Source organism: Camellia sinensis, chromosome 5 (genome assembly GCF_055761805.1).
Source record: "Camellia sinensis isolate YWXY chromosome 5, ASM5576180v1, whole genome shotgun sequence".
Taxonomy (NCBI): domain Eukaryota; kingdom Viridiplantae; phylum Streptophyta; class Magnoliopsida; order Ericales; family Theaceae; genus Camellia; species Camellia sinensis.
Window position 1 is genome coordinate 106,438,226 of NC_138965.1, and position 72,089 is coordinate 106,510,314.

A 72,089-nucleotide genomic window follows, 5' to 3' on the forward strand; every position below is an offset into this window, starting at 1 on the left:
TGTCGTCTAACATTGTCCATAGAGAATAGGCATCTGTCTCCTCGGCGACACGATGGTACACACCGTGGTCTATCCATTGTTTGATACAATCGATAGTCTTGCGGTTCATTTTTATCCAGTCATCATCTTTCACTCCTTCAGGTTTAACCCCTTTTACAAAAATAGGGTCAAATAGGTCTTTTTAAAATAGGATGTCTTCCATCCGTGACTTCCAAATTGCATAATTGGAAGGAGACAACTTGAACATAGATCCTGAAGTTGAAGTAGATTCTTCCATTGTATACTGTGTTTTTACAGAAACTTCAAATCAAAAATCTAATCGTACGGATGTGTGCAGCGGATAACTCCCAACGTCTAGGTTGACTGGTCAATAGGGTGATGACGTGGTCAGCCACGTGGCACTAGGATTACTGACATGGCAGACACGTGGCACTAGCTTGCTAACGTGGAAGCCACGTGTCGGTGACGTGTTGATGACGTGGCAACCACGTGTTAGAGATGTGGCGATGACGTGGCAGCCACGTGGATGGTGATATGCCGTGTGACGTCACAACACACGCAACATACTCATCTTCCTCCTTGAGCAGTGCGTGGGGTGCGTGGTCGAGAGTGAGATCACGCGCCGTCTCTTCTTCACGACCGTGGGGCGCGTTCAGAGCATGGGATTCACGCGCCGACTTTAGAGAGCGTGTGAGAGCGCGTGCATGCTCTTCTGGGGCTCTTTTTTTTATAGTTCTGAACTCCTCTGTTGGAGACCTTGCTCGTGGTGTGCTCAAAACCTAATTTTGAGCAACTTGATTTCTGGGTAGTTTTGAAAAACACTATGTTTTTGTTTCGAAACGCGACCGAAGATGCTCTAATACCACTTGTTAGGACTATGGGACACCAAAAATCAATCACACACAATAACACAAGGGATTTACGGGGTTCGGTAATTGCCTACGTCCACGGGAGTAATATCCACTATAGAATTATTCTGGAGGAAGATTACAACTCACACCTCACAACCCTTTATAGAATGCACTCTCACTCACAGATTATACACTCTGCGTTTGCTTTCTTCAGCTTTGTGTGTCACTCCCATCATGTAACCCCTCCTCACTCATCTTAATTTATAACAAGAGATGAGGAGCGGGTTTGGTGACAACAATGAGTGGGCTTGGTTATGCCACCCTCAACATCTACCTTTGGTGAGTTGGTATTGCCCCACCAGTTTCCTTTACCACGTGGTGCCACCCACATCATGTGGATAGTGGGCTCCTTACCATGTAAGTAGTGACTGGAGCTAACATGTTGTACCTAAGTAGAACTCTAGATCATATATTGTAATTGCCCAATTCTTAGAGTTTTGTGTGTAAGAGCATGATTAGGATATTACATTCTTATAGATATACTAGTTACGAAGGCCCATGCAAGGCACAACTATCATTACGTATATTTAAGTTTTGTATTTTAATAATTTTTAAAAATAAAAATATTAGAAAAAATAATAACAATTAGAAATAAAGATAAATCATTAAGACTAAGAATTATATAAATTAGAAATAAATCATTAGATAAAAAAATAATAACAATAGAATAAATCATTAGATTTATGATAGAATTATATAAATTGTATTATAAATAATAACAATTAGAAAAAAATGTAATAAGTCCCTTCGTTTAAACATAATTATATGCTTTTTTTTTTCTTCAATAAGATTAAGTGTGAAGATATAAAGATAAAAAAAAAATAAAGTATATATTTTAGTATAAAAGAGATAAGAAAATTCCCCATCTAAAAAAAAACTAAACTAATAAAAAGGCAGAAGAGAATATATATATATATACACAAATAACCCATTTTATTAATAAATAAATCATATTCGTATAACAAATGATCAGTTTTATTAATAAATAAATCCTTAAGTCAATTAATAATTTTTAATGATATGAAAATATCTTTTAGTTAACCATTTTGTTAATAAATAAAGCATTAAGTCAATTAACAATTTTTAAATGATATGAGAAATATTTTTTAATGAACAATTTTGATAATTTATTATTGCGTAGGAGAGTAGTTATTAATTTTTTTCTTCTGATTATTGGGTTAAATTAAAATTTATAACAAACGATAGTTGTAATTTGTATTATTATAGGACTAATTCATATTTTAAACAAACATTATGGGCGTATTTGTAATTTGTTAAAAAATAAAAGATTTATGTGTTATAATTAACCAAAATGTTTGCATATTTATGAGAAACCTTCGTTCAAATTGTTATACCATTAGTAAATTATACAAAATAACAGGGCAAAATAGGAAATTCCCAAACAAACTAAGGGTAAAATAGACAACCCAAAACAAACTTTTCCAACCAAAGCAACCAAAATGTCTTATATAATTTCCAAAATACCACCACTCAAATTGGTTCACCAACCACCTAAAGGACAAAATAGTAATTTCAAAATAAACTAAGGGCAAAATAAGAAAAAAAATGACAAGCCATAGAAAAAAAGAGCTTCTTATATATATATATATGCATGCTATTGCTTTCCATCTGAATATTGCATATGATATGTTCTGGCTTATTAATTTTGTATGCTACCGTGTTATGCATAAAGAAAAATTAGTTTATTGTTGTAATTTAATTTATTTAATAGTTAATTGATTGGTTCTAGACTACATGTACCATATAGAAAGCCACTGTTATATGTTTGAATTCCTAATTAGAAAGTCATGGTTGGCTTACTAAATTCATAATTGTAATGGAATGATTTAATTTAATCAGAATGCTTTTCTCTCTTACTTAATTTGTATGCTTAATTGATTCATGTATAATTTTATTTTATGAGTATAATTTTATAATTTCCTACCATGTTTTGCGTGTCCTTTTATTTTATAATTTTATATGATAATTTGCATGCTTATAAGTGTTGAAATTTTTAATTGACATGCTAATGAGTTTCTAGTATAATCAACATGCTCCATATGTTTACATATTAGATTAATTCACATGGTTTTTATTTTCTAGATTTTAGTCAATTTACATACTTTTTATTCTAGAATTGTTTGCATGAGTCTATTTCAAAAAGTTTAGTTAAATAGAATTATTTACATGTTAATTACTATAGAGTTATTTGCATGTTAATTGTTAGAATAATTTACAAGTTTTGTAACTTGTCTATTAATGTACATGTTTATTGTGTAAATTTTGGATTTTTAGTTTAATTTGTGTAACTTATATAGTATTTTAATTTTTACTTCATGTTGCTATTCATTATATAATGTTAGACATGTTAAATACTAGTTTCTTTCAATTAGTTGTTTTGTATTATGTTGTGATTATCTACGAACTTTCATTGTAGGAGTACCTATGCGAAAGGTAATGAATATATATATATATATATATATATATATAAATCCAAATGGAAAATTTAGAATTGCAATAAAAAATTTAGATTACTAACCTTTTTGCTTGAACACGAAATATCTAAGCGTGGAAAGGAATTTTTGGACCACTTACAATCCTCAATTGGATTGGTTTACTCGTCTTATTTTGAAGCAATTTTTGCTTAAGATTTTGTTATGATTTTTTACCATTATGTAAAAGCAAGTTTTATTTGCTTGTAATTATTGCAGTAATTTTTTACATTACTTGTAATTTGGTTAGCAATTTTTAAATTGCTTGTAAATGTTGGACCTTGGTTTGTTTTAATCTAGTTCATCATTTGGAAAAATTTAATTCTAAAAATTGTTTCCCATGGAACTTTTGAAAGTTTTGTCAAAAGGTTAACTGGGTTTTAAGTGGGATCGGTGTGACCCCTCCAGTCTTCCTGGGAACACTCTTGACTATGTTCGATTCTAGGTTAAGTGGTGAGACTAATTTTGAATTAAATTTCCAACTGTGGGATTTTCTAGTGTTGAGTTTAATTTTCAGAAACATAGAAAGTGAAAGTCTGTTGTAATTTTTAGAAATGACAACTGTCACCGATGCTGCTCCTACTGCTAATGTTGATGGAGATTTGAACCCCCGGACAACTGGCTTACAAGCCCCTACTGCTGTGACCTCTGTGGTCAACCCTGTTGTTGCTCATGGTTTTCCAAGATGCCCGCTCAACCATTACGACCGCCCGGAGAAGTTCATGTGAGTGAATTTCAAGAGGTGGTAGCAGAAGATGCTATTCTACCTAACTACTCTTAACCTTGCGATGGTTTTGAATGAGGATCTACCAACTGTGGAGGAAAATGAGCCAGACAAACAGAAGCTCATGGCTCTAGATGCTTGAAAGCAATCAGACTTCTTTTGCCGGAACTACGTTTTGAACGGCTTGGCAGATTCACTTTTCAATGTGTTTTATGCCAAGAAGTCGGCAAAGGAGCTGTGGGGTGCTTTGGACACGAAGTACAAGACAGAGGATGCTGGGGCAAAGAAATTTGTCGTTGATTGGTTTCTTGACTTTAAGATGGTGGATTCAAAAACCATCATCAGTCAACTCCAAGAGTTCCAAGTAATTTTGTACGAAATTCATGTAGAGGGAATGTTCCTGAGTGAATCATTACAAGCCGCTGCACTGATTAAGAAGCTACCTAATAGGTGGAAAGAATTCAAGAACTACTTGAAGTACAAGCAAAAGGAGATGACAGTCCGGATTGAGGAAAACAACAGAAGGAAATGGGGGAATACCTCCACTGTAAAAGCAAATGTGGTCACTGTAACAAAAAATGTCTTTGGAGACGAAAACTAATGACGAAAATAAATTTTGTCACAAAAGACATACCTTTTAGTGAAGAAAATAATATTGTCTCCAAATGTACCATTTTTAAAGAGAAAAATAAAATTTCGTCACCAATCTACATACATAATAAAAAAAATTCAGTAATAAAATTATTTTTCGTCATTATTTTTATTTTTTTGTCACCAAAGATTTTCTCGCTAATTTTTTTGGGTGGCACCAAAATTTTGAGACTTTTGGTGAGGAAAAAATTAGTCACCAATTATAAAATTATTACTGACGAATATATTTTCGCTATCAATAATTTTTAATATTTTGATATCATTTGGTGAGAAAACACTACTACAAAAATACTCAAAGATCACACTTAAGAAAATTAAAACATGACACTTTTAATGAAAGTATGATTGAAAAAATCAAATTAATATTTTAATCACACCTTCTAATTAAAGTAGTAATGCTCTAGACCCCCACAACCCCCATACCCCCACAGCATTTGTGAGAGAGAGGGGGAAAAAAAAGAGAAAAAGAGTAGTTACAAATCAATTGAGAGTTACGGAGGTCACCAAAAATAGGAGTCTCAAGCATTTTTCTATGATTATATATATTTTTTAAATTTTATTTTTGTACCTAATATTCCCAGATCCTTATTCTGAATAAACAGGGAGCATCATTCCAAAAAAAAATTGGCCCTAATTTCATTGCCGCTTGCCCCAACCCTAGTTCTCTCCTCACTCATTCTCTCTCTCGCTGTGGTGCCACAGATGACAACACCTGCGTGGGCGGAACTCCCTCCGGCGTCCAGGTAACCATTTTCCCCTCTTCTCTCTCTTTCTCTCTTGTTCTCTCAGTCTCTCCCTCAATCTCTAGCTTCATACGACTCTACCCTGTTATTACGGCAGCCCTCCCTCTCCATCTTGATGCGACTTATCTCCCATTACTGCTGGTGAGAGCTCTCCTTCTCATTTTCCTGACTCATCTCACTCCCAGAGATGTGCCAGAGACAATGATATCCTTAGATCAGATGGGCCCAATACGAAGATGTGTCCATTTTAGACCCTAGATAAGGGCGGGAGGTGGAGTGGTCGCCGGATGTCCATGCGCCGCTGCTTTGCCGACCCTACTTTTCGGCCGCCGCTACTTTTCGGCCGCCGCCATAGAGCTACATTTCGATGCTACTCCTCTTCATATCCTGGTACAACTTTTCACTTGTATATAGCATAGATTTATAGATTTGCAGTTTCTTGTAGGATAAAGATGCGAAAAAAAGGCATTCATATGTGTATTATTTGTTCGGATTTATGCCGAATAAACAGATTTGAGTTTCAATTAATGAGAATTTATCGTTGATGATTTCAATTGCAACACAAGCCTACATACTTATTTAAATGCCATAGGAGTTTTTGTTTTTGATTGCCAGGCTTAATTGCTTTAGGAGTTGGAATTGTATTATTTAAAGTTTGTTTTTGTATATGTATGTATGTATGTATGTATGTATGTATGTATGTAGGTGAGGCTGGAACATGAAGAGTGCTACTGTAATTATTATAAAAATGTTTGATGGCTTTTATTTTGAATAAGTGGCATGTTGATGGTCAGTGAGATTTTGCTGGTTTGGTTTATTTGACACTATTTAGTATCAAATGCAAATGAGGATAAGGAAGTCTGTGTAACCAAAAGACCAAAAGTTAGTTGGGAATGATAATTGTTACACTTTTACCACATTGTTAATTAGAATGTGGTTAGTAGTTGTTAGGTTAGGTTAGTTTAGTTAGGATACAACTGATGTATGTATACTCTGTTACATTCAAAAAATGAAGTCATAAACTTCTATAACTACTGCTAAAATTTCATTTGTGAATACCCTGGTACTAATTATTAATGAAAACCTTGCTTTGTGCTTTTGAAAATGCAGACCATGTGTATCATGATCCAAACCCGCCCCTATAGATTAAGGTCATAATTAGCTAGTAATCATGAGATCACCTGCGACCTCAAACAGAAATCAAGTAAAAATTAATAATATGGGGCCAGATGCGGAAGCAGACTTAAAAATTTTGTCCAATGAGCTGTGCTTACATAGAATATCAAAACATTTCCCTTATACTTAATAATAAGTCACACCACATATTAGTAATTAACATTTTGTACACCCAGGATCATTCAAACACATAGTCAGCTATATCAAAAGCTTATACACATAAATGGTCTATCATGACCAATGAAAATAGCAAAAAAAATAAAATAAAATACAAAAGATCATAAACAAAGCCTCTTGTGTGAGGCGCCTGGGCTGACTTCACTAAACTTGGGTTCCTTTCTCAAACTCCTCTAAGGCTGGGGTTGAACATCCCTTTGCTCACCTACATACATATAAATACGGAGTGAGCTAATGCCCAGTGAATAGTACCAGAGTAAAGAGGTTAATGAATGAGATTCATACATAAATAAATCATACTTATAATTTAAACATTTAAACTACTATTCTCATTCATATTAGATTTATAGATCATAACAAAGCAAAATGACCCCGGGTCCAACACATCATATCCATACAAAACGACCTCAGGTCCATTGTATGCAAAACGACCTTGGGTCCATCTATACAAAACGACCTCGCATCCAATACTCATTCATAGACCAACCTTAGGTCTAATGAATCCATATACGAATGACCACTGGTCCTTCATATCATAATACCAAACGACCTTGGGTCCAGCATTCTTATAATTCATAACTATACGCATAGTCACATTCATGATCATGATCACATCCGTATTCATATTCAAAACGACCTTTGGTCCAATCAATTCCTTATTCAAAACAACCTTTGGCTCATTTAACAATCATACAAAACGACCTTCGGTCCAATTCATAGACAAGATGATCTTTAGTCTATCTTGTTAAACATTCCAAATGGCCTTGGGCCCAATTTGAGTCCTCATCAAATATACCAAACGGCCTTAGGCCCAATTTGTGTCCTTATCAAACATACCAAACGGCCTTAGGCCCATCTCATATGTTTGCACTAATCGCTTTACAGATTCTACTACAAATAGAACGGATAGAATACTCATTCATAGTACAAATTCATAAGGTCAGAAATTTATCATGTAGGTAACATTTAGAAAATAACGTATACACAAAATATCGTTACTAAGATATTACTCACAATGTTTGGAGTGTTGATTCGTCCTTGTGGATGCTCCTACACAATTCATAAACATACACAAATCGAATCACAATGTTATTTAATCCGCTCCTTAACTTATTTAATTCTTTTAGGCTCCTCTCTTATTCTTTTATTCATTTAGAATGCATAATGCATGCGTAAGAGTGCTTAGAAGATGAAAAGAATGGAAAACATAACGTGAAATAGCTTTTCAAAACTTTTTGAAATAGGGTACCTCGCTCGAGCGTAGCTTTGCTCGCTCGAGTAGACCCTTTTGTTCTGCAAAACTTCTGGTTGCCCTCATTCTTCGCTCGAGCGGCAACTCTTTCGCTCGAGCGAAGAGGCTGATTTCTGGGTTTTTAAAACATAAAGTATGAGCTCCAAACACGAATTCAAAGCCTTGGGTCATGTTTAGATCATTCAAAAACACAAAATTACTATAGAAAACATATATAAATGACCCCAAAAAAAAACATTTTCTTTAAAATCTCATCAATTTGGAAAAATTGAGCTTAAAACTCTCATGTGTGCATGATTTTCATACTCTTTTCTCAAAACTCAATTCCAAAGTGTGTAAGCTTGCATGTTTGAACCAAACTCTTCAAATTACATGGAAATACATATGGATGAGCTCAACTTGAAACCATGAGCTCAAAAGTGTTATGGTTTGCCAAAATTAAGATCAAAACTTCTATACATGCATCAATTCCCTTCAAAGACTTTCAAAACATGGAATTAAGCTACATAACTTTATGATTCATGAATGCATGTAAGTGACAACTCCCAATTCAACATGGATTACAAAGTTTATACAAGAAACATGAGAGATCATAACAAATTCATGCATGCATGTATGATTTAGTACCAATTTCCTCATTCCAAGCTCAATTCTTGCATTTTGGTTCAATATCTTCTAGAATACACATAATTATTGACTTAAGCTCATAAATTAAGGTTCAAAAACCTGCCTAGAGGCCTCAAGAGCAATAATTCTTGCAAAATTATGGGTTGTCTTCTTCAATTCTTCAATCCTTGAGCAATTCTCCAAAGTTTTTGTTCTTCTCTCTTTCTACAAGGATGATTCTCTCCCTATATAATTTAATCTTAGCAAAATGGTGAAGATGAGCTCAAAATTATGAGCCTAGGCACTAACTCAACATATTTATAGTGGGTGATTAGCTTAGGCTAATTAAGCATGATTAAGACTAATCAACCTTAATTTAATTCAATTTAATCTAATTAATTTGATCCGAATCAATTTTTAATTAAATTTCACCATAAGCTCTAAAAATTATGCTGAACACAACAAATTAATCAATTTTCGTTTCTGGCTCCTCTACAACCCTCAATTTCAGATTATAGTAGAAATTGTAACAGATATATCTACAATCAACAGATAGGCATCCAAAAATTACATAGGATACATAATTAGCATTCAGATTCATATTAGGCATATAAACACATATATAATTAATGAATTAAAAGCTTAATACAAAATAGGGTTGTCACAATGTGTCATTTATCAAAGATGTAGTTGCAACTCAACCACCAGAGCATTGGCCTTATCTTTTGAAAATTCTTCAAGTGAGAGGTAAGGTGTTGAATGAACTCTCAACTACTTAAATTATGAGGTGGAGTCATTGCATTGGATATCTTTCGAAATGAAGATATTTTTATTTTAAATAGTTAAAAACGGATCGCAAAACAACCGAGAAAGCAATTGATATACTTTGATTCCTCAACTCAATTAGTTGTCATGACCGGAACCCGCCCCCGTGGGTTAAGGACATAACCGGCCAGTAATCATGAGATTACTTACGACCTCGAACCAAGACAAATGTATTTTAACAGAGTTAATGGGGGCCAAACGGAAGCAGTTCAAAAACTTCATCCATAGAGTTGTGCTTACATGGCACATCAATACAACCAAACACATATACATTAATAACTCACAACAGAAATGCAATAGCATAAGTTCTATACAAACAGGATCATCCAAAAACTAAGTCAACCCATGAAAACTATATACAACATAAACAAAGACTTCGCCAATATAACAACATAAACAAAATGACAAAAGGCGAATGCGAGTCTCATACGTGAGACACACGGGCTGACTTTCCAAAACTCGATTGTTCCACACAGACTTCACTGGGGCTGGGTCTGGACCTCTCTTGGCTCACCTACAAACACATGAATGAGCGTGAGCGATAGCCCAGTGAATAATATCAAATAAGAAGACACAAACAATATATAGAACAGCATACTCCGAACGGCCTTGGGCCCAATTCACATTTTTATTTAACATTTATTCTTCATTCCTATCAAAATGGCTTATGGCCCACTCATTTATGTCAAAACGGCCTCTGGCCCATCCATCCATGTCAAAACGGCATTTGGTCCATTCATTTATGTCAAAACGGCCTTTGGCCCATTTATTCATGTCAAAACGGCCTTTGGCCCATTTATTCATGTCAAAACGGCTTTTTACCCATTCATTCTTGTCAACGGCCTTCGGCCCATTTATTAATGTCAAAACGGCCTTTGGCCCATTCATTCTTGTCAAAACGGCCTTCGGCCCATTTGTTCATGTCAAAACGGCCTTCGGCCCATTCGTTCATTCGTATCAAACATTTGTCCATAATTCAAACTGGCAAACTCACAAGGCTTATAAGGAAATAAGCAATTGGACAACTGATAAGTTTCAAACATTGATATTACTCACAGTGATCGGTTGGTTGGTTTGCCCTGGAGCTCGACCCTACACAGTCCATGAACACAAAAGGGTCAACAACCATTCAATCTGTTCCCAAATTCACGTTTTCCTCTTTAGGCTTTATTCTTATCTCTTTAACTCAATTACAATGCTCAATGCATGCCTATGAGTACTTAGAAGTGAAAGAGAACAAAAACAAAACACAGAATGCATTTTCAAAATTTCAGAAGATAGGGTCCCCGCTCGAGTGCGGACTTCCCCGCTCGAGCGGAACCCTAGAGGCCTGCAAAAGTACTGGATAGGTGAAAATTATGCTCGAGCGTTCATTCTGGCGCTCGAGCGGAAGGCCTCTCTACATGGATTCCTGCTCGAGCGTGAACTTCCCCGCTCGAGCGGACACCATGCCTACAAAAAGTACTGGATGCATCATTTTTACGCTCGAGCGTGAACTTGGACGCTCGAGCGGAAGTTCATTCCACATAGCTCCCCGCTCGAGCGTGAACTTCCCCGCTCGAGCGGACATCATGGTCTGCAAAAAATACTAGGAGCACGAAATTCACGGTCGAGCGGCGGTTTCCCCGCTCGAGCGGACATCAAATTTCTGGGTTTTTCCAGATTTTGTTCTTGAGCTCAAATTCGACATTTCAACCACATTTCTTGCATATTATGGCTCCAATTTCACATATACTTGTACTAACATGATATAAACACCAAAACACATCATCGTGGAGCTCAATTTCTTGCATTACCTACATGCATGTCTCAAATTAATCCAAATTCATCACCAATACATCAAATTCAAACATGCAATGCTTACACTTTCATGATCTATTCTTGCATGTGAGAAATACACATTATTCACAACTTATTTGGTGAATAAATGGTCATACACATGGATTTCAATCAAACTTCAAGATAGATTACTCAAATTAAGCTCAAACATGGAAATCAATGACAACTCTCTACATGCATGTGTTCTATGACTTCAAATTCAATAAAATCAACTCAATTTTCTTATAATCGAACTAATTCATGTTTTTGGCCATTAATCAAACTTGAATTTATAAATTCCAAACAAAACCCATGAGATACTCACGTAGGAGCCCTAATCTTCACAATCTATGGCAAATTCTTGAGTTATCTTCAAGACTTTCAAAGTTCAAGAGCAAAATTTGCACAATTCTTCTCTCTCTCTCTCTCTCTCTCTCTCTCTCTCTCTCTATAGCCGGCCTTCACACCCTCTCCATGCCATTCTCAGATTTTTGAGTTCAACAAGGAGTAAAGAGAGTGTATATGGCCATATAAAAAGTCCCACTAATGCTTATTTAATAATATTAAATAGTTGGGCACTAATTCACTAATTTAATCAACTTAATTTGATCCAAATCAATTTTTCAATTAAACTTCACCGTAGGCTCTAAAAATTATGCCAATCACAATGGCACAATCAATTTTGGTTTCGGTGGCCGTTAAGGCCTTCAATTTAATTTCCAAAGCAAAAAAATCAAACAGATATTCCTACGGTGAACAGATAGAAATTCAAAACCGCATATATTCACATAATGGCACACAAAACCATATTAAACACATAATAATACTCAAATTAAGGACCAATTAGCATACTACGGAACAGGGGTATCACAGTCTTCCCCCTTTAGGAAGTTTGGTCCTCCAAACTTAATTTACCTTCGTCGAGAAACAAATGTGGATAGCGTAGTAGCATTTCCTCCTCTTTTTCCCACGTGGCATCCGTCCCATAGTGTTCTTTCCATGCAACTTTCACCATTGGGATGGACTTGTTTCTCAGTTGCTTCACTTGTCGGTCAACAACTCGTTCCGACCATTTAGCGTACTCCATATTTTCATCCAAAGCTACCCGGTGATAATCAATCAGATGAAGCGGGTCTCGGAGGTAACCCCTCAACATCGACACGTGAAACACATTATGGATTTGTTCAAATCCTGGTGGCAAAGGCACTCTATAAGAAACTGGACCGAGCCTTTCCAAAATCTGAAACGGCCCAATGTAACGCGGCGACAACTTGCCATTCTTTCCAAACCTGACTTGGCCTTTCATTGGTGACACACGAATAAACACATGGTCACTGACCTCACACTCAAGAGGTCTCCTTCTAACATCTGCGTAGTTCTTTTGTCGGTCCTGAGCTGTTTTGAGCCTTTGCCAAATGATCTTGATTTTCTCAGAAGTGTCTTGCACAATTTCAGGCCCAAGTAAAGCTCTATCCCTGACTTTTGTCCAACAAATAGGTGATCTACACCTTCTACCATACAAAGCCTCGTATGGTGCCATACCGATGCTGGAGTGGAAGCTGTTATTATAAGCAAATTCTGCAAGTGGCAAATAGTCTTCCCAACTCCCCTGAAAGTCTAAAGCACACATCCGAAGCACATCTTCCAAAGTCTGTAATGTTCGTTCTGATTGCGCATCTGTCTGTGGGTGGAATGCAGTACTAAATCTCAATTCTGTTCCCATAGCTTCCATTAAACTTTTCCACAATCTAGATACAAATTTCGGATCTCTATCCGACACAATAGATACCAGAACTCCATGTAAATGAACAATCTCATCAACATAAATGGTAGCCAATCTGTAAGTAGTAAATGTAGTTTTGACAGGCAGAAAATGTGCAGATTTAGCTAGTCTATCAACCACAACCCAAATAGAATCCATACCTCGAGAAGTCCGAGGTAGGCCAACAACAAAATCCATAGTCACATGCTCCCACTTCCATTCGGGAATAGGGAGAGGTTGAAGTAGGCCGCCTGGTTTTTGATGTTCAGCTTTAACTTGCTGACACTGAAGACATTTGGACACATATTCTGCAATCTCTTTCTTCATCTTAGGCCACCAATAGGTCTGTTTCAAATCCCGATACATTTTATTGTTACCCGGATGCATAACAAATACGAATCTATGGGCTTCATCTAAAACCTTATTCTTTAGTTCCGGAATATCTGGGATACACATTCTGTTCCGAAATCTCATCACTTCATTCTCAATACTAAACTCCGCTTTCGGACTTGTCTCAAATTCATCAATCACTTTCTTGAGGAATTCATCCTCTTTCTGTTTCTGCTTGATTCCTTCAATGATTGCCGGTTCGACTGTAATAGCGGCTATCAATCCACCCTGTTCACACATTACCACTTCAATTTCAGACTTCTCAAAGTCTTGCAAGATCTCTTTCTGTTTAGTAAGCAATCAAGCCATACTCCCCGTTGATTTTCTGCTCAAGGCATCCGCAACTATGTTAGCTTTCCCGGGGTGATACTGAATCTCTAAATCATAATCCTTAATTAGTTCCAGCCATCTCGTCTGACGCATATTCAACTCCTTCTGCGTGAAGAAGTATTTCAGACTTTTGTGATCCGTGTAGACTTCACACTTTGCTCCATATAGGTAATGCCACCAAATTTTCAAAGCAAAAACAACTACGACCAATTCTAGGTCATGCGTTGGATAATTCGTCTCATGTGGCCTCAACTGTCGGGAGGCGTAAGTAATAACCTTTCCGTTCTGCATTAACACACAACCCAAACCTTTATAAGGCGCATCACTAAAAATTACAAAATTCTCCGTACCTGAAGGTAGTGTAAAAATTGGTGCGGTGGTCAATCTTGTTTTTAGTTCATGAAAGGCAGCTTCTCTTTCTTCGTTCCATTCAAACGGTTGCCCTTTTCGTGTCAATTGGGTAAGAGGCACAGCTAATTTTGAAAAGTTCTTCACAAACCTCCTGTAGTACCCAACTAAGCCCATGAGACTACGGACTTCCGTTAAATTTGTCGGTGTAGGCCAATTCACAATTGCCTCGATTTTCTATGGGTCCACTGAAATCCCTTCCTTGTTGATCACATGCCCTAAGAAAACAACTTCATCCAACCAAAACTCACATTTCTTTAGTTTAGCAAATAATTTTCTTTTCCGAAGTATTTGTAGGACAGTTCTCTGGTGATGTTCGTGTTCAAGTCTATCTTTGGAATATATCAAAATATTATCAATAAAAATCACAACAAATTCGTCAAGGTAGGTTTTAAAAATTTGGTTTATTAGGTCCATAAACGCTGCCGGAGCATTAGTCACTCCAAATGGCATAACAAGAAACTCAAAATGTCCATACCTCGTTCTGAATGCAGTTTTCTCAACATCCTCTGCCTTAACTTTCAGCTGATGATACCCGGATCTCAAATCGATCTTAGAAAACACTTGTGATCCTTGCAACTGGTCAAATAAGTCATCAATACGGGGTATGGGATATTTGTTCTTTATTGTTACCTTATTCAATTCCCGATAATCGATGCACAGGCGTAGGGTTCCATCATTCTTTTTCACAAACAACACTGGTGCACCCCATGTCGAAGTGCTAGGTCGGATAAACCCTTTGTTAAGCAGGTTTTGCAACTGTTCTTTCAATTTTTTCATTTCAGCTGTAGCCATTCTGTAGGGAGTTTTAGAAATAGGCTGGGTGCCTGGCACAGTCTCAATGGTGAACTCTATCTCCCTGTCTACCAATTCCCCTGGTAATTCATTTGGAAACACATCTAGAAATTCTCTAACTATAGGGATATCATTCAATTCAACATTCACAGATTGTTCAGACAACACATAGCACAAATAACCCTGGCACCCCTTCCTGATCAGTTTACATGCTTTCATTGCAGATATCAAATAAGGTGGAGGCACTACCCCATTACCCACAAACACAATCTCTTTATGTTTTGGTGGTTTAAATACAACTCGTTTTGTCACACAATCGATGGTGGCACAATACTTGCTCAACCAATCCATGCCCAAAATTACATCAAAATGCCTAAAGTTCAAGGGCAGGAAATCTACATATAGGATAGCATCCTCAACACGCATATCACAAAATCGGTATATAGATTCACACAATACAGATTCCCCAGATGGAGCCGATACACATAACAGATATGGCCGTAATTCTAAAGGTCTATTCAGTCTAGATGCAAATGCATATGTCACAAAAGAGTGTGTGGATCTGGAATCAATTAATACAAAAGCATCCTGATTACATATAGAAATAGTACCTGAGACAACTGCGTTGGCATTCCGTGTATCGCCAGGAACAAGCGCAAAAACTCTCCCCTGTCTCATGGTATCCCCGGTGGTAGTGGATCTCAAAGTATTTCCTGGCTTTGGGATCGATGCAGTGGAACTAGCAGTTACCTTTCCACTATTCTGATTACAATCTCGGGCTATATGCCCTTGTTTTCCACATTTGAAACAGGCTCCTGACACACGGTAACAAACTCCACAGTGCTTTCTGCTACAAATGTTGCACATGGGAGCTGTGACTCGGGAAGAATTTGAAGTATTTGAGGAGCCCGTATTTTGCTTCTTTGAAAACTTCTTCTTTGAAAAGAAGCCCGGTCTTTTGTTGCCTTTCCACTCTGTTGTTGGCTTAGCTTGTCTAGCTATGTTAGCCTCTGATATGATGGCCTTGTCTAGCACCCCAATGTAGGTCTCTAGCTTCAAGACATTCACTCTTTCTAGGATGTCACTTCGGAGCCCACCTTCAAAGTGTCTCACCTTCTTATAGTCAGTATCCATTACATGTGGTGCAAACCTGGCCAATTCGGTGAATTTGGCCTCATACTTAGCTACAGTCATACTGTCTTGCTTTAGTTCCATGAACTCAGCTACTTTCCTATCCCGAACACACTGCGGGAAGTACTTGTCATAGAAAATTTTCAGAAATTTCACCCAATCAACATCTCTATGATTTTCTCTCATTAACATCCATCATCTTCTTGCCTCGTCTTCTAGCATAAAAGTGGCTAGAAGCACTTTCTGTGTCTCCGAGCAAGGGAACACTTCAAACAATTTTTCAATGCCGAGAACCCATGCTTCGGCTTTCAACGGATCTAATCCACCATGAAACTGTGGTGGTTTCATTTTCTTGAATTCTTTGGTGAGAGCTATGATTCGGTCATCATTCTGATTATCTGGCACGGGTGGTGCTGGAGGTGGGGGTGGCGGATGTGGTTACTGCCACTGTTGTTGCCACTCCTGTTGCTGTCTCAAAGTTTCTGCCATTTCCTGTATCAGTCTTTCCATTCTGCCCATTCTAGTAGTAGAGGATTCCTCTATCTCATCACCTCTTGTTCTCACCATCTGATTAAACTTACATTATACTTCATACAATAGATTTACAATTATGCATATATTAAAGAGCATACATATTCGAATAATTTGCAAAGCAAGCAAATCACAAACTTATAACACATAATTGTTCACATTTAACAGTTAAGCGTATTCTTGATGTTTTCAGATTCATACTTATCACATGAATGCATCCTAGATATTTTCTAGACGCTTATTGCTCTTTTGGACAAGTGTGTGAGTTATTAACTCGTGCTCTGATACCACTCTGTCATGACCCGAACCCGCCCCCGTGGGTTAAGGACATAACCGGCCAGTAATCATGAGATTACCTACGGCCTCAAACCAAGACAAATGTATTTTAACAGAGTTAATGGGGGCCAAATGGAAGCAATTCAAAAACTTTGTCCATAGCGCTGTGTTTACATGGCACATCAATACAACCAAACACATATATATTAATAACTCACAACAGAAATGAAATAGCATAAGTTCTATACAAACAGGATCATCAAAAAACTAAGTCAACCCATGAAAACTATATACAACATAAACAAAGACTTCGCCAATATAACAACATAAACAAAATGACAAAAGGCGAAGGCGAGTCTCATGCGTGAGACACATGGGCTGACTTTCCAAACCTCGGTTGTTCCACACAGACTTCACTAGGGCTGGGTCTGGACCTCTCTTGGCTCACCTACAAACACATGAATGAGCGTGAACGATAGCCTAGTGAATAATATCAAATCAGAAGACATAAACAATATATAGAACAACATACTCCGAACGGCCTTGGGCCCAATTCACATTTTTATTTAACATTTATTCTTCATTCCTATCAAAACGGCCTCTGGCCCACTCATTTATGTCCAAACGGCCTCTGGCCCATCCACCCATGTCAAAACGGCCTTCGGTCCATTCATTTATGTCGAAACGGCCTTTGGCCCATTCATTCATGTCAAAACGGCCTTTGGCCCATTCATTCATGTCAAAACGGCTTTCGGCCCATTTGTTCATGTGAAAACGGCCTTTAGCCCATTCATTCTTGTCAAAACGGCCTTCGGCCCATTTGTTCATGTCAAAACGGCCTTTGGCCCATTCATTCTTGTCAAAACAGCCTTCGGCCCATTCGTTCATTCGTATCAAACATTTGTTCATAATTCAAACTGGCAAACTCACAAGGCTTATTAGGAAATAAGCAATTGGACAATTGATAAGTTTCAAATATCGATATTACTCACAGTGATCGGTTGGTTGGTTTGCCTTGGAGCTTGACCATACACAGTCCATGAACACAAAAGGGTCAACAACCATTCAATCCGTTCCTAAATTCACATTTTCCTCTTTAGGCTTTATTCTTATCTCTTTAACTCAATTACAATGTTCAATGCATGCCTAAGAGTACTTAGAAGTGAAAGAGAACAGAAAACAAAACACAGAATGCATTTTCAAAATTTCAAAAAACAGGGTCCCCGCTCGAGTGGACCCCTGGAGGCCTGCAAAAGTACTGGATAGGTGAAAATTACGCTCGAGCGTTCATTCTGGCCCTCGAGCGGAAGGCCTTTCTACATGGATTCCGGATCGAGCATGAACTTCCCCGCTCGAGCGGACACCATGTCTGCAAAAAGTACTGGACGCATCATTTTTACGCTCGAGCGTGAACTTGGATGCTCGAGCGGAAGTTCATTCCACATAGCTCCCCGCTCGAGCATGAACTTCCCCGCTCGAGTGGACATCATGGTCTGCAGAAAATACTGGGAGCACGAAATTCACGCTCGAGCGGCAATTTCCCCGCTCGAGCGGACATCAAATTTCTGGGTTTTCTCGGATTGTGTTCTTGAGCTCAAATTCGACATTTCAACCACATTTCTTGCATATTATGGCTCCAATTTCACATATACTTGTACTAACATGATATAAACACCAAAACACATCATCGTGGAGCTCAATTTCTTGCATTACCTACATGCATGTCTCAAATTAATCCAAATTCATCACCAATACATCAAATCAAACATGCAATGCTTACACTTTCATGATCTATTCTTGTATGTGAGAAATACACATTATTCACAACTTATTTGGTGAAGAAATGGTCATACACATGGATTTCAATCAAACAGCAACATAGATTACTCAAATTAAGCTCAAACATGGAAATCCATGACAACTCTCTACATGCATGTGTTCTATGACTTCAAATTCAATAAAATCAACTCAATTTCCTTATAATCAAACTAATTCATGTTCTTGGCCATTAATCAAACTTGAATTTACAAATTCCAAACAAAACCCATGAGATACTCACCTAGGAGCCTTAATCTTCACAATCTATTGCAAATTCTTGAGTTATATTCAAGACTTTCAAAGTTCAAGAGCAAAACTTGCACAATTCTTCTTCTCTCTCTCTCTCTCTCTCTCTCTCTCTCTATAGCCGACCTTCACACCCTCTCCATGCCTATCTCAGATTTTTGAGTTCAACAAGGAGCAAAGAGAGTGTATATGGCCATATAAAAAGTCCCACTAATGCTTATTTAATAATATTAAATAGTTAGGCACTAATTTACCAATTTAATCAACTTAATTTGATCCAAATCAATTTTTCAATTAAACTTCACCGTAGGCTCTAAAAATTATGCCAATCACAATGGCGCAATCAATTTTAGTTTCGGTGGCCGTTAAGGCCTTCAATTTAATTTCTAAAGCGAAAAAATCAAACAGATATTCCTACGGTGAACAGATAGAAATTCAAAACCGCATATACTCACATAATGACACACAAAACCATATTAAAAACATAATCATACTCAAATTAAGGACCAATTAGCGTACTACGGAACATGGGTATCACATTAGTTGTACCTCTTGAGTCCACGTATCCCCCATACTAAGAGCAAAAGAGAAAATGTAAATGTGGTGACCCTAATCCAAGAGCCAAGACCCCAGAGATGTGGTAGAGACGATGATATCCTCAAATCAGATCAAATCTATGTGTTTAGGGTTTTTATTTTTTGTCAATTTCTGCTTTTCTGGTTTTTTCTAGTTCTTCATGTTTTTGCTTGTTTGTTGTTATTTTGTATATTTTGGTTCTATATCTTTTGGTTTGATCTTGTTTTTTCTTCTTCTTTTTACTTCTTCACTGTTAATTTGTGTACTTTTTTCTTGTTCTTTGCATTCTATACATTTGTTTCAATTGCGTTGCTTAGTTATTTTGTATTTTTTTCTCTACAGAAAACACTCAAAAATCATGCTCTATATAGAGAAGCCAGTTGAAGTATACGATACTTTTTTCTTCCCCTTTGTTTTTGTTATATTATTTTTTTGGCTACATCAACATAACCTGTGTGTTTTTATAGCCTTTGTATATTTAGGTTTCAAAGTTGTTGGTAGCAGAGCTTTATGCGGAGTAGTTATTTATTTATTTTTATTTTTTTTAATAAATTTGCTGACCATTATTTTTTTATCAGTATACTGATCATTATTAAAATGCTTCAGAATATTATAAATTTTGGTTTTGTGATGATGAAATTATATGATATTTGGGGTATTTTATATCTATTTGATATATTATGTAACACTCTAAAATTTTTCCCTCCGCTCGAGCGCAAGAGTTGAATCTCGAACGGTCTTGTGAGGCTCCCAGTACTTTTGTAGTCTGACTGAGATTCTGAGAGTTGTGAATTTCCGCTCGAGCGTAGGAGTGGTTGCTCGAGCAGTCAGCTTTGTTGGTCTATTCGCTCGAGCGTACGATTGGATGCTCGAGTGGTCTGCCAGGTTGAGTCTGAATTTTTAAGACTAGTGGGATTTCTCTTGACATTTTTATTATTGTATTTGGTGCCTCCTTGTTTTAGTTTGGGTTATTGATCGAAGTGGTAACATGATGACAAAGTAAGATTGGATCAAAAACTTTGACTCAGGTAATGTTCATACGAACAACCATCACTCTTTTGCCCTTTTCTCTTTCCACACTTTCAATTTGGGTGTGAGGCTAGAACCATTGGAAATCTTGTTTCCAGGGCTTCGATTTGGACATAAGAACGACCTAAAACGGAGTCTGGATAAGAGAGTTATACCCGTTTGAAGTTTTAGTATCTGTGCTGGAAGCAAGTGCGCTTGAGCGCAGAAAGTGGCACTCGAGCGGACTGCGCGAATTCAGCTGTTTAAGAAATGATTTTCTAGATCATTCTCTCTAGTTTTCTTTTCTCTCTTCCTTCCTCTCATCCTAAGTTTGAAAAACCATAGATTTTTGGCCCAAATACCTTCCCTTTCTCAAAAATTTGGCCAAGATCTCTCACCAAAAAGTGAAGAATACATAAAGCTCAACATTTTTCAACCGATTGGATTTTGGATTTTCAAAAGGATGCTCTTGATCTGGCTTCTTTGCTTGGTCTTTGAGGTAAGGGTTTCTGGTTCTTCTTCAATACTCTCATTTATAGATAGGTTTGTGGTATTTTTTTTATGTAAATACAAAATTTATGTTTTTAAGCATATTGTGATAAATCATGAGATTGGAGGTCTAGGGTTTGAAGTATTGGGATTTATTTGTTAGGTTATGAATTTGGGTGTATAATCAATAGGAGAATTAGAATAAAAATGTGTTTTTTATAAAAAGCTTTAATTTCTCTTAAAAACCCTTGTTTGGTTCATGAAAATAGATGATGGTTTTGCTTAAATTGAAAGTAGTATTATGAAATTGAGGTGTTAAATTGTACATATACAAGTTTAATTGAATTTTGGAAGTGTTTGGACATTTATGTAAAAGTTGCGATTGAACTTTTATTGTTGATCTTATAAATTATGTTATAATATGAAACCAAATTTGGGTAAATGAATTGTTAATGATATGGATTATATGAGATTTGTGATAAAATGATGAAGTGAATATTTAAGAATTTTATTGTGTTATGTTAAAATTGCATTAAGTTATGTTAAATTGTGGTAAGTCTATGTTGGGTTAAGATGAGTGTGAACAATGATAAATGGGTGATCGTGAAATATGACGGGGTTATATGAAGGAGTTATATCAAAGAAATTAGTGTTGGGGATTTAATTTACAGCCTCGGGTGGTAATTGAAAGTCAATGTGATGTGAAAAATTAAGTTTGAAGACTTGATAATAATATGGAGAAGTAAAGAAATAGTTAAAATATAAGTGTTGTGAATGTTTTAAAAATGAACCCTTATGCCCTTGGTAGAGGTGTTGTTATATTATTGTGCAAAATAATGAATAACTTGATGGATGATAGAGAATGTGGTGGAATAAAACGGGGACTTGTTATGTAGAGGATTTCTTATCACATGGTGAACGTATATTGAACCAATGCGTAACAGAAATAATGGAAGATGTGTTGGCATTGTGTCACGGCCCAAACCCGCCCCTATAGGTTTAGCGCTGTAACCGGCCAGTAATCCGTGATTACCAAAGGCCTGCTTAACAATAATAACAATAATACATTATAAAGGAGGCTGGCGGAAGCCAATGAATAATACAAAATACCATCCAATGAGCTGTGGAGACTTAAATGAACAAAACAGATTTCACACACTTAGAATTATACAAACACTTAAGTCCATAACACATATGTGTTCATAACAAAACATAAGCTAAGGAATTAAATACCATTGCCAAAAATAGTTAGCAAAACTCAATAAGCATTCTTATCTCATAAACACAATGTCAAAAGGGTGAATTTGAATCACCCAATAAACCCTGACATGCAATGGTTCGAAACCTCGCAGTGAGGCATAGTAGTTGGCTTGACAAAAACAGGGTTTGGGTCGACGCTGCTAACTCTGATCCGATGCCCGATCACCTACATATATATAATAAACAATGAGCTAGAGCCCAGTGAATAACAAATGTATAAAAGGGTTAAGAATGAATGTCCCCTTAGTATATAAAACAGTCAATTGCATCAGTAAATCATTTATTCAATCAGTATCTCATATTTCATATCATATTTGTCATATAGTCATCATAGCATTCATACGTGGTACATCTAATAGCAGAACAATACAGTTGGTCTTAAAAGACCAAATAGTCAGGGGATGGCCATCAAACAGTAGTTCCAACAATTGGAACTGACAGAGATCTCTGTAACAGTAGCAGTAGCAGTAGCAATAGTAGTAGCAGTAGCAGTAACAGTAACAGTAGCAGTAGTAGTAACAGTCAGTTGCTATGGATGCCACGGGTATAGTTCATAAAATAGGACAAATATTCCTTCAGTAAACAATATCATTTTAGAAAGCAATACAGTTAAACATTTACAAAATAATTATAATTGAACATAGCTTTACAACATTGTTACCCACAATAGGCTCTTCAAAAACACGTTATAATCGTTCGGCATCCGACCTAAACAAACAAATTCAAGCACAACAACTCAATTACATCCATGCCGGATTCAATCACTTTTATTTCTATTCGCTTCGTTGTTATTCAGTTAATTTCTATTCATTGTTCACTTAATTGGTGCTAACTTTCATTCGTTCACTCATGAGATGCAATGCACATGAAATACACTTTAAAATCATGTAAACAAAGGGCTAGAAAGTAGAAAAGATGAGCAAAAAGTAAACCGAAACTGCCTTGTTGGCCGCACGTGCGGTGGCCTTGGCCGCTGTAGCTCGACTTTTTTGCTCCCCCTTTCAGAGAGCTCGAATCGGTCCTACAGTTTAGACTCCTGTCATGGTTCTGAATCTAATCTCACAAAGTGCAATGTGAGACTGATAAACACCAAAGAGTCCAATCTGGCAAATCATTTTGAAAAATCGATTTTGAATCAAATAATGCCAAAACTGGTCTGCTTTGCCAGATTACAGAGTCGCCACCTAAATATTTTGTTTTGGGAAAATTTAGGAAACCTTGACTCGTGCCAAAGGCCACGTGTCTGTCAACACCAAAGTTGCCTCAGCTCGGGAACTTGGGTACGAGAGGGGAAGGTCCTGAAATGACCATCCCCACTCGCCCGATCAAAGGATTGGCCTCTACTATCATGATATGTTGTTTTATAAACATCATGTGTTCTTATTCCGATTATTAGACTATTTTTACTATGTGACGCACACAAGCAAGTATAGGCTAAGATCGCAAGAATTGGAACAAAAAAACTCATGTGTGCTTTTGAAAATGGTTTGAATTTGCCACCCTCAAGTGGGCTAAAACGCGGATTTGCCATCAAACATGATGGGCTTAAAACATGATTTTACCACTTCACAAAGTGGGCTTTAAAACATACATTCGCTGAACTATTCCAATTCAAACAACAAAGCCTTCATCCACAAGCATTCATACAGTTTAGCATATAAGCACATAGCCACATGGGAAGCATGCGAAACATGGCAATATGGCAAACACATTCATGCAAGCATGCTAAAACGTAAAACTTACAGAGTACTCCAAGCTGGAACAAAAGCTAGTTAGAAAGATGCATGATCCTAACTATACGAGATGCCTAATGCAATATACGCAATATGAAATAAATAGGCTCGGCTACTAAATCATGGCATAAGATACAATTTGATAACATGCTTTGAAACACGTATTCAAAGAAGTATTGAATTGACAATGCAGTTTGAATGATGCACCGAGCCTCGGTGCATGCAAGACAAATGAATGGATGCAAACATGTGAGCATAAGGTATGCTAATTGAAATATGTCCCTAATCTAACCATCAAAAGCGATTAAATAAAAGGGAGAAAGACGTGGGGTTGGAAGAAATGCACACATGCACGTACACTTATTACAACATTACACCCTCGCGGAGGAGGGTCTGAGTGAATGAGCTAACTAGCTACGCTAAGCTAAGCTACTTATTACAAAAATGAAACTAATTAACTGTTCTAGCTAATTATTACAAACCGAATTGAATAACAAGCTACGCTAAGCTAATTAAGTACAACACATGAATTGAATAATTAGCTACGCTAACTAACTAAAGCAATTTAAACAAAGCAAGTAAATGGCCTTAAAGGTGAGGGACGCATGCGTGCTCAGTTACTTTGCTAGAAAATGCCCTTGCCTTGCCATCGAATGCCTCTATTTGCACTCGTTTGATTTATGAAAACTGTACCAACTTCCAGATTGCCACTGTTACAACACAGGAACACATTTGTGCAAAAATTGATTGGTAGCCGGTCGGCTACAAAAAGTGACTGTCGGCCACCCCAACTGGCCGGTCGTCTATTTCAGGTGGCCGGTTGGCCACCCCATTTTCTGGACTTCTTCTTTTGCTGCAATAGAGAGCAAACAGAGGCAAAGCAATGCATTTTCAAGAAATATATGTATTGCTACCCTCCTTATCATCTCTCAAGCTCAAAGGAGTGTAGCTCTTGGCTCTCAAGCCATCAAGCAAGCATTTTTAATGCATGATGGCTAGAGAACCAAGCTTGTACAAGCTTAATAAATGCACAATCAAGACCAAAATGACCACCACCCTATCATACGCGATCAAGGATGATGGTGACCAAGAAAAATGACACGTTTCATCACTTTGAGTATGAAACGTCCTATTTTCCTTGTGTTTGGATTAACGTCCGATCCAAACACATGCAATGCAACACAATATGCTTAACCTGCTCAAGTTTTACTTGTCATGTTTTATTTATTCATTTTAATTACTGACCCATTCTTTAACCGCTTAAGTCCAAAAGATGAGTGTCCTCTAATGGAAAGAGGGCTTAAGCCACAAGTACCTTGAGCATGAAAGAGGCCTCATGCTGTTGGTAATGAACTCTCGAAGGAATTAAACCATTAGGCATGAGGGTCTCAATTCCACACTCAAGCCAACAAGAGGCTCAAAGCCACTTTCAAACAAAGTAAAGAGTGAAGAATAGAGGGAGGTTGTAGATATTTTAGTGCTGTCATGGCATTCAAAATGACACTAAATCATGCAAGCAACACATGCAAGTCATGTTTAAGAGCCTAACTCATTAAGCTAGTGAAGACCATTGCACTATAGCCATGCAATACAAGCCTCAACTGACCAAACTAGCTTAGAACAGAGTTAAAATATACCAAAATAGTGGCTAAAACTTGCTAATATTAAGGCACAAAAGGCTAGAAAAAATGCTCACATGTTAGCTTGAAAATAAGACTCAAGCGCAACTCCTAAAAGCAATGAAAGAGTGAAACAAATGAGCATGTGATAGAGTTATAAACACTGAAATTACATGTTAAAAGACACTACAACATGCAACCATCTCAAGCAAATGAAGTTTGAAGGGCTAAAATGCCAAGCTAGTGAAGCTATTTGCACTACAACTCTGCAAAACAAGGCTCATATGACCAAGACAGCCCAAAACAGAGCTAAAACCAGTCAAAATAGTAGCTAAAACATGCTTGAATCATGCTAAGTTAAACCATAAAAACATGCTACCATAGGATGCTAACTAGGCATGCAAGCGAGACACAAGGAGGGGAGGCCAACCCCTCCATTTTTGGACTTCAAAACATGCTTTTTACCACTGAAATAACTATGAATTTCAGTTTTTTAAAGGCCCAAAAAGTTTGAATTTAATATGCTAAAAGATGGTGTAAAGGCTCACACAAATAAGCAAAAAGAAGGGTAGACAACCCCTTAGCACAAAATGGCTTCAAACTAACATGTTAAGGCTAAAAAATCAGAGCTTTTGGTAGTTGAAAACTAGACCCAAAACAGTATAAAAAGATGGCTAAACAAGTAATCAAAATAAAGCTTACAAGGCAAGTCCTATACCTCTTGAAGCACAGCACAAAACATGCCCTCTTTTAGGCTCAAACAACCTTCCAACAGTCCAAAATAGGCTCCAAGGGACCTCAGCTCCAAGGTGGTCCAATTTGGTTAAGGGCTAGTGTGCAAATGTGTAGAGAAAATCAACTATCAAGCATAAAACAAGATGAGAGAGAGAGAATTCTCGAGAGAGAGGGAGAAATTTGCTCAAAATTATCCAACCTCTCCAAATGGGGGAGAGACCCCCCTATATATAGAAAATTAAGCTAAAGGCTTGTATTCATCCCTTCGTACACGTGTATGGAGATGGCCTTCAGTGATCAACAGCTGGCACAGTTGGCAAACAAATATCTGAAGAAGGGAACAAATGGCCGTTAGCCACTTTAGGTAGCTGACCGGCCACCTCAACTAGCTGATCGGCCACTTCAACTGGTCAACAGGAACAAAAAGTGGCTGACAAGGCCAAAAAGTGGCTGACAAGGTCCCTCTCCCTTCCAGGCAAGAGGCACCAAGGTTTGGCCCAAAAACAAGCACAAAACAAAAGGGGTTCAGAGACTCAAAGACAAGGTGGTATAAGCACAAACAAGCACAATCATCGAGTGCACAAACGATGACGCCTAAGTCTTAAGGTCGGTCAAAAATGCAGTGTCTACAGTTGCCCCTCTTTGACAGAACTCGAAAGTCATGAAATGACGGGAGTGAATGTCAAAGCCTAGATATGACCCATTTTTGACAAGGCCGAAGACTCAGACAAACAAGCAAACAAAACAAAGAACGATTGTGCCCGCAAGCAGCCTACATATACCTTGGCAGGGAATAAACTTGCGTAGCTCTGGGGCAAGATGCAAATAATATGCACGATGCAATAACATAACTTATGATCATGCAATGAGAATGTAATGAAACAACTGGGTGCAAGTATTATGCAAAGAAACACTATAGCAAACTCATACATAAGCAAGCAAACATGAACCAAACTGCATTTCATGCAGAAATGATGTAAGAAAATTATGCAATCTTAACTACGCCTCACGCAGGAAAGATAAAGAACAACCCAACCCTCTGGTGCACCCAAGGCGTGAAACAAGATCCTAATGCGTGACACATGCAAGGACACACGCAAGGAGAGCGATGATGTGAGCCTAGGGACACACCCTAAGGTTCCAAACTACAGAGAACAATGATAATAATTGAAACACGTCAAACTATTATATAGCTAAAACAAAGAGCGGTATAAGCATTGGAATCTGTCCAAATGCTTTTAACCAAAGCATCCTAACGCATCACACGCGAGAGGGAAAAGAGAGCAGTGCAAACACCGGAGGGTGGTATAAACATCGGAACACGTCCCTGTAGACGTGCCCTGCGAAGGGGCCCCCGCTACAGTTCGGACTCGATTTGTGTCACGGTTCTTGATCCGAACCAAAGAGTTCAAATCTGGCAAATCGTTTTGAGAAACAGATTTTTGAAAAAGTAGTGCCAAACATGGACTGCTTTGCCAGATACAGAGTCGCCACCTAAATATTTTTTATGGGGAAATTTAGGAAACCCTGACTCGGTGCCGAAGGGCCACATGTCCGTCATCACCAGAGTTGTCTCGGCTCGGGAGCTTGGGTACGATCGGGGAAGGTCAGCTATGAGCACCCCCTTTCGTCCGGTCCGAAGACCGGCCTCTACTAACCGTGATATCCGATTTTGAAAACTTTATGCGTTCTTATACCAATTGTTAACCTAGAATTACTATGTTATGCGCGCAGCAAACAAGTATAGACTAGATTGCCTAATTTGGAAATAAGCATTGCATATCCGTTTGTTTTGAAAAGCGCTTTGGAATTTGCTACTCGTAAGTAGGCTAAAACACAGATTTCAATGAGTTTTTCCAACTCAAACAATCCAACCTTCACCCACAGGCATTCAAACAGTTTATCATGTAAGCATTTAGCCGCATGGCAAGCATACTGTCATGGCAACACTCACACGCATGCGGGATGCTAAAACATAAATACTTACATCGTACTCTGTGCCAAAACAGTAAACTAGTTAGCAAACATGCATGTCCTAGTTCATGTTAAGAATGGCTAATGCATCGCATGCAAAAATGCAATCTAGATAGGCTCGGCTAACCTAAACATGGCATGTGAAATGCGATCAACTATCACATATTCAATTTGTGAATTGAAGTACAAATGCAGTTAGCGTGATGTACCGAGCCTAATGCATGCAGTACAAATGCATGAATGCACACATGCATAGCATAAGGTATGCTAAATTAAACGTGCCCTAATCTACCATCATAAGCAGGTAAATAAAAGGGAAGAAAGACGTGAGGTTGGAAGACATACACACACTCACGCACACTTATTACATAATTGCCCTCACTCGGAGGAACCAAATAAATATTACAGTCCGAATAATAAGCAAATAAAATTATTACAGAATTTTTTAATTAATTAAAAGAAAGAATGCAGAAGAAAGAAGAGGGTGGCCGCAGCCTCTGCCTCGGGATGCGTGAATGATGCGTGCTCGGAAACCGGCCCGCCTGGAAAACCCGCACCGTACGTCTGCCAGCTTTGTTTATACTGCCCTGTCTCGCTGAAAATTGCCAAAGCTTCAGAACAGGTTCCTTCCATGTTACAGAGTACCACCGGCTAGGGCGAATCCTTACCGGCAGTCCAGAATTTCCACCGGCTGTCCATGGGTTCATCGGCCGTTCAAAGATTGCCGGTCGGCACTTAATTCTTCCGGTCAGCAGAAGCTTCCTGCAGAAGACAGTTTTGACAGCAACAGAGAGTAGACAGTATATGGCATGGGGTTTTCAGGCATATGTGAGCATGGTCATGCTTCCCATCATGTTTTGAACTCAGGGAAGCATGACCCTCGATCCTCGAGCCATCAATGGTACATGATAGCCCAAGGGATCAAGTTTGCCACTTGATATAAAGATGCATGCGACACACAAATGAGGGCCAAGGCCTTATCATGTCGAAGTCAAAGGCCTCGGCGATCGAGAGTTAGGGCGTGTTTCATCACTTGTAGTATGAACACCCCTTAACACTCACACTTGGTTTGACACCCCAAACCAAGTAATGCAATGCATGTTATGCAAACATTACTCAAATGCAACATGATACCAAATATGCAAAATATGGCAAATGTCATGCAACTACCATGACAAATATACAAGGCTAAGCATGCTAGGTGCAAATGTGATGCAAACATGGACCAATTTGGCAATGGGATTAACATACTACAAGGCTTAATGAAGCAACCATGAAACAAACATGAAACAAGCATGCAATGGGGACTTGAACCATAAAGGGACAAACCTTGATCCACCCAAAAATAGTGGCAAAAAGTGTCCAAAAGGTGGACCAATGCTCATGCCAACAAGCAAATCAAAGGTCCTAAGGTTAAGGCACAAAAAGGAGGTACTTCACTCCTATCAACATGACCACTCATGGCATGACTAAGACAAGTAAAAACAGAATTTTTTTATGCAAAAAGGGACTCCAAACCCTCCTAATATGGCAGCTAAGGTGACTCCCATGAAATGCTTCCATCAAGAATCATTTTTAGGCATAAAAGGGTACACCCTAAGAGCATAGAAGAGGTCGCAAATGTAGGCATACAAGCATGATTTATGGGCTGAAATAGGGTCCAAAATGATGCCAAATCATGAGGATGGTACTAGTTATGCATGCTATAGGTCGAAATGCTCAAAGCTTACAAGCCAAAACATAAAGAGACGACATCAAACTATGTAAGCATGGCTGAAATGAAGGGCCAACAGACCTTGAACATGGTAAGACAATGCCAAAACCTTCATGAAACTAAGCCTACACATGCAAGAATCATGGCCTAAACACAAGGTGCCTTTCTAGGCCAAAAGGAGCAATGCAAAACAAGTACTTTAAGCATGCAAAGAGATATAAATCCGACCAAAAACAGAGATTACATATGACCTAAAAACACCTAAAAAGTTCTGAAATAAGGCGAAAATCAAGCAAGCATGCATGTTACCCTTTAAGCCAAAATGCAAGGAAATAAGACAATGAAGGGAGAGGGGTGTCCCTCCCCTATGCAAGACTTCAAACCACCTTCCTTACCACTGAAAATCAACTGGTTTTTAGTGGTAAGGAGACCAACACACTCAAACAAACAAGGCCTCACAAGGGAAGCACAAAAGGGGCCAAATAAAGCCTAATAAGGTGAGTTTGCACTCAAACCACAAAATAACCTTAATGAAAGTTCTGAAGCATGAAAATATAAGCTTTTTTTATGTTATGCACAAAAGCTAAATCAGCAAGCAAGATAGGTAAAAAACTATTGCAAGTTTGGGGAATCTAAAGTAAAGTGCTCACCCTTGAAGATCCTTTGAAGAACAAATGGTCCAGCCCTCTTCTTTTGATCAAAATCAGTCCAAAATCTCAAGAATCAACCCCCCAAGTCCCTCAATCTCGGAGCAAGGTGTAATGGTGTGTGTAATGGTGCAAAAGTAAGGTAAAATCACACTTTTAGGCTAAGAAACACACACAAAGGAGGAAAGAGAGGGAGATATAGAGATAGGGTGTATCTATCTATGGAAGCTCTAGTTTTTGCTTCAAAGTCTCTAATCTAGAGCCAAGAGGAGAGCCTTCCTCTTATAGAGGTCCCTCTTGCAAAGCTTATACAACAAGCTTGCTTAGAGGGACATCCCTCCATACACATGTATAGAGGGAGGCAGAGTTGGTGCCAGCTATCACAGCTGGCACAAAATATCTCCATAAAGTAGATGAATAGTGGTCGGCTGCCCAAAAATGTCGTTTTGACAAAATTTAGTGCCGATCGGCAACAAACAGTGCCGACCGGCAATAAAAAGTGCCGATGGCATGAAAAACCAGCCGGTGACCTCTAGCTGCTGCCGGTGGTGTGTGGGGATGCCTCACAAGGCATTCCCTGCCCCCTCCAAGGCAAGATGCAAGTGTTTGGTGCAAAACCAGACACTTAACAGTCGAAATCGGAGATCCTGAGGCAAGGCGCGTAGCCGAGACCTCCGGGAACTCCAAACGAACACAAACATGGATGATCACCGAGTGTTCAAACGGTGACGTCCAAGTCTTGAGGACGGTCAAAAATGGGGTGTCTACAGTTGCCCCTCTTTGACAGAACTCGAAAGTCATAACAATGACGGGAGTGAATGTCAAAGCCCAGAGACGACCCATTTTTGACAAGGCTGAAGACTTAGACAAACATGCAAGACAGACAAGGTATGCGCCCGAAGGCAGGGGCAAAATATAAGACAATGCACGAAGCCGAGCATAACTTATGATCATGCAAAGAAAGCTGTAATGAAGCATACATGCGACAGTTTGAAGCTAACATACACCAAACTACACTACATTGCAGAAAGGATGTAAGAGAATTATGCAATCCTCGATACTTCTCACTCGGAGGATACAATACCTGTGCGGCTCGTCTGGTTGCACCAACCTCAAATGAACCGTACATACAATATCGTGCCTGCAAAGAAAACAAACTTAACAGGTACAATATTGTTAATCAACATGCATAGTAGTGTACTCGAAATGCGTGACAGCGCGAAGCAAGTGGGAAGCATAACAACGCTGTGAAAATACAAACATGTAAGTGAAGCATGCGGTCTACGCAGGCAACGAAATTGATCATAAGCATGCGGTCTACGCCGGTAATGAAATTAGGTAATCATGCAGTCTACGCAATCCAAACATGCGGTCTACGCAGGTAATGAAATTAGATAATCATGCGATCTACGCAATCAAAACATGCGGTCTACGCAGGTAATGAAATTAAATAATCATGCGGTCTACGCTATCAAAACATGCGGTCTACGCAGGTAATGAAATTAATATGCGGTCTACGCAGTCAAAACATGCGGTCTACGCAGGTAATGAAATTAATATGCGGTCTACGCAGTCAGAACATGCGGTTTACGCAGGTAATGAAATTAATATGCGGTCTATGCAGTCAAAACATGCGGTCTACGCAGGTGATGAAATAATCAATTATGCGGTCTACGCAAGCAATACATGCGGTCTACGCAGGTAAAGAAATTAACATGCGGTCTACGCAAGTAATGAGATGATTACAAACATGCGGTCTACGCAGGTAATGTAATTAACATGCTGTCTACGCAAGTAAGGAGATGATTACAAACATGCGGTCTACGCAGGTAATGTAATTAACATACGGTCTACGCAAGTAATGAAATGATTACAAACATGCGGTCTATGCAGGTAATGTAATTAACATGCGGTCTACGCAAGTAATGAAATGATTACAAACATGCGGTCTATGCAGGTAATGTAATTAACATGCGGTCTACGCAAGCAATGAAATGATTACAAACATGCGGTCTACGCAGGTAGTGTAATTAACATGCGGTCTACGCAAGTAATGAAATGATTACAAACATGCGGCCTACGCAAGCAATGAAATGATTACAAACATGCGGTCTACGCAAGTAATGGAATTATTACAAACATGCGTCTACGCAGGAAATGTAATTAACATGCGGTCTACGCAAGTAAGGAGATGTACTGTTACACAGCATAATTGAAACAATTTGTGGAACCCACAAGGCATGAGAAGAATACGGGACGGGACATTCTTCGCACGCATCGAACATTGCTCGCAGAAGTTATGGCCTGAGGTCAACTCGAAGGTTCACGTTTCAAAGGTGTGCTTTCCCGCATTGTGAAGGCGTCAAACGATGCGGTTGACCCAGACAGAGGTGCGGAAGGTGCGTTGACCGCATAGGGGAGTTTCACCGGTATCAATTATGATACTCTGCTACCCTGCCATTCTATACTTTACTTTCCTTTTTACTGGTAGTTTAAGCACATTGCACTGCCTCGGGCAGGTTTTATTTTCTTCTCAAACTTTACACATTTTGCAAAACACGTGATGGGAATGAAACAACCATTTTGTTCAAAAGGTGTTGCATTTGTAAACTTTCTGTGCATCGCATCGCAAAGTATCACACCACAATGTGAACGAAATTGAACTCATCTTGAACACTGAAAATTCGCGTCGTAATAATCAGGTAATGAACCGACTTACAACTTGATAAGCAAAACAAAGACACGATATAACCAAACAAGCATGAATACAACTCGATAAACAAATCAAGAGCTCGAAGAGAGTGAAATACAACTCGATAAGCAAATGCACAATAACTGGCAAGCAGACAGGTGTGACTTCGCAAGAATCGATCACCGGGGGGGAAATCGGAAGTGGTGGAGTTCCCCATTTCCTAGCATAAACAGCTCAGGGGACCAGGAGGAAGCCAACCGGCCAGGGGTAGAGGCCATCGGCCGAGAGGAATGGACACCAGCCACAAAATTTCTCGGTCGGCAAACTATTGTGGTCGGTCGGCAAAGAGTTTGGCCGGCCGGCACTTAATGAGGGGATCACCAGAATGTTGACACCTGTCCTCCACTCAACCTTATCTCCTACAAAAGATCCCAGCTTCGTAGTTTTTCTCACTTTCACACTGATTTGCTCCAATGGAAGAGTTTCTTGCTCAAAATCTCACAGCTTGGATTGCTAGCTTGGATGGCTCGGAAAAAGTGAATTTTCGGGGTTTCGGCATAAATGCACTATTCACTCTGGGTCGTACCCCATTGCACCTCCCGTTTCTTCATGCCGCGGCAAGGTTTTGGAATCCGGTGACGCATGTCTTTAGCTTCGCTGGGCAAGAGATATGTCCTACCTTCGAGGATTTCCGAGCCTTAATGAAGTCCGAGCGCGACGAGGAGCTCCTACCCCAACTCAATTTCGGCCATGCCCAATCCTTAGGGCGAATGTGTGGACTCAGTATGCGTGACGCTCGGTCTCTGATTTATGACGGGATGCTGGACATTTTGAGTTTGATCGATCGGTTTTCCGATGCCGGCGATCGCAACAACCATCACTGGCAAGGCTTCCGGCGACACGCCCTCTGCTTGTGCATGCTATCTCACTTTCTATTTGTCTCAGGCTCCAGAGGATCTAGCGTCCGGCTGACTGAGGTTGCCCAAGGCTTGGAGGAGGGCAAGAGCTGTATTGCCATGACTCTGGCTGAGACGTTGATGGGCTTAGACACCTTTTATCGTCATGAGACGACCAGATTGGCAGGGAGTCCACTACTACTACAGGTAATGTTTCCCACCCAATCTCACATATATGCATTGCTCACATCACTCGGCCCTGAAGCTCGGTCTTTTCTCACAAAACCCTATTCTCACTTTTCTCTCCTCGTACATCTCTCTATTCTTTATTCTCTCATTTTTCAATCCCTTCCCAGGTATGGTTGATGGACAAAATGCAGGTTGTGGACTCTTGCCCAGCGTATTCAGCTCGCGGCTACTTCTTCCAGCACCGTCTAGTCAATGCCCTGGACGTAGGATGGTGGTTCGCTTGGATGTGCCACTTGTTTGCAGACCGTATTGCTTGGCGGTGCCCTTGGCTGAGCCTTCCGGCAATGAGTTACAATATACCCCGGCAGACTGGGATTCAATTGATTGGCCTCACTCACTATGTATTCTACTTCCCATTTCGGATTCGACGCCAATTTGGCCATGATCAGACTTGTCCGCCGGAGGGGATAGAGTATCCTGCTGCATTCCCAGCCCGAGGCGCACAGCTTACTTGGCAGGCCACCGTGTGGAGGATGAGAGAACTCCTGGCCCCCGCTCCTGCTTTCAGTTGCACTTTGTTTGATGAGTGCTTGGATTGGCTTAATGAGGAGGCATAGGTCGGGCCCATCTTGGCGTCAGAGGCTTCGACCAGCTCTGGGAGGGGGCGCAGGAGCACCTGACTTAACTATGCCCCAGATTTATTGCTTTATTAGTACTTTCAAGTTTTCTTTATGAATGTAATAAGAAGCAACTTTGATTGTATGCAAGAGCAGGAGAACTCTGTTTTGAAATCAATGAAATTGAAAGTTGTGGTACTGAAAATTTTCCGCTTTGGTCAAAAAATGGTCAAAGTTGTAAAAAGATCATTTTGAACAAAGTCATTTTTATTAAAACTTTTCAAAGACATTCTCAATGTGGATCAGAACTGGACACGCCTGAAATCTGTCACTGAGGTGCACAACCCCGGATCCCGGCAACTGGAAAGTTGCCCCTAGTTTGAATAGTACCGCGGCACTGCATGGCAACGGAAAGTTGCCCCTAGTCTGAAGAGCACTGCACCGGAGATCATAACCGAACCCTTGGATGCTGAACAGACAAAGATGACCGAGATGATCAAATGGACAAAGTTGATCGGGGAAAAAAGTTATGGTTGAACTCCAAGATGAAGTTGCCTACGTATCCCAAAGATGGGAATCAAGCCTTACGTAGTTCAGGTGTAGGTTCACTCGGGTATTTTCATTCTCCTTTTGCGCTCTAACTTTTGCCAAGGCCGCCCTTTGCGGGTTTTCAGCCTCGCGAGCTCAGTTTTTGATATTTTCTAATTTTTTGTGCTCTAACTTTTGCCTAGGTCGCCCTTTCGGGTTTTCGGCCTAGCGAGCCTCTCAAGGGTAATATTTCTTCAACTTGTCCATGTTGATCGGTTGGGAGAACTCCAGACCATCTAGGTCCATCAGAACCACAGCTCCACCTGACCAGATGGCTTTGATAATGTAAGGACCAGTCCAATTAGGTCTGAACTTGCCCCTTGGGTCATGGATGGGGGCTCGGTTGTCTTTGAGCACCAGATCTCCTTCCTTCAGATTCCGGGACTTAACCTTCTTGTTGAAAGCCCGGGCAATTCTGCGCTGATAACTTTGAACGTGGTACAGTGCTCTCAGTCTTCTCTCATCAAAGAGCATGAGTTCCTCGAACCTGCTCTGCTGCCAATCTGCTTCGGCTATTTGACACTCGACCAATACTCGTAATGACGGAACCTCAATTTCGATAGGTAGAACGGCCTCCATCCCATAGACTAATGAATACGGAGTCGCCCCGGTAGAAGTTCTAATTGAAGTCCTGTAGCCCCACAGAGCAAATGACAACTTATCTGGCCAGTCCCGGTAGGTTTCCACCATTTTCCGTAGTATATGCTTGATGTTCTTGTTGGCGGCCTCAACTGCTCCATTGGTTTGCGGCCGGTATGTGGATGACTTATGAAAAGCCACGTTATACTTCTCCAACAAGTCAATTACTTCCTTCTTAAAGTGGGAACCATTATCCGAAATAATCTTGTTTGGGACTCCATAGCGGCAGATGATGTTGTTTCTGATAAACTTTGCAACGTGCGACGCCTTCAACACCGCGTATGATTGGGCCTCGACCCATTTCGTGAAATAATCTATCGCTACCAGGATGAACTCATGTCCGTTTGATCCCTTCGGAGTGACAGCCCCGATCACATCAATTCCCCAAACCGAAAATGGCCATAGCAAAGTCATGTTATATAGCTTTGACGGCGGGATGTTCATGCGGTTCGCATGGATCTGGCATTTGTGGCATCGCCGAACAAAACCGATACAATCCTCTTCCATTGTAGACCAGTAGTAGCCCTGTCTGAGGATCTTCCTGGCCAGCATTACTCCATTCATGTGTGCACCGCACTCCTCTCCATGGATGGCTTCCATCAGGCGCTTTGATTCTTCAACTTCTACACAGAGCTTATGCATTCCCAGATGGCCCCTCTTGTACAGCTTACCCCCGCAGATGATGAACTGAACAACCATTATTCTGATCGCCCTTTTATCCTTGGCATTTGCCCCTGGTGGATACGCCTCCTTTTCCAAGAAGTTTCAAATGTCGTAATACCAGGGGTTGTCGTCCTGAACCTCATCTATGGCGGAAATTGACTCGTATGCTGGCGCAAACTTCTGGTCAATAATGACTGGACGCATCCGGACTCCGAACGGGATGTCTATCATGGAAGATAGAGTTGCTAGTGAATTTGCGAACCTGTTGTTTTCTCTTACTAGGTGGGTGAAATTCAGCTTCTCAAACCGAGGAATTAACAAATCCAAGGTTTGGTGGTAAATTATCATCTTTTCCTCTTTGACCTTGCAGTCTCCTTTTGCTTGAGATACAACGAGGTTCGAGTCCCCAATGACGTCCAACCGCCTTGCCCCTAGTTCTAGGGCTGCTTCTAGGCCAGCAATACATGCCTCATATTCTGCTTCATTGTTCGAGGCTTTGAACCGGAGCTTGAACGCTAAAGGGATACGGGAATCGTCAGGTGCTATCAACAACACTCCTATCCCATACCCGTATTGGTTCGACGCTCCGTCAAAGTACATCGTCCAAGTTTCATCTTTGATATCCAGAATGGCTTCATCTGGGAACAGGTACTCAACCGCTTCATCCCCTTCAACCGGGTGGTCGGCAAGGAACTCCGCTACTGCTCTTCCTTTTACTGACTTGCGGGTTACATACTTCAAATCAACTCAGAAAGCAACAGCAGCCAGCGAGCTAGCCTACCCGTAAGTGCCAGTTTCTCGAAAAGATATTTGATGGGATCCAAGCGTGAAACCAACATTACAGAGTGAGCTAACAGGTAGTGTCGCAGCTTCCTGGTAGCTCATACCAAGGCCAAGCAAGCCTTCTCCAACGGGGTGTAGTGGGTCTCATAATCCAGCATCTTCTTGCTTAGATAGTAGATGGCCCTTTCCACCTTGTCTTCTGACTCTTGTGCGAGCATGCAGCCCATGGTAGTCTTAGTTACTGAAAGGGACAATATCAACGGTCTCCCCGGCTCTGGTGGTGACAACACGGGCAGGTTCTGTAAATATTCTTTGATCTGTTCAAAAGCTGCCTGGCATCGGCCATCCCATTGGAACTTCTTTCCTTTCTTCAGGAGACCAAACAGTGGTTCACAAGTCAAGGTTAATTTTGAGATAAACCGTCTTATGAATTGCACTTTGCCTAGAAAGCCTCGCACCTCCTTTTCAGTCCTTGGTGGTGGCATTTCTAAGATGGCCTTGATTTTGGAAGGGTCGACCTCGATGCCCCTTTGTGTAATCAGAAACCCTAACATTTTCCCGGCTGTAACACCGAATGTACACTTCTGAGGATTTAGCCGCAGCCGAAACTCTCTGATCCTTTGAAAGAACTTTTGCAAGGCGGTGTAGTGGCCTTCTCTTTCTTTGGACTTGACAATCATGTCATCCACGTACACCTCAACTTCCTTGTGGATCATATCATGCAGTATCGTGGTTGCGGCCCGTTGATATGTGGCTCCAGCATTCTTCAATCCAAACGGCATCACCCTGTAACAGTACGTCCCCCACGGGGTGGTAAAAGCAGTCTTCTCCCGGTCTTCGGGTGCCATCACTATCTGGTTGTATCCTGAGAAGCCGTCCATGAACGAAAGCAAAGCATGCCCCGCTGTAAAATCTACCAACTCATCAATGTGCGGCAGGGGGAAGTCATCCTTCGGACTGGCTCTATTCAAATCCCTGAAATCCACACATACTCGGATCTTGCCACCCTTCTTCGGCACTGGAACAATGTTGGCCAACCAAGTCGGGTATTCGGATACCAGCAGGAAGCCTGCATCGATTTGCTTGGTGACCTCTTCCTTGATCTTAATGGCCCAATCATGACGGATCCTTCTGAGTTTCTGCTTGACAAGTCGGGCCTCGGGATCAAGAGGGATCCGGTGCTGTACAATCTCAGGATCGATTCCAGGCATGTCTTCGTAGGACCACGCGAAAACATCTTTGAAATCTTTTAATAAAGCGACTAAGCGCTCGCGTTCCTCCGAAGACAACGTGGACCCGATCTGGACCAGCCGCGGGTCCTTCTCAGTACCAACATTCACAGTAGTGATTTCATCCATTGAGGGTTTAACAAATCTTTCCTGCTCTTGATCAATTAATGGTTGCAAAACCGGAGGAATTTCTTCCTCGTCGTTTTCATCAAAATTTTGAAAATCCTGATTTAAGCAATAAATCCAAGGCACAAAAAAATATTCAGAAACCATATCCACATTATTCTCATTAAATACTTCCAAGCCGTCCGATTCTTCTGTTACAACAGACTCAAAAGAGAAAGAAAATGACGACCTAGACAGGACTGTGGCATCCGGGTTATCACCCCCAGGAATACTGGACTCAGACTCAGTCGAGCTGGAACCTGATTCCGACTCACAAGATTCGGTGGAATCAGATTCCGGCTCACTACCTGACCCGTTGCTGCTGGACAAAAATCCTTCTTCATATTGCCAGATGAGAGAAGGTGCGATGGATGCATCCAAAATAGCTGATGGTAGGCCCGCAGCCGCTTCATTCCCAATCATGCATACCGAGGAGTTATCCCCCAAGCACTTCTGTTCGATCGGAGGATCTGAAAGTAGACACGCCAGTGCTACCCCCATTTCATTTTCAGCGTCCTCAGACTGCACTTCCTTACTTTGCTCAGCCTCAGCTAATGAGTCCGTCTGCTCTTCGGCGGTGTCATTCTCAGGTAACTGCAGGTCAAAGAAAATTTCAAATCCTGGTACGCACTTCCCTTCTGTGTTCAGCCATGGCTCTAGGAAGCCACAGAACGGAAAGTCCTCCCCCTCCCGGACGAAGCGTCCGTTTAGGGAACCCTGAATGGGCCGGTGCATTAAGTCAAAGGGCTTCCCCATCTGTTTTGCTTTGGCTCTTCCGGCCATCTCCTTTCCTTTCCTTATCCAGTCCTCTTTGGTGGGTAGGTAACCCAACCCAAAGGTGTGAGGGTTGTGTGGCACTTCGGCCAACGCCGCGACGCCCTTCCGGCCGCTTTTCCCCAATCCCATCCCGGGGATGTGCTGGAGTTTGTTCATGAGATAGACTGCTTGGGCACTGACATATACCCCTTCATTAGCTGCCATGATGTCCTGTACAACCCGAGCCTCAGCCAAGGTAAAACCTGATATGAACACGTCTTCCATACCGTGCTCGATTTCTAGAACAGGCGTAGACACCTCCGGTGGTGGATGAATCGATGAATTTCCAAAAACAATGGCTACTCCCTTCCCATAGGGGTATTTCACCACTTGATGTAGGGTAGAGGAGACCGCCTTTACCTGATGCAGCCACGGCCGCTCCAAAAGTAGGTTGAACGTTGCAGGAACCTCCAAGACATGGAAATCTATCTCGTGTTGTCCCGGCCCAACCTTTGTTTGAATCTTAACTGTTCCCATTACTTCCCGGCTTGTGTTGTCATATGCCCGAATTATTTGGGCCGTTGGCACAAAATCCGCGACTTTCAAACCGATCGCGTAGGCTGTTCTTGCCGGACAGACGTTAATGGCGGACCCTGTGTCGACAAGCACCACGGGTATCCATTTATCTCTGCACTCCACGGAGATGTAGAGTGGCTTGTTATGGTTCGCACCCTCAGGTGGTAATTCTTTATCAGAAAAAGTCAACATCGGGGCGACCCCTCCCGAAAAGACTTGGCCTACCAGCTGTTCGGGCGTGGTGTCTATGGAAAGCTTGGCTTTGTCCATGGCTGAAAGGACAGCCTGTTTATGTACTTGAGAAGCCATAAGCAGCCCCCAAACAGAGATGTCTACTTGTATCTTCTTTAATTGTCTCAATACGGCCTCATCCTCGAGTTGCTTTTCCTTTTGCTTCTCTGCCTCCCTATCCTTTCCAGACGCCTCTGGTTGATCCAGATGTAGAGGCTTGAAATACCGTCCACTCCTGGTCATGTGATCGACCTCGCCGATATACCAGGTATCGTCTGGTTGGTTATTCCCCCAATCCTCGTCGGTGTGGGCAAGACACAAATCATCATCCTCCCACCACATTCCATCTGCGGCCGACAGGCACCTGTCTGGTTCTGGCATGACTGTTCCGATACTTGCAGTACCTCCTATTCCTATGCTCGCGACATTCTCCATTTCTGTACTTCCGGCGGTCTCAATCCCCACATGGGCTTTTGCCTTCCTGATTCTCTCAGAATCTTCAAATTTTTCCCGTTCTGACTGTGTCAATGCAGTAGATTGTTCGGTAATCCCTGTACTCAAAATGCTCCATTCCCGAGCGAAACTCTCGACACCGGCGCTCCCCGGCGATGTACTCTGTTCTTCGACGTTCCCGGCTGTTACTGACATTCCTGCCCCTGCCGGGCCTTGTTCTGACTGAAACTCTCCTACCACATCTGGCTGATCGTCCAACCATCCCGTGACCTCTACCGATTCCTCATAGTCGAACCAGTTGACGGCTGAGTCTTCTGGATCTTGGTTACTGTAAAACTGGAACTTGGCTAGATCCTCTTCTACAGCTGTCAAATCATCCGTTCCCTGTCCTGGATTGTCCCCTTGGATTGCATACAGCTCTCCCTCTGCTGGAAATATCACATCTGGTCTATTCTGGTCCATCGGTGAAATGTAGTCACTCGGACTATAAGCATTCTCCGTATCATTCCCAGACTTCGCAGACTCTGGCTCGACAACCCCCTTTTCCTTTGGAGTCTTCTCTCTCCTACTCTCAATGGTCACCACCGCTGGCTTGGGTTGGGTTACGGAGACGTCCATCATGCACAAATCGGTGCAATCAGGAAGGAAAACTTCTGGCTTAGGCAAGTAGGAAGGTGTGATATAGATACTAGGATCGTAGGGCACGACCCCAGTATGGATGAAATTGATTCTTTTGGGTGGTGGAGCTTGGTTATGTGTGGGGAGGGGATTTGTAGTAACATTGGGTTTCTCAGGAGGTAAAATCACCCCGTTATCAATGAGATCTTGAATCTCATGGCACAGTCGAAAGCACAGGTCGGTGTCGTGACCGTGCTGTTGGTGGAATGCACAATACTTGGCCGGATTGTGGGCAGCGGGGAGTCTTTCTGGTAAGGGCCGCGACTCTAGGGGCTTCAGATGCCCTTTTCTGATCAAAACCCCCAAAGCTTTGGACAGGGGCATATAAAGTGGAGCGAAGGTTCTGGTATTTTTGGGAAGGTATTTGGTTGTTTGTGGGCTACTTCCGGATGCACCGGAAAATGGCGTGGCTGCCATATTTCTTGGGGAAGGGTTGGTGGTGACCATACTCACTTCGGAGGTCCTGGTAGTTGTAGTGCCACTCGGGCCTGCATTAGTGTTACGATTGAAAGTTCTGCGGAGCTGTTCTCGGTCATTGTCAATCAATCCTTGCTTCAAGGCGTCCTCGATTTGCACCCCCATTTCGTGTAGATCAGAAAAGGTAGGAAAGGGGAGTACAATCATTTTCTGCATTAGCTTCGGCTGAAGATTGCGCACAATCATCCGAATCTGGTCCTTATCCGTGGGCCTTAAGGTCATCATCGAAGCCTTAGCCCGCCACCTGGCTACAAATTCTGAGAAGCTCTCCTTGGGTTCTTGCCTCGTTGTCTCGAGATCCCGGGTCATGATCTCGATTTGTGTATTGTACGAGTACTGCAGGATGAAGGCCTCAGCCATCTCGTCCCAACTTCTCTTGACGTCATCCTCCAATTTGGCATACCATGTGGCCGCTACACCCGACAGGGTCCGGCCAAATAAAGACAGCTTCTGCAGTCGAGTGAGGCCCATTGGCCTTAGGATGTCTGAAAACAGTTGTAGGTGAACCATAGGATCCCCAGATCCGTCAAAACGATCAATTTGGGGCATCTTAAATCGGTCTGGCAGCGTCACGGCTGCGTCGGTGTATCCGTCTCCAATGTCCGGGATGGACTTCACACCTTGAGATCTCTTAAACAGCTTTTCAAGTTTGCTCATTTTTAATGCCATGGGGTCCACCTCGGACTCGAAGGGAGAATCCGATTGATTGATAGGAGTGGGCGCTTTGGATAGTTGAGGCGGGATCGGGGGCGGAGCTGGCCCCATTGGAAGGTCGGTATCCTCTTGGACATTCCAGGTATTCGGTGTTTCTTCGGGTATCAGAACCCTTGGCGGGGAAGGAACTTATTGCGAAGCAGATGCTCCGTTTTGCTGTTGTAACCTCACGATCAACTCTGCTTGTTCGCTCACAACCGTGGCTTGCTGTTTGGCGAACTCTGCTTCCCGAACAGCATCCTACTGCATCATTTTCATGCTGTCTTGGAGTTGGCGCACCATCTCCTCTAAGCTAGCCATACTATTCTGCTCTGATTGAATCACTGGTATATGTTCTCTTTCTGTAGGTGAAACAGGACCCTGATCCCTACTGAACTCAGGCGGGGTAGATAAGGCCCTCTGAACTGACTGTTGAACTGATATCCTCTGCCCAGCTGTCCTCCGTCTAGTAACCGGGGGTAGGGAGCGGTACACTGGTTGTCCGTCTTCCAGATCCTCAGATCGATGGAGCCGACGACGTCTAATCCAGAGTGCTTGGGGAATATCTGCCGGGTTGGAAGCAATGGTGCTAAACTACCCTAGCAAAAAGATAAATAAAGCAATAAATAAACAAACCATCGGATGGCACAACGGCATAAAATAAACACATACAACAGGCAGTTGGGCGTTCACAATACACAGTTGGTAAGCCGAACACACTGTTCCCCGATACTGATCACTGTTCCCCAAATTTCTGTTCCAAAATACTGAATCTGATACCCGCGGATATAACTGATTCTCGAATTCGGATACCCATGCCCTTAGGCCTGATGCCCCAGACTTGCAAACTGGTATGCACATTCCTGTAGAGATATACTCTGAAAGCACATAGCAAGTAAGAAAGAGCCAAAACACCCCTATGTTGGGGTAGGGTTTCCCTATCCTATTTTGTCAGGAGCTAGGGTTTCACTATGCACGCAGCAGTTTTCAAACAACCTAACATCAGGTAAGCAGCCTGTCCTAACTTGGAATGGTCACTATGGATCCGAATATGTACTAGGTCGATTGGTCAAAAAGGGTGCCCCGGTAAAACCGGGGTTTGGGTTCCCATACTGTCAGAGCCCATAGCCGGTCAGCCTTATGGTCATGCCTTGACAAGACAAGCCTCCTGCAAACCGTTCAGGAATGGCAGATGGCAAACACTATGTTCCTAGGCGCACCAATGCACATGCAATGCAAAGAGACACATAAATGAAATCAACATAGGATATCATAAGTTCGAGTCAAGCTCTCTAATCCCCAGCAGAGTCGCCAGAAACTGTAGACGCGCCCTGCGAAGGGGTCCCCGCTACAGTTCGGACTCGATTTGTGTCACGGTTCTTGATCCGAACCAAAGAGTCCAAATCTGGCAAATCGTTTTGAGAAACAGATTTTTGAAAAAGTAGTGCCAAACATGGACTGCTTTGCCAGATACAGAGTCGCCACCTAAATATTTTTTATGGGGAAATTTAGGAAACCCTGACTCGGTGCCGAAGGGCCACATGTCCGTCATCACCGGAGTTGTCTCGGCTCGGGAGCTTGGGTACGATCGGGGAAGGTCAGCTATGAGCACCCCCTTTCGCCCGGTCCGAAGACCGGCCTCTACTAACCGTGATATCCGATTTTGAAAACTTTATGCGTTCTTATACCAATTGTTAACCTAGAATTACTATGTTATGCGCGCAGCAAACAAGTATAGACTAGATTGCCTAATTTGGAAATAAGCATTGCATATCCGTTTGTTTTGAAAAGCGCTTTGGAATTTGCTACTCGCAAGTAGGCTAAAACACGGATTTCAATGAGTTTTTCCAACTCAAACAATCCAACCTTCACCCACAGGCATTCAAACAGTTTATCATGTAAGCATTTAGCCGCATGGCAAGCATACTGTCATGGCAACACTCACACCCATGCGGGATGCTAAAACATAAATACTTACATCGTACTCTGTGCCAAAACAGTAAACTAGTTAGCAAACATGCATGTCCTAGTTCATGTTAAGAATGGCTAATGCATCGCATGCAAAAATGCAATCTAGATAGGCTCGGCTAACCTAAACATGGCATGTGAAATGCGATCAACTATCACATATTCAATTTGTGAATTGAAGTACAAATGCAGTTAGCGTGATCTACCGAGCCTAATGCATGAAGTACAAATGCATGAATGCACACATGCATAGCATAAGGTATGCTAAATTAAACGTGCCCTAATCTACCATCATAAGCAGGTAAATAAAAGGGAAGAAAGACGTGAGGTTGGAAGACATACACACACTCACGCACACTTATTACATAATTGCCCTCACTCAGAGGAACCAAATAAATATTACAGTCCGAATAATAAGCAAATAAAATTATTACAGAATTTTTTAATTAATTAAAAGAAAGAATGCAAAAGAAAGAAGAGGGTGGCCGCAGCCTCTGCCTCGGGATGCGCGAATGATGCGTGCTCGGAAACCGGCCCGCCTGGAAAACCCGCACCGTACGTCTGCCAGCTCTGTTTATACTGCCCTATCTCTCTGAAAATTGCCAAAGCTTCAGAACAGGTTCCTTGCATGTTACAGAGTACCACCGGCTAGGGGGAATCCCTACCGGCAGTCCAGAATTTCCACCGGCTGTCCATGGGTTCATCGGCCGTTCAAAGATTGCCGGTCGGCACTTAATTCTGCCGGTCGGCAGAAGCTTCCTGCAGAAGACAGTTTTGACAGCAACAGAGAGTAGACAGTATATGGCATGGGGTTTTCAGGCATATGTGAGCATGGTCATGCTTCCCATCATGTTTTGAACTCAGGGAAGCATGACCCTCGATCCTCGAGCCATCAATGGTACATGATAGCCCAAGGGATCAAGTTTGCCACTTGATATAAAGATGCATGCGACACACAAATGAGGGCCAAGGCCTTATCATGTCGAAGTCAAAGGCCTCGGCGACCGAGAGTTAGGGCGTGTTTCATCACTTGTAGTATGAACACCCTTTAACACTCACACTTGGTTTGACACCCCAAACCAAGTAATGCAATGCATGTTATGCAAACATTACTCAAATGCAACATGATATCAAATATGCAAAATATGGCAAATGTCATGCAACTACAATGACAAATATACAAGGCTAAGCATGCAAGGTACAAATGTGATGCAAACATGGACCAATTTGGCAATGGGATTAACATACTACAAGGCTTAATGAAGCAACCATGCAACAAACATGAAACAAGCATGCAATGGGGCCTTGAACCATAAAGGGATAGACCTTGATCCACCCCAAAACAGTGGCAAAAAGTGTCCAAAAGGTGGACCAATGCTCATGCCAACAAGCAAATCAAAGGTCCTAAGGTTAAGGCACAAAAAGGAGGTACTTCACTCCCATCAACATGACCACTCATGGAATGACTAAGACAAGTAAAAACAGAATTTTTTTATGCAAAAAGGGACTCCAAACCCTCCTAATATGGCAGCTAAGGTGACTCCCATGAAATGCTTCCATCAAGACTCATTTTTAGGCATAAAAGGGTACACCCTAAGAGCATAGAAGAGGTCGCAAATGCAGGCACACGAGCATGATTTATGGGCTGAAATAGGGTCCTAAATGATGCCAAATCATGAGGATGGTCCTAGTTATGCATGCTATAGGTCGAAATGCTCAAAGCTTACAAGCCAAAACATAAAGAGACGACATCAAACTATGCAAGCATGGCTGAAATGAAGGGCCAACAGACCTTGAACTTGGTAAGACAATGCCAAAACCTTCATGAAACTAAGCCTACACATGCAAGAATCATGGCCTAAACACAAGGTGCCTTTCTAGGCCAAAAGGAGCAATGCAAAGCAAGTACTTTAAGCATGCAAAGAGATATAAATCCGACCAAAAACAGAGATTACATATGACCTAAAAACACCTAAAAAGTTCTGAAATAAGTGGAAAATCAAGCAAGCATGCATGTTACCCTTTAAGCCAAAATGCAAGGAAATAAGACAATGAAGGGAGAGGGGTGTCCCTCCCCTATGCAATAATTCAAACCACCTTCCTTACCACTAAAAATCAACTGGTTTTTAGTGGTAAGGAGACCAACACACTCAAACAAACAAGGCCTCACAAGGGAAGCACAAAAGGGGCCAAATAAAGCCTAATAAGGTGAGTTTGCACTCAAACCACAAAATAACCTTAATGAAAGTTCTAAAGCATGAAAATGTAAGCTTTTTTTATGTTATGCACAAAAGCTAAATCAGCAAGCAAGATAGGTAAAAAACTATTGCAAGTTTGGGGAATCTAAAGTAAAGTGCTCACCCTTGAAGATCCTTTGAAGAACAAATGGTCCAGCCCTCTTCTTTTGATCAAAATCAGTCCAAAATCTCAAGAATCAACCCCCCACGTCCCTCAATCTCGGAGCAAGGTGTAATGGTGTGTGTAATGGTGCAAAAGTATGGTAAAATCACACTTTTAGGCTAAGAAACACACACAATGGAGGAAAGAGAGGGAGATATAGAGATAGGGTGTATCTATCTATGGAAGCTTTGGTTTTTGCTTCAAAGTCTCTAACCTAGAGCCAAGAGGAGAGCCTTCCTTTTATAGAGGTCCCTTTTGCAAAGCTTATACAACAAGCTTGCTTAGAGGGATGTCCCTCCATACACGTGTATGGAGGGAGGCAGAGTTGGTGCCAGCTATCACAGCTGGCACAAAATATCTCCATAAAGTAGATGAACAGTGGTCGGCTGCCCAAAAATGTCATTTTGACAAAATTTAGTGCCGACCGGCAACAAACAGTGCCGACCGGCAATAAAAAGTGCCGATGGCATCAAAAACCAGCCGGTGACCTCTAACTGCTGCCGGTGGTGTGTGGGGATGCCTCACAAGGCATTCCCTGCCCCTCCAAGGCAAGATGCAAGTGTTTGGTGCAAAACCAGACACTTAACGGTCGAAATCAGAGATCCTGAGGCAAGGCGCGTAGCCGAGACCTCCGGGAACTCCAAACGAACACAAACATGGATGATCACCGAGTGTTCAAACGGTGACGTCCAAGTCTTGAGGACGGTCAAAAATGGGGTGTCTACAGTCCCAATGTTTCTAACCAAAACAAAGTGGTATAAGCATCGGAACACGTTCCAAATGCTTCTAACCGGGGGGTTGTCTAAACATCGGGAACACGTCCCAATGTTTCTAACCAACAAGGTGGTATAAGCATCGGAACACGTTCCAAACGCTTCTAACCGGAATGGTGGTATAAACATTCGAACACGTCCCAGCGTTTCTAACCAACAAGGTGGTATAAGCGTTGAAACACATTCCAAACGCTTCTAACCGGAGGGTGGTATAAACATTGGGCACACGTCCCAACGTTTCTAACCAACAAAGGTGTTCAAGGAACAGGAATGATCTTACTTGGAGTTCCTCTGAATGAACCGTACATACAATATCATTTGGTCGCACCAACTTTAAATGAACCTTACATGAAATATCGTGCCTGCATAAGAAAGAAACTTGACAGGTACAATACAATAAGAATGCATTTTCTATGCAAGACGAATAACCATGACACAATGCTTAGAGGCATGTTTTATACACATCATGCAAGGAACAAAACAGAAGCATATTCTATGCAGTGCAAGCGAGAGCATATTCTATACAACACCAAAATGTATGTTCAACGCAACAGGTACAAACATTTTCTATGCGAATGTAAGGGCATGTACAATGCAACATGCATAGTCTACGCAAACATGAGAGAATATGTAATGCAATGCAACGCAACATGCATATTCTATGCACAATAATAACGACGCATATTCAGTGCAATATCAATAACATGTTCGATGCGAAACACCAAATCAAAAAACGCGCGTTCTATGTAATGAGAAACAGAACGTGTCTTAACAGAACCAATTCAGTTGCAACCTCCGATTTACCTATCGGAGGAGTTACAATATATTTCAAAAGGATACACCTCGTTCATGTCATGCATCGAAGACATGGTTCGAAACTTCCGCAGAGACACTTTGAGCTGAAAAGTAGACTTTTCTTGCACTTTCTCGAGAGACAAGGACACAAAACAACATAAAAACACACAGGGAGCACACTGGGAGCCTGTTGGCCACTTGAAGATGTTCTCGGCCACTTAAGTGGCCGGTCGGCCACAAAAACTGACTGGTTGGCTAGTTGTGGTAAATCTGGGCCATGTTGGTCTTTTTGCATTAAGATCTTTAAAAACACATTTCCAAATCAAATTTCCTTACACCCACAGTGCCGAAATTGCTTGCTCTTTATCCCTAGACACTTTTTCCTCCTAGATTCGTGTTTTACACGCGTTTTCCAATGCCCCACGCGAAGGTGATTCGCTAAAACCCTTTGATTTCCTCCGTTTTGAACCGATTGAAATTTGTTTTCGGAGTTTTTTTTTTCTCTATTTTCACCACTAGAGGTTTATTTCTCCCATGTTTATCTTGAGTTTGACACCTTTTCCTGGGCTTTGACTTTTTGTCCCATTTTCTCTCTTCGAGAGTTGACTTTTGTTGACTTTTGGCACTTTCCACCTATTTTGCTCATTTTTGCCTACTTTCTCTCATTCTTTCTAGATGGTAGACGATGTTCTTCACGATGGAGGTCCTTCAGGGATGGAGGGAGATCCCAACTACATACCATTACTGCTTAGAGTCTGACCTTTCGACTCAGAGAGGTACCGCCCCGAGGCGCATGTACTACCGCCTAGTACAGTCCGTCACTTCAGCTGATTTGCACGAGGCGCACTAGCAGATCTTCTGCTACGAGAGCCAGAGAGTCTCACTTGTCTCATGGTGCCTCCGAGGTACACACTGTATTCTTATATTTTCTGCGATGTACTTTATATTTCCTGCATAGTTCGCATCTCTGCATCGTATTTCATCCGCTCATTCTGAACACATGTACACACTGTATTTCTTCTGTTCATTCTAAACACATTCACACACTGTATTTTTTCTGCTCATTCTGAACACAGGTAGACTCTCTCTTTACCCGAGGATATGGGTCCACCTCAGCGAGGGAGTGGTACACGGACCTCCCCGACGGTGTCCGCCAGATCATCGATGAGGCAGGGTTTGGTTTGTTCTGCATGGGGCTGTCGCACGTCATGGCGAACAGGACTCTTCTGGGCATGCTGGTAGAGAGATGGTGGGATACCACAAACTCTTTCCATTTCTCTACCACCGGGGATATGACGATGACCCCATATGATTTTGCTATGCTAACGGGTATCGAGGTAGGAGGCCGGCCGATCCCATATGATACTGACATGGGCGAGTGAGAGGCCGCCTGGACCTATTTGCTGGGAGCACACCCACCTATCTTCTGATCAGGGATGGTCCAGTATACCTAGTTCACATACCACTATAGAGGGACAGCCCCAACGACTGTAGAGGAGACTGAGCAGCATGGCCGAGGTTTCCTGATGTTCCTCTTTAGCACTACCTTGTTTGTCGACAGGGCGAACATAGTCGGGCTGTATCTTTTGAGTGCCTTGGTGGACTTATCTCAGGTTCGGCATTATGATTGGGGCGGCGCCGCCTTGCTACCCTGTACTGCTATATGAGTTCGACCTCCCACAGGAGCGGGAACAGAGTTGGTGGCTATTGAAGAGCTTGGGAGGTATGCTTTTCTTTTTAGCTTTACATTCTCTGTCGTGCCTTCTGCTTTGCACTTTCTGTACACTGCACGCACCGTACACTGCACACACATAGTCTAATCTCTGCATTTGTACTTTCTATACATTGTACTACACACTTTGCTTTCCACATTTTCTCTGTATTCTGTATTCTCTACATTTTGCATTTTTTGGACATTGCACACATATGCTGATTTTCGCATTATCTGTGTTTGTCTACATTCTCACTGTCGCCCTCTTGCTTTTTACAGCTATGGGTGTATGCTTATTTCTCGACGCTTGGCCCAGAGCTGGGGGTCGGGATGCCTCTTAGGGTACCATATTTTCATCGATACGGAAGAAGGTGTCAGCTGAGGACTCGGGAGACCCTCTCATTCCTTTGCTAGTATTTCAATATAGTGAGGGCGGTAGAGCTAACTTAAAACTCATAGTTCTTTTTGCTTTTAGCTCCAATTCATTTTATATATGTAATGGAAACTTATCAATCTATGCACTTACTGCCTGCAGATCAGGTGGCAGCCCTAGGCGATGATGCTAGAGGGTGTCAGATTTCAGTTCGCTGGAGCTTGGGGCGCTTCTTGGTACCGGCTCGTGCTTGAGGGACTAGTAGGCCGAGCTTGGTTCCTAGGTGAGCGTTTCATGCGCTAGACGCTAGGTCTTTCATTATAGTGGGTTCCCTTACTACCTCCACCTTCCATGCGAGCCACAGAGAGTTTATTTCCTCAGGAGATCATTGACTTTATGCGAGGTGGGGATGCAGACTTTTTCCTCGAGGAGGGGGACTACACGACTTATATCCAAACGTACCTCATACCTCCCTTGATGGGCATTCGTGCTCATACAGGGAGAGCAACTGATGCCCCTTCGATGAGCAGGGCCCGAGTACAGAGGGGCAGGGGGATACCCCCTGCTAGGCAGAGTGTTGGATGGCCAGATCTTCTGACCGAGTTGACAGGTTGGCGGTACTCTGGAGAGCCTTATTAGATTCTGATTGAGCCCCCGTTGCTTGGTCGCCGATATGGGAGGACACCTGACTCACCACCAGTATATACTACAGCTTTCATCTATCCATTCTCACTCAGATACTCAGACATTCATTCATTCACTGATCATTCTAACTTGCATTTGTATCCCTCCATAGGGTACGTCGAGGGGTTACTCGAGATGTTGGCCTCATTTGAGGGCATGATCTTGAGGAGGGAGTCGATACTTGGCTCCCACGGTATTTAGGTAATTCTCCAGTTTTCTTGTATTTCGGTTATCATATTTCTGCTGACATCCTGAAACTGACATCTCAATTGAACACTTACACACATTGCACTGATACACTGCATATATAGATCACATCTGGGACATTGTATTTACCCCCCATATCTAACTCCTGCATGTACTCATTCTGCACACCATACTTGCATCTGATACACACTGTGGTTGACATATTCTAACTGCCTTTTCAGGTCACACCTCTACAGACAGGACCGGCGACAATAGAAGCAAGACCGTCAGCGCCCCCTCTTGCAGCAGGGAGAAAAAGAGTGGCTCCGGCATGCGGCCGAGGGAGGCATCAGGAGCCCATCATGTGCGATGACGATGAGACCAGCGAGTCCGATGAGGCTGGAGATCAGCATGACGAGTTATCTGAGAGTGGAGATGATGATGCCGGCTCGCGTTCCACTAGTAGAGATGAGGCTGAGCCAGGTTTAGATACAGAGGATAATGACTTCGGTTCTAGTTCTGCATCGGATTCAGACAGTTGTGCATATAGAGATAGCCCTGCAGAGTCTGCTCCGCCGAGGAAGAGGACGAAGAGGGCCTCTAGGGCTTGAGCTAGCCAGCGTTGATTCATGTGTTTTTGCTTTGTTTCTTTTTGCTAGTAGTGTTATTGTACAGCTTAGACAATTTTATTTTCTTTAAAAACTTGTACTCTTTGTAAAAAGAAACCAAGATTGGAATGAAAACAACTTTTGATTAAAAAAAAAAAAGTGTTGCATTTTATATTCTGAGCATTGCATTGCACCATTTTACACAAAAACGAGATCGATGGAAATTGAATATTGTAAATTGTCTTGACAATTGCTTAGTCAGGTAGTGAACCGACCAAAACATAACAAGCAAAATAAAACAATTCAACGGACAATGCAATAACTTGCTAAACAAAACAACTACAGCTTGATAAATAATACAACAACTCGATAAACAATACTATAACTCGATAAACAATACTACAACTCGATAAACAAATCGAAACAAACCTGAGAGTGACTCAACAAAACTACTAAAACAAAACAGCAGAATGCATCCAAAGTAGAACACAACACAGGTTCTCAACAGTCTTAATACACAAGAAGACCGAAGGAATTTTGCTGGACACAAACAAGGGCTGTCGGCCACTTAGTGGTGACTGTCGGCCACTAAAGTGGCTGGTCGGCTACTAAAAGTGGCCGGTCGGCTACCTTAACTGGCTGGTCGGCCATTAATGCAGGGAGCCTCTAGATTGCTGCCACTTCTCTTCCACTCAGTGCTTTATCTTCTAGAAAAGTCGAGACTTCGTAGTTTCTTAACTTCAGCTCTGTTTTTGCCACAAATGGAGCCATTCTTCACCGAAAAACTCTCAACTTGGATTACAACTTTAGATGGCTCGGAAAAAGTGAATTTTTGGGGTTTCGGGATAAATACACTATTCCCGCTAAGTCGTACTCCACTGTGTTTTCCATTCTTTCACGCCGCGACTAGGTGTTGGAACCTGGTTGCACATGTTTTCAGCTTCGGGGGACAAGAGATATGCCTTACAATCGAAGAATTCCAAGTTTTGATGGAATCGTAGCGTGACGAGGAAATCTTGTCCCAGTCCCGTTTTAGTCATATCCAGGCTTTAAGAAGGATGTGTGGGCTCACTTTACATGATGCCCGATCTTTGGTTCACAATGGGGAGTTGGATATTCCCAGCTTGATTCATCAATTTTCTGATGCCGGCGACCGCAACAATTGTCTATAGCAAGGTTTTCGGCAAAATGCCCTCTGTTTGTGTATGTTGGCCCATTTCCTGCTTGCCCCTGGCTTCGGAGGGTCTAGCATTCGCTTGATCGAAGTTACCCAAAGCTTGAAAGAGTGTAAGAGTTGCATTGGCTTGACATTAGCCGAGACTTTGATGGGCTTGGATGCTTTTCATCGCCGGGAGACAACCAAGTTCGCAGAACGTCAACTACTCTTGTAGGTACTGTTTCTCGCCCTTCTCACATGTGTTTCTCACATCACTCGGCACTCAAGCTCTATGTTTCTCTCTAAAACCTTTTCTCACTTTTCCCTCCACATACACCTCTCTATTCTTTAATCTCTCTTATTTTTCATCCTTCCCCAGGTATGACTCATGGACAGGTTAAAAGTAGTGGACTCTTGCCCCATATATTCAGCATGAGGCTATTTCTTTCGCCAACGACTAGTTGATTTCCCGAGCAAAGGGTGGTTGTGCCACTGGATGTGCAACAGATCTGTTGTTGACATTGCTTGGCGTTGCCCCTGGTTTAATCTGCCCGAGATGAGCTACAGCATGTCTCGACAACCTAGCATTCAACTGATTGGCTTGACACACTGTGTCTTTTACTTTCCATTCTAGTTCAAGCATCAGTTCGGGCAGGACCAGACTTGTCCAGAAAAAGGGAGTAGAGTACCCGACTTTATTTCCTATCTGAGGTTCACAGCTAGCTCGAAATCCCACAGCATGGAGGACAAGAGAACTTCTGGCTCCCGTTCCCAATTTCAGTTGCGTCCTTTCTAGAGAATGTACAACTTGGCTTGAAGACGAGGCGCAAACCGGGCATACTTTAGCATCTGAAGCTTCCACAAGCTCTAGGAGAAGGCGCAGGAACACCTGACTCATCGATGCCCCAAGTTTATTGCTTTGATTTGTACTTTCATGTTTTCCTTTTGAATGTAATAAAAAAAAACTTTGATTTGTATCAAGAGGTAGAGAACTCTGTATTGAAATCAATGAAATTGAAGGTTGTGGGCACTGAAAATTTTCCTTTTGGTCCAAAAACGGTCTAAGTTGTAAAAACATTAATTTAAACAAAATCAACTTTTATGAAAACTTTTCAAAATCATTTTCGATAAGGATCATAACTGGACCCACCCAAAATCTATCTTTGAGATGTACAACCCTAAACCTAGCAAACGAAAAGTTGCCCCTTGTCTGAAGAGCACTACACTGTACTGTAACCAGTTCTCATAGTGAAGATCACAACCGAACTCTTGGATACGGAAAAGACAAAGATGACCAAAACAATCTCATGGACACAGTTGATTTGGAAGTGTTTATGGCTAGACTTCAAAATGAAGTTGCCTACGTATCCTGAAGATGGGAATCAAGCCTTACGTAGTTCGGTTCGGGTTCACTCGTGTATTAACACTCTGCTTTTGCGCTCTAACTTTTGCTAAGGCCGTCATTTACTGGTTTTCGATTTAGTTTTTCTTATTTCCAATTTTTTGTGCTCTAACTTTTGCCTAGGTCGCCTTTTTGGGGTTTCGGCCTAGCGAGCCACTCAAGGGTAATATTTCTTCAACTTGTCCATGTTGATCGGTTGGGAGAATTTGAGGCCATCTAGGTCCATAAGAATGACAGCTCCACCCGACCAAATAGATTTGATGATGTAAGGACCAGTCCAATTGGGTTTGAACTTGCCCCTAGGGTCTTGGATGGGAGCTCAGTTGTCTTTGAGAACCAAATCCCCTTCTTTCAAATTCATGGACTTAACTTTCTTGTTGAAAGCCTTGGCGATTCTTCATTGATAACCTTAGACGTGGTACAGTGCTTTCAGCCTCCTCTCATCAAACAACATAAGTTCCTCAAATCTGCTCTGCTGCCAATCTGTTTCTACTATCTGGCACTCAGCCATAACCTGCAGTGACGGTACCTCAATTTCAATCGGTAGAACAGCCTCCATCCCATAAACCAGAGAATACAAAGTTGCCCTAGTAGATGTTCGAATTGATGTCCTATAGCCCCAAAGAGCAAATGGCAGCTTGTCTGGTCAGTCCTTGTAGGTTTCCACCATCTTTTGTAGAATGTGCTTGATGTTCTTGTTGGCGGCCTCAACAGCTCCATTGGTTTGTGGCCGATATATGGATGACTTATGAAAAGCCACGTTGTACTTCTCCAACAAGTCGATCACTTTCTTCTTAAAGTGGGAACCATTGTCTGAGATGATCTCATTCGGGACCCCATAACGACAGATGATATTATTCCTAATGAACTTGGCTACATGCGACGCTTTCAGCACTGCGTAGGATTGGGCCTCGACCCACTTTGTAAAGTAGTCTATTGCCACCAGGATGTACTCATGCCCGTTTGACCCCTTCAGAGTAACTTCCCCAATAACATCAATTCCCCAGATTGAAAATGGCTACGGTGAAGTCATGTTGTACAGCTTCGACGGCGGGATATTCATGCGATTTGCATGAATTTGGCATTTGTGGCATCGCTGAACAAAACCAATACAATCCTCCTCCATGGTTGACCAGTCGTAGCCTTGCCTGAGAATCTTCCGAGCTACCATCACTCTGCTCATGTGTGAACCACATTCTCCTCCGTGGATGGCCTCCATTAGGCGCTTCGACTCTTCTGCATCGACACACAGCTTGTGCATTCCCAGATGGCCTCGTTTGTATAATTTACCCCTACAGATGATAAATTGAGTAGCCATTTGCCGTATCGCCCTTTTATCTTTGGCATTTGCCTCTAGTGGATAAGCCTCCTTTTCTAAGAAGTTCCAGATGTCATGATACCAGGAGTTCTGATCCTGTACTTCATCGATTGCGGCGATCAACTCGTAGGCCGGCACATATCTCTGTTCAATAATGATCGGACGCATTCGGACTCCCAAAGGGATGTCTATCATGGAAGATAGAGTTGATAAAGCGTCTGCGAACCTATTGCTCTCTCAAAATAGATGCGTGAAGGTTAACTTCCCAAACCTAGGAATCAGAACATCTAGAGTTTGGTGATAGATATTCATCATTTCTTCCTTAACCTTCCAGTCTTCTTTTGCTTGAGACACAACCAGGTTCGAGTCCCCAATGACGTCCAACCATTTTGCCCCTAGTTCCAAGGTGACTTCCAAGCTAGCAATACATGCCTCGTATTTTGTTTTGTTGTTTGATACCTTGAACTGGAGTTTGAAAGCTAAAGGTATGTGAGAATTGTCAGGTGCTATTAGCAACACCCCTATCCCATAACCATACTGATTAGACGATCCGTGAAAGTACATGGTCCAAATCTCTTCCTCGACCTGCAGAATGGCCTCATTCGGGAATAAATCTTCCACTGCTTCGTTTTCTTCCACTGGGTGATTGGCTTGGAACTCTACTACCGCTCTCCCTTTCACAGACTTGCGAGTCATATACTTCAAATCAAATTTGGAGAGAAGAAGCAGCCAACGGGCTAGCCTACTCGTAAGTGCTGGTTTCTCGAAGAGATATTTGATGGGATCTAATCTCGAAACCAGAGTTACGGAGTGAGCTAACAGGTAGTGCCTCAACTTCCTGGTAATCCATACCAAGGCCAAGCAAGCCTTCTCTAGCAGAGTGTAACGGGTCTCATATTCCAGCATCTTCTTGCTCAGGTAATAGATGGTCTTCTCCAATCTATCCTCAGATCCTTGCGTAAGCATGCAGCCCATTGTCGTGTCGGTTACTGATAGATACAAAATCAACGGCTTCCCTGGCTCTGGTGGTGACAACACGGGTGGGTTCTGTAGATACTGCTTGATTTGCTTAAAAGCAACCTGGCATCGGTCATCCCATTGGAATTTTTTTCCTTTCTTCAGGAGACCAAATAGTGGTTCACAAGTCAAGGTTAATTTTGTAATAAACTGTCTTATGAATTGCACTTTACTCAGAAAGTCGCGCACCTCATTTTCAGTCCTTGGTGGCGGCATTTTTAAGATGGCCTTGATTTTGGAAGGATTAACCTCAATGCCCTTCTGTGTAATCAAGAACCCCAACATTTTTTCTGTTGTGACACCAAAATTGCACTTCTGTGGATTTAGCCTCAACCAATACTCTCTGATCCGTTGGAAAAATTTCTTCAAGGCGGTGTAGTGGCCCTCTCTTTCCTTGGACTTGATAATCATGTCGTCCACATACACCTCAACCTCTTTGTGGATCATATCATGCAAGATCGTGGTTGTAGCCCGTTGATAAGTAGCCCTAGCATTTTTCAGACCGAGCGGCATCACCCTGTAACAGTAGATTCCCCACGGCGTGGTGAAGGCGGTCTTCTCTCTATCTTTGGGTGCCATCAAGATCTGGTTGTACCTGGAAAACCCATCCATAAAGGAAAGCAACATATGGCTTGCGATGAAGTCCACTAATTCGTCGGTGTGCGATAGAGGAAAGCCATCCTTCGGACTAGCTTTGTTCAGATCTCTGAAATCCACATGCATCCAAATTCTACCATCTTTCTTCGGTACCGGAACAATGTTGGCCAACCAAGTTGGACACTCAGATACTAGCAAAAACCCTGCATCTATCTGCATGGTGACCTCTTCCTTGATTTTCAGAGCCCAATCCGGGCGTATTCTCTGAAGTTTTTGCTTGACGGGTCGGGCCTCAGGGTCAAAAGGGATCCGATGCTGTACAATCTCAGGATCAATTCCAGGTATGTCTTCATAGGACCACGCGAAAACATCTTTGAAATCTTTTAATAAAGCGACTAAGTGCTCGCATTCCTTCGAAGACAACGTGGACGCAATTTGGACCAGACGCGGATCATTCTCAGTGCCCACATTAATTGAAGTGATTTCATCAACCAGGGGTTTTACAAACCTCTCATCCTCTCGATCAATCAAATGTTTCAATACCAGAGGAATTCCTTCCTCGTCATTTTTATCAAAGTTTTGAAAGTCATGATCAATGCAATATACAAGTGGCACATAAAAGTACTCAGAAACAACAATGGTACCATTCTCATTCACAACTTCCAGTTCGTCCAATTCCTCGGTTACAACCGACTTAAAAGAAAAGGAAAAAAACGACTTGGACAAAACAACGGCATCCAGGTTATCAACCCCAGGAATACCAAACTCTGACTTAGAAGAATTGGAATCTGATTCCGACTCCATAGACTCTGTGGAATCAGATTTCGGTTCACTACCTAATTCAGAACTGCTGGACAAAAAGCCCTCATCGAACTGCCAAATGAGGGAGGGTGCGATAGATGTATCCAGAATGCCGATAGAAGGGTCCACAATTGATTGATCCCCAATCATGGAAATAGTGAAGTCATCCCCCAAGCTCTCTGGTTTGATTTGAGGATCCGAGAGGAGACAAGCCAACGCTGCTCCCAGCTCAAGTTCTATGCCATCGGACTCATCCTCTATACACTGTTCAGCCTCAGCTGGTAGGTCAGTCTGCTCTTTTGCAACTTCATCTCCTTACAATTGTAGGTCGAAGAAGATCTTGAAGCCAGGCAAATGCCGCTTCTCATAGTTCAGCCATGGCTCAAGAAAGTCACAAAATGGGAAATCTTCCCCCTTCCAGACAAAGCGGCCGTTCAGGGTTCCTTGAATGGGTCTATGTACAAGCTCGTAGGGCCTCCCACTTTGCTTAGCTTTGGCACTTCCTGCCATTTCCTTTCCCTTCCTTACCCAAGCCTCTTTGGTAGGCGTGTAACCTAGACCAAAGGTATGAGGATTATGTGGCACTTCAGCCAACACAACAACTGTCATGGCCCGAACCTGCCCCTATGGGTTAAGGACATAACCGGCCAGTAATCCTGAGATTACCTATGGCCTCAAACCTTAACAGACATAACTCATCAGAGTAAAGGGGCCAAACAGAAGCAAAAATTTAAAACTTTGTCCATAGAGCCGTGCTTATATGCACTCAAAACAAACCATGCACATACACGTTAATAACCCACAAGTACAGTATCACAAAATCCTTTACAGACAGGATCATCCAAACTGAGTCAATCCATATCAAAACTATATACAGATGTACACAAAGTCCTTGCTAACAAGACAAAATATAATTACATAACAAAATGGCAAGGATGGGTCTCGTACGTGAGACACAAGGCTGACTCTCCAAAACTCATGTTGTTCTTGGCAGACTTCACTGGGGCTGGGTTTGGACTTCCCTCGGCTCACCTACAAACACATGAATGAGCGTGAGCGATAGCCCAGTGAATAATATCGAATACATAAGTTACATAAGTAATATGAAGAACAACATGCTCCGAACGGCCTTGGGCCCAATGCATATTTCTGCTTAACATATATATACTTATACAAAATTCAGATCAAATGACTGTAGTTCCAAACATACTGGCCTTTGGCCCAATCAGATTTCCATTCATGTCAGAACGGCCTTCGGCCTATTCGTGTCAGAACGGCTTTAGGTCCATTCATTTATGTCAAAACGGCCTTTAGCCCACTCATTCATGTCAAAACATTCATTTCTATCAAAACGACCTTCGGTCCACTCATTTCTATCAAAATGACCTTTGGTCCATTCATTTCTATCAAAATGATCTTTGTTCCATTCATTTCTATCAAAACGACCTTTGCTCCATTCATTTCTATCAAAACGACCTTTGGTCCATTCATTTCCATCATGTCAAACTTTTGTCCACAATTCTAATTAGCAACTCTTAAAGCTTATAGGGGAAATAGACAATTGGACATTGACAAGCTTTCAAATATCGATATTACTTACAGTGATCGGCTTGTGGATTTGCCCTAGAGCTTGACCCTACATATTTCATGAACACAAAAGGGGTCACTAACAGTTCAATCCGTTCTTTGATTCACATATTCCTCTTTAAGCTTTATTCTTATCTCATTAACTCATTTACAATGCTTAACATATGCCTACGAGTTCTTACAAGTGAAAGAGAATGGAAAACGAAACACAGAACGAGCATACAAAATTTCAGAGAACAGGGTCCTCGCTCGAGCGGACCCTTAAGGCCTGCAAAAGTACTGGTTGCATGAAAAATACGCTCGAGCGTGGAATAGAGCGCTCGAGCGGAAGGCCTGTCTACAAAAACTCCTCGCTCGAGCGTGATATATACCGCTCGAGCGGACATCCAACTCTGCAAAAAGTGCTGGGAGCACGATTTTCCCGCTCGAGCGACACTTACCCCGCTCGAGCGGACATAAAAAATCTAGGTTTTCTAGATTGAGTTCTTGAGCTCCAATTCAATTTTCCAGCTACAATACTTGCATGCAATGGCTCAAATCTCAAATATAATCATACTAACATGGCGCCAATGCAAGATTATAACATTATGAAGCTCAATTTCTTGATTTATCTACATGCATGTCCCAAAATATGTGAAACTCAACACCAACATAACAAACTCATGCATTCAAGCTCATATCTTCTCAAATTGTACATGCATGTGATAAATCAGCCACATTCCCAACTTAGATAACACAAATGGTGATCAAAACATGAGTTTCCTTTAACATTTCACATGGATTATACACAATTGTGTTCAAACATGCAATTTCAAAGTAAGTTCTTACATGCATGCACATATTAAGCTCCAATTCAACAAATCCAACACAAATTCGTTTCAATCTTACACTTGATCACCAAATTAGCTTGAACACATAAAATTGCAAACTATAATCCAAGAATTACTCACCTAGAAGCTTTGATCTTCCAAGCTCTAGTCAACTCTTGAGCTAGATCTCCAAAATTTTTAAGCTTTAAGCCAAATTATGCAATTCTCTCCCCCTCTCTTCCTAAGGCCGACCCTCTATTCTCGCTCTTGAGTAAGCATCAGCCAAAATAATATAAGGAAGGAGAATTGACTATAATAAGGTTCCTATTTAACCCCCACTCAACATATTATTCAATATAAAATAATTGGGCACTTAATTCATTATTTTAATCAGTTTAATCTGACCAGAATCAATTTCTAATTAAATTTCACCGTAGGCTCTAAAAATTACGCTAATCACAATGGCGTAATCAATTTCGGGTTATGTGGCCGATAAGGCCCTCAATTTAATTTCCAAAGCAGATTATTCAAACAGATATTCCTACAGTGAACAGATAGAATTCCAAAATCACATATATTCATATAATGGCACACAAAATCATATCAAAACATATAATCACATACGTATTAGGGACCAATTAACATAATACAGAACAGGGGTATCACAACAACGCCCTTCCGGCCGCTCCTTCCCAATCCCATTTTGGGTATATGTTGTAGCTTATTCATGAGGTAGACGGATTGCGCACTGACATACAGCCCCTCATTAACAGCCAGAATATCTTGCACTACCCGGGCCTCGGCCAAGGTGAACCTAGACAAAAAGACATCCTCATCGCCGTGTACTATTTCCAATACCCGTGTAGTGACTTCCGGCAGAGGATGTATCGAAGAGTTCCCAAAAACAATAGCTACCCCTTTCCCATGGGGTACTTCAACATCTGATGTAGAATGGAAGAGACAGCTCTCACTTGGTGCAGCCATGGCCGTCCAAGGAGTAAATTAAAAGTGACCGGAACGTCTAGGACGTGGAACTCAATGTCCTGTTGCGCCGGGCCAACCTGAGTTTTGATCCGAACTGTCCCCATCACTTCCCGACTTGTATTTTCATAAGCCCGAATCATCTAGGTTGTTGGTACAAAGTCTGCGGGTTTCAAACCGATAGCGTAGGCCGTGCGCGACGGACACACATTAATTATAGACTCGATATCAACCAAGACGACTGGTATTCACTTCTCTTTCCATTCAACAGAGATGTAAAGTGGCTTGTTGTGCTCAGAGCCCTCAGGCGGTAATTCCTTATCTGTGAAAGTCAAAGTCAGCGAGGCCCCTCTTGGGAAAACCAGTCCCACTAACTACTCGGGAGTTGTGTCGATAGAGAGCTTAGCTTTATCCATTACTGATAGGACTGCTTGTTTATGCACCAGTGAAGCCATGAGCAATCCCCAAATAGATATATCCGTCTGAATCTTCTTCAGCTGCTTCAATACAGCTTCTTCTTTTAGCAGTTTATCTTTCTATTTCTCTGCCTCCTTGTCCTTCCTTGATGCTTCTGGTTGGTCTAGGTGTGGGGGCGTGAAGTACCACCCGCTCCGAGTCATGTGATCAACTTCCTCAATATACCATGTATCATCTAGCAAATTCTGTCCCCAATCCTCATCTGTGTGGGCAAGATGCAAATCCTTATCTTCCCACCATATTCCTCCTGCAACCGACAAGCAACTGTCCGGTTCCGTTGTAAGTATTCCCGTGTCCACAACGCAATCAGTCCCCGTAGGGCCTTTGGCTTTTCTAACCTTCTGATCATTCTCTATTTTTTCATGTTTGAACCGCTTCAGCGCGGCCTCCTATTTTGTATCGGCTATACAAGTACTACCCAAATTTTGAGCAAAATTCTTAGTACCGATGCTCTCTGGAAACTTCCCCTTATCGTTGACTGTTTCGGCCATTGCAGAAATTCCCGTTCCAAGCTGTTCCTGCTTTGGTTGAGACCCCCTATCAACATTCGGTTCATCGCTGAGCAACCCCGTATTATCCGTTGATCCGTTCATATAAAACCAGCCAATCTGTACATTTCCCAGATCCTATTCATCAAAGAACTGCAGATTACTGATGTCCTCCTCAAGCTCAGCTAAGTCATCTAGTCCCTGGCTTGGACCATCCTCCCGGACTACATTAACCTCCATCCTCGCCGGCAATTCCACCCCTGGTCTGGCCTGGTTAGTTGGCACAATGTAACGGCATGGGTTGTACTCTTCTTCAGTTAAGCTCATGGAGCCCTCAGGCATACCTTCTTCTACCACAGCCACCACCACAGGGTTTGGGTTGGGATATGGATGCGCTCATCATGCACAGGTCAGTGCTTTCTGGGATGAACAGCCCCGGCTTGGGTAGGTGAGAGTGGGTGATTTATATACTGGGGTCATATGGGACGACCAGTGTTTGGATAAGATTTATTTGCCGGGGTGGTGGGGATTGGTTGTGTGGTGGGAGAGGATTTGTAGTGACGTTAGGCTTTTCAGGAGGCGCTATCACTTTGTTGTCAATGAGATCCAAAATCTCATGACGGAGTCTAAAGCATAGGTCGGTATCATGACCATGCTGCTGATGGAAAGTGCAATACTTGGTTGGGTTATGTGTAGGAAGGAGGGGATTAGGCAATAGACACAGTTCCAGGGGTTTTAGATGCCCATTTCTGATTAGGACCCTCAAGGCTGCAGATAGAGACAAGTAGAGTGGGGTGAAAATCCTCTGGCCTTCAGGTTGGTGCTTTGCAAGTTGTGAGGTGGTTCTGGATGTACCGGTAAAGGGTGTGGCTATTTTCGTGGTGGTGACCATACCAACATCAAAAGTCTTTGCAGCTGCATTACTACTCGTAGCCGCATTTGAACTGCGTGTAAAAGCCCTCTTGGGCTGCTCTTTTTCATGGTCTATCAAACCCTGTTTCATCGCATCCGCTATCTGCACCCCTATCTCATGGAGGTCAGAAAATGTAGGCAGAGGTAGGACTATCATCTTTTGAAGCAGCCTCGGTTACAGGTTTCAAACGACCATTCTTATCTGGTCCTTTTTAGCTGGCCAGGTGGCTATCATGAAGGCCTTGGTCCTCCATCGAGTGACAAAATCGGAGAAGCCCTCCTTCGGCTCTTGACGAGTTACCTCGAGACCTCGAGTTGTGACCTCGATTTGAGTGTTATAGGAATATTGGGCGACAAAGGCCTTGGCCACCTCTTCCCAGCTCCTCTTCACAGAATCCTCAAGTTTAGCATACCAAATGGCTGCGATACCTGACAAGGTCCGGCCGAAGAGGGATAACTTCTGCAGTCTAGCTAGACCCATCGGCTGGAGAATATCTGAAAATAGCCGCAAATGGACCATGGGATCACCCGAACCGTCAAAGCGGTCTATATGTGGCATTTTAAACCTATCTGGCAAGGTCATTGCTACATCGATATAGCCATCCTCTATATCTGGGATCGAATTAACACCTTGAGCTCGTTTGAAAAGCTTCTTAAGCTTGCTTACTTTCAGGGCAGTAGGGTCGACCTCAAACTCAAACGGTGCCTCCGTTGGGTAGATCGGTGCTTTGGAAGTCTGGGGTGGGACTGGCTTTGCCGGAATGTCCGCATTCTCCTGGACATTAGTTGTATCCCCTGGTATTGGAACCCTGATTGGGGGTGGATGCGAAGCAGAAACTGCTGCTTGTTGTGGTTGTTGTTGCTGTTGAAGCCTAGCAATCAGTTTAGCCTGCTAGGCTGCAATCTCCGTTTAGCGAGCGGTAACTTCCGCTTGACGAGCAACGTCTAACTGCATGGCCTCGATGGTTTGTTGAAGTTGGCGCATTATATCCTCCATATTGTCTACGGGGTGCTGATCTGTTAGATCTGCTGTATACTCTGGGCCCGACTGAGCGCATGTGACATAGATAGTGATCGTTGAATTAGCGACTGCTGAACCGGTGATCTATGCCTGACTCTCCTCCGACTCATAACCAGGGGTATGGTTGTCCTCCAATAAGATCCTCAGATCGGTAAATCCTCCTGACTCGAGTCCAGAGTGCTCGGGGGGTAACTGCCTCGTCGGAAGCAATTGTGAAATACTACCTTGCAAAAAGAAAATAAAGCAAAAGAAACAAAAAATCAGAAAACACACAGCACCTTGGCTTAGATAGAGACAATACACAATTGAAATCATAAGCTGGACAATCTGTACTCAAACACTGATCTCTGCCCTAAATTTCTGCCTCTCAAACTGATACCCAGACTTGCAACTGATACATACGTTCCTACAGAGTTACACTCTAGAAGCACATATCAAGCAAGTAAGAGCCAAAACACCCATATGGTAGGGTAGGGTTACCCTGTCTGAATCTCGTCAAGAACTAGGGGTTCGCTACGCAAGCAAATGGTTTCAAACAAACATACATTCGGGTGAGAAACTTGTCCTAGTTTGGAATAGTCTCTAAGGCTTCCGATATGCAACTAGGTCGATTGGTCAAAAAGGGTGCCTCAGCAAGACCACCTAATATACCTCTCACTCCTAACACTGAGAAGTGAAAGGAGGATCAAACAGTACAGTGGTAGTCCAGATCCAAGGGTTGTGTTCCCATCATGGTAGAGCCCGCAACTAGTCAGCCTTTTGGCGAACTTTTCCAAGCAAGCCTCTAGCAAACCGCTCAGGAATAGCAGATGGAAAACACTGTGACTTAGGCGCACCGATGCAAATGCAAAGAAACACATAAGTGTAAATAAAACAAGATATCATGAGTTTGAGTCAAGTTCTCTAAATCCCAAGCAGAGTTGCCAAAAACTATAGCTCGACTTTTTTGCGCCCCCTTTCGAAGAGCTTGAATTGGTCCTACAGTTCGGACTCTTGTCATGGTTCTGAATCTAATCTCACAAAGTGCAATGTGAGACTGATAAACACTAAAGAGTTCAAACCGAAAAATCATTTTGGAAAATCAATTTTGAATCAAATAATGCCAAAACTAGACTGCTTTACCAGATTACAGAGTCGCCACCTAAATATTTTGTTTTGGGAAAATTTAGGAAACCCTAACTCATGCCAAAGGCCATGTGTCCGTCATCACCAAAGTTGCCTCGGCTAGGGAACTTGGGTACGAGAGGGGAAGGTCTTGAAATGAGCACCCCCACTCGCCTGATCAAATGATCGGCCTCTACTATCATGATATGTTGTTTTATAAACATCATGTGTTCTTATTCCGATTATTAGACTATCTTTACTATGTGACGCACACAAGCAAGTATAGACTAAGATCGCAAGAATTGGAACAAAAAAACTCATGTGTGCTTTCGAAAATGGTTTGAATTTGCCACTCTCAAGTGGGCTAAAACGCGGATTTGCCATCAAACATGATTGGCTTAAAATATGATTTTACCACTTCGCAAAGTGGGCTTTAAAAGATACATTCATTGAACTGTTCCAATTCAAACAACAAAGCCTTCATCTACAAGCATTCATACAGTTTAGCATATAAGCACATAGCCTCATGGCAAGCATGCGAAACATGGCAATATGGCAAACACACTCATGCAAGCATGCTAAAGCGTAAAACTTACAGAGTATTCCAAGCCAAAACAAAAGCTAGTTAAAAAGATACATGATCCTAACTATACAAGATGCCTAATGCAATACATGCAATATGAAATTAATAGGCTCGACTACTAAATCATGGCATACGATACAATTTGATAACATGCTTTGAAACATGTATTCAAAGAAGTATTGAATTGACAATGCAGTTTGAATGATGCGCTGAGCCTCGGTGCATGCAAGACAAATGAATGGATGCAAACATGCGAGCATAAGGTATGCTAACTGAAATATGTCCCTAATCTAACCATCAAAAGCGATTAAATAAAAAGGAGAAAGACGTGGGGTTGGAAGACATGCACACACACACACACACTTATTACAACATTACACCCTTGCGGAGGAGGGTCCAAATGAATAAGCTAACTAGCTACGCTAAGTTAAGCTACTTATTACAAAATGAAACTAATTAACTGTTCTAGGTAATTATTACAAACTGAATTGAATAACTAGCTACGCTAAGCTAATTAAGTACAACACTTGAATTGAATAATTAGCTACGCTAACTAACTAAAGCAATTTAAACAAAGCAAGTAAATGGCCTCGAAGGCGAGGGACGCCGTAGACACCCTATTTTTGACCGACCTTAAGACTCAGACATCACCAATTGAGCGCTCGGTGATGGTGCATATTGTGCTCTTTCTAGGTTTCAGAGTCTCAGCTGCGAGCCTTGCCTCCGAACTTCGGGGCTCTTTTGTGCTTTGCCTCGGTTTGTGAACCAGGTCCTGTTTTCTCTGTTTTCTCTTCCTGAAGGGAGGGAGAGGTCTCGTAGACCATCTCTCAGTGGCCGTAGGCTACGTTTCGTGGTCGTAGGCCATTTTTCCCGTTTAGAGACCAGTTTCTGGTTTTTAGAGCCGTCGGCCGTGTGCCTCGGTTCGGGACCGCTTAACTACCTCCGTTTGCTCCAGTTCTTGGCACACACCTTGTTTCCTCTCTTTACAGGGACACTGTGGCCCGAGAGACCACCTTCGTGGTTGCACGCCACTTCCGGTACCTAACAGCCTGTTTTCGGGGCCCTAGGCCGCGCGTTTTGGCCCCCGAACCCTCGTTTTGTATCAGTTAGGGTTCATTTTTGGCATAGACCCTATTTTCATTGTTTGGAAGGTGGTACTATAGTGGGAGACCAGCAATTCTTTTGGAAATTATTTTCTCTCTCCTCTAGCCGGTTTTCTTGACAGAAAGCTGGTTTTCCTCACTTTTAGGCCATAATTTCTTGTCTCCCATACCACCATTTTGTTGTACTCACCTGGGAGGCCACCAATATGGGTAGGCCGACCAGCTTTTCTTCCTGACCCTTTTGAACCTTGCTAGAAAGCTGGTTTTCCTCTCCCCTGGCCACAATTTCTGGTCTCCCACCATATAGCTATATTCTACTCATCTGGGAGGCCACCTTTCTGGTATGGCCAACCAGCATTTCACCTTGACCCTTTTGACCCCTGGTCGGCCGACTAGGGGAAGTGGTCGGCCGACCACCTTGGCTGGTCGGCCAGCCCTCTGCTTTTTGGCCTTCCTAAGTTGCATACAGCTGTGCCAGCTGTGTAGCATTTGACCCACTGTCCGAGATTTTGACCATCTTTTTGGTCTTCTTAAGGGGGTTTTGACTGTTTTTCTTAGCTTTAAGGAGAAGCTTGACCCTTTTGTCAAGCTTCTTGAGGAAGATTGACCCCTTTGGTCTAGCTTCCTCAAGAAGCTTGACCCTTTTGGTTAAGCTTCTTTGAGAAGCTTTGACCCTCTCTTGAGGCTTCTCCAAGAAGCCTTGGCTCTCTTCCTCTATAAAACAAACCTTCCCCCCTCCATTGGCAAGGGTTAGAAACATTTGGCTGAGATAGATACACCCCACCCTCCATAGCTCTCTTCTTCAAGCTCCAAACCCTAATATTCTTGGCCATTTACACTACACCTTATAGCCTATCACCTCCACCATCCATTCAATCACCTTGAAGCTATTTTTCCGAGGTTGAAGGCTCACTTTCTTGGTCTAGAACTTGCTGCATTGCTGTGCTACAAGGGTAAGTCTCCATTTCCCCCATTTTGACATTGTTTTGCTCCATAGTTTAGCCCTATTTTCAAGAATTTTTGGACTTCGACATAAACTAAAAAAAGTCTTGTTTTGAGCCCCTCTTCAAGTTTGTTCAAGGTCATTTTTCTGTTCGGGGTCACCTTCCCCCTTGTATGCTTCATTTCCTCATGTTTTGAGCCATGTACTAGAGCATTTTTGATGGCCTTGGTTTGGCCTTTTAGCCACTGAAATCCAGTGGATTTTCAGTGGCTAACATGTGTGTTTGAGCCCCAAAATCAGAGAGGGGTGACCCTCTCACCCCTTGGTCTCTTTACTAGCTTTGTTGGCCTTCCAAAGGACCCCCATTTTGCATGCTTTGGAGTCTTGTTTCAGGCCATTATTTGAGAGTTTTTAGGTCTACCTTAACTCTGCCCAGAGCCCCTTTGGCCATATTTTGTGTCCCTCATGCATGTGTGGAGCAATCCTCCTTAAGGCCTTTCAAGGAGACCTTTCATTGCATGCTTCATTGATCCATTTCAGGCTCTTTTTTGTGGGTTTTAGGACCCTCATAACCTATTTCCAGAGTTGGTTTTGCCATTCAGTGTGTCCGTCATATAGGTGTGGAACAACCCCTTGTATGGCCCTCGAAAGGAGCCCATCATTTTTGCATACGTTGACTGAGTCTCAGTGGTTATTTGGGCATATTTTAGCATACCATATTGCTGTTTTGGGTTGGTTTGGTGACCTCTCTTGTGCTTCATATACATGTAATGTAAACCATTCTTACTAGCCTATGTCGCATGTTGTTTTAGCCCTTCATGTTAGCACTTTTTGGCCATGCTTGAAACTAATTTGGTGCATGTTTAGGACTGCCTTGGCTCTGTTTTCATGCCTCATGATCAAATAATGCTTGCTTTGCATACCTGTGGTTCAATGCATTTGCCTAGTTTTGAGTTTCGGGGCCTATTTCATGCATTGGGTGACATGTTTCCATGATTCGGGACCATTGAGCATATTATTTTCGAGCTGGAAATTGCATGTTTGTATGCCATATTGTATTCTTTTCCATGCTTTGGTAGAGTGGCATTTGATGCCTTAGGATCGATCCCTTGCATTCGTGCATGTTTGCATGTATTCAGTTGTCTCATTTTCATCATATGGCCACTGATGTGAGTGTGGCTGAGGTCTACTCACGTTGGTGTAAGCCCATCGTGCATTGTGTATGCCATTTTAGTCCATAGTATTGCGTATGCTAGGTTGCATGTTAGCACAATGTGTTGTGCATGTTATGTTGTTAGCATTGTGTATGCTATGTCATTCATCGCATTGTGTATGCTAGGTTGTTAGTCGCATTGAGTATGCCATAATTCATGAGCGTTGTGCATGTCATATAGTTCATCGCATTATGCATGTTAGTTGCATTTGCATCACTTAGTTGCATCGCATTAGGGTCGCATGATAGATTTGCATTGGTGCATTCCATCTTACTTGTTGCATTGTGTTTGGGGTAGGAGTTAGCCCAAACACAGGAAACGAGGCACGTTTTGTGCTCAAAGTGACGAAACGTGTCTCAATTCCCAGTTGCCGACACTCCGGATTATACATGATGGAGTCTAGGCCTTGTCGTGTTCATTTGTGCATTCATTCCATATCAAGTCGTGCAATTCGGTCCCTTGGCCATTATGCATCGAGATGCGTGATTGGTGGCCCGAGGATCGAGGGCTACTCTCCCTAGAGCTTATGCAAGGATGGGGAGTGTGGTCGTGCACACATTTGTTGAAAATACCTTGCCATGTCTCTCTCTTGCTTTGTGTTGCAGAAAACCAGGATCCAGGGGCAGAAAGTGGTCGGCCGACCAGGTTTTCTGGCAGGCTGACCACCTTTTTTTGTATCTACCATAAAGGGTGGTCGGCAGGTGTTTCCCAAGCCAATAGCTGGTCGACAGTCCTCCCAGGGTGGAGCTTCAGCCTTCTGGAGCCTTGTGCAACTTTCGGAAATCAATTGCAAACAAAGGCGAGACGAGGCATCGCGATGGAATTTCCCGACGAGGCGGCTCAAGCATGCATGCATCCATCGTCACCCAAAACAGAGCCGAGGCAGTCACATTCATGTAGTTTACATGCTTACTTAGTTAGTTTGTTAATTAGTTAATGTTGTGTAATAATTAGCTGTAGCTGTTATTTATTCAGACTGTATTATTCATTCGGACCCTCCAAGCGAGGGCACAATTGTAATAAGTGTGCATGTGTGTGATGCATGTCTTCCAACCCAACGTCTTTCTCCCTTTTATTTATCAGCTTATGATGGTTAGATTAGGACATGTTTCAATTAGCATACTTATGCTCGCATGTTTGCATTCATTCATCTGTCTTGCATGCACTGGGCTCGGCGCATCATACTACTACATTATATTTCAATTCCAAGTTGAATATGTGTTAGCTGTAGCATCTCATATGCCATTCTTAGAATAGCCGAGTCTATTGTAGTTGCATCTTTGCATGTGTTGCATTAGGCATTTCTGTATAGTTAGGATCATGCATGGATTTCTAACATAGCTTTTGTTTTGGCTTGGAGTACTCTGTGAGTTTTATGCTTTAGCATCCTTGCATGCGTGTGAGTGACTGCCATGATAGCATACTTACCATGAGGCTATTTCCTTATGTGATATAACTGCCTGAATACCTGTGGGTGAAGGTTAGATTGCCTGAATTGGGACAATTCATTGATTGCGAGTTTTAAGCCCACTTGAGAGTGGCAAATCATCATGTTTTCTAAGCACACTTGGGGGTGGCAAAATCCGTACTTTAGCTTACTTGCGAGTAGCAAACGTTTTCGAAACAAACATGAGATGATTTGTTCTAACTTAGGCGATCTAGTCTATACTTGTATGCTGTGTGCATCACATAGTAATTCTAGGCTAATAACCGGAATAAGAACACATAATGTTTTCAAAACTAGATATCATGGTTAGTAGAGGCCGATCTTTGATCGGGCGAGCGGGAGTGCTCATGAAGTGACCTTCCCCAATCGTACCCAAGTTTCCGAGCCGAGGCAACTTTGGTGATAACGGACACGTGGCCTTAGGCAAACGAGTCAGGGTTTCCTAAATTCCCCAAAATAAAATATTTAGGTGGCGACTCTGTATCTGGA